This window comes from Helianthus annuus, chromosome 9 (assembly GCF_002127325.2).
Source record: "Helianthus annuus cultivar XRQ/B chromosome 9, HanXRQr2.0-SUNRISE, whole genome shotgun sequence".
Taxonomy (NCBI): Eukaryota; Viridiplantae; Streptophyta; class Magnoliopsida; order Asterales; family Asteraceae; genus Helianthus; species Helianthus annuus.
Window position 1 is genome coordinate 159,024,561 of NC_035441.2, and position 72,089 is coordinate 159,096,649.

The 72,089-nt window shown below is 37.4% G+C and overlaps 2 protein-coding genes and 1 long non-coding RNA gene across 4 annotated transcripts in view; 2 read left to right on the plus strand and 1 right to left on the minus strand.

Moving 5' to 3' along the window:
* LOC110879212 (ABC transporter B family member 19) overlaps nt 1-5,894 on the plus strand; it is a 20,382-nt gene extending 14,488 nt beyond the window's left edge. The window contains exon 8 of the mRNA XM_035977101.1: nt 5,806-5,894. Coding sequence (XP_035832994.1) covers nt 5,806-5,894 — 89 coding nt within the window. The remainder of the gene's footprint in view (nt 1-5,805) is intronic.
* A 20,438-nt stretch (nt 5,895-26,332) lies between these two features.
* Nucleotides 26,333-27,226, minus strand: LOC110874766. The gene has a single exon (XM_035977102.1). The coding sequence runs from the start codon at nt 27,224-27,226 to the stop codon at nt 26,333-26,335; it is 894 nt and encodes a 297-aa protein (XP_035832995.1).
* A 15,746-nt stretch (nt 27,227-42,972) lies between these two features.
* On the plus strand, nt 42,973-45,068 carry LOC110874765. Of its 2 annotated transcripts, XR_004867662.1 has the most exons (3): nt 42,973-43,643; nt 44,172-44,229; nt 44,447-45,068. It is a non-coding gene; the product is annotated as an uncharacterized LOC110874765 (long non-coding RNA). The 2 variants fall into 2 exon arrangements; XR_004867661.1 differs by having other exon boundaries at nt 42,973-44,229.
* Nucleotides 45,069-72,089: the final 27,021 nt, after the last annotated feature.

Genomic DNA, 72,089 nt, shown 5'->3' on the forward strand with positions numbered 1-72,089 from the left:
CACATAGACCAAATGGCATGCGTCGATAGGCGAAAGTTCCGTAGGGGCATGTGAAAGTCGTCTTTTCTTGGTCTTCAGGTGCTATCGGAATTTGAAAATAACCTGAAAAACCATCCAAGAAACAGTAAAATTTATGACCGGATAGTCGTTCTAACATTTGATCAATGAAGGGCAAAGGAAAGTGATCTTTCCTCGTTGCTTCATTTAATCGTCTATAGTCTATACAAACTCTCCATCCTGTGACGGTTCTTGTTGGTATTAGTTCATTTTTTTCATTAGTTATTACCGTCATACCTCCTTTCTTCGGGACTACTTGGACGGGACTTACCCATGGACTATCGGAGATAGGATAGATTAGTCCGGCGTCAAGTAGTTTGATGACCTCATTTTTAACCACTTCTTGCACATTGGGATTTACTCTACGTTGTGGTTGTATTATTGTTTTGTAGTCATCATTCATTAAAATTTTGTGCGTACACATGGAAGGATTTATTCCTTTAATATCTACAAGCTTCCAAGCAATCGCATTTTTGTGTTTTTAGAAGATTAACTAATTTTTCTTTTTCTACGCTACTTAATTTAGACGAAATAATTACAGGTAAATTACCATCTTTGTCTAGAAAAGCATATTCCAAACCTTTCGGAAGTTCTTTGAGCTCAAGGGGTGGGTCTTTAGGAGACACCTTATTTTGTGGCTCATCAAAATCAAGAACTTTAAAAGTTTGTTCTATGGCGACCTCTTCTTCAACAAAGTGGTCAACTTCTTCAGTTGTATCGGGTGGCTCATCTTCATCTTCAATTAGGGGGTCATTATTTCCAAAAGGATATTTCATTGAACGCTCAAGATCTATGCTCCTTTTGAGTGCCCCTAACTGAAGAGGTAGATTGTTAAATTTCCGGTTTTTCAAAGCTTCATGCGTTTTTACAAAAGGTTTTCCCAAGACTAGAGGAGCGTCATCGAGGATGACAAAGTCGGTTGGAATAACCATTTGATTTGTTTGAACCAAGACATCCTCAACTACACCGATTGATTTTATTACTTTCCGATTGGATAGAAAAATGGGTATTTGAAGTGGAGCAAAATCACTAATACTTAATTTTTCAAAAATGTAATTAGGCATTATGTTAACACAAAGATCTTTATCAATGGTGACATTACTAATAAATGAACTTTGAAAAAAACATGGAACCGGTGTAATGTTAATTTCAAAAGGATCTTCTTTTATTAGTGAAGTTTGATCATGAGTTAACTTAACACTTACCATTTCCTCGATTTTAGTATTAGTGTTTAACTCTTTTAAAAACTTAGCATGAGTGGTTACTAAACAATGATTTTCAAAAGAAGGTGACAAGAGATTAATTTCTTCAAAATTAGACTCTTCTTGAATTTTAACGTTATCGGTCTCACCTCTTTCATTGTTTATCTCATGAGTTGGTTTTTCACTTATTTTTTTTTCCATTTTTATCTCCTCAATTATCGTTTCTTCCTTTTTTAATTCTTCTCTTGCGCGGGACTCCTCTTCCTTTGCGCGAGATTCTTTTATGCATCTTTCGATAAATTTGAGTTTTTCTATTATCCTATCGGCTATGTCGGTGATAGAGTAAGGATCGGGATCCTCATGGCTTGAATCCGGTTGTTCGATCCTTGGTTCCTCATAGTACCCATATGAAGTAGATGGTTCACACCATTGTTCTTCATGATAAGCATATGACGGATAAGGGTCGAAATTTTGTTCTTCATAGTACTCATATGAGGTGGGTTGTTCACGCCATGGTTCCTCATAATAAGCGTATGAAGGTGGAGGCTCATATCTTGAATCCTCAAAGTATGAGCATGAAGGTCCATACCTTGGTTCATCAAAATATGAGTATGAGGGAGGAGGTTCATACCTTTGGTCTTCATAGGATGTGTATGAAGTCGATGGCTCGTACCTTGGTTCCTCATAATGGTTGTATGAAGTGGATGGTTGAAATAAGTTACAATATTGTACCGAGTGCGGGTTACCACAATTAGTGCAATAGTCTCTCCTATAATCATCCTCCTCATAGGTGTAGTTATAGCCTCCTGAGTATTGATCCATAAGAATCACTCAACAGACCACAACTGAGTATCGGGACCAGAAAACAAAAATAAAGATGGAAACAGAAGCTGGACACGGCCCCGTGTTCAGCGGACACGGCCCCGTGTACAGGGTCTGTATCTGGGCGTTTTAATTAAAGTTATTGGTCTCGTTGAGCACGGGGGCGTGTTCAGTGGACACGGCCCCGTGTTCAGACTCTGTATCTAGGTATCTAACTAAAAATATGCAGCACGGGGGCGTGTTCAGTGGACACGGCCCCGTGTTCAGGCTACTGTAAATGTAAACTAAACTAAAATGCAGAAAAATGTGCGCGTTTTTAAAAAGGTTTTGAAAAACTGATTAGGATGTCGATTTTAAGCTTTCTTAAAATCCTTGTGTCCCCGGCAACGGCGCCAAAAACTTGATGTGCGTGAAGTGTGTTATAATTTGGATGTATATTTTAAGCACTTTTTACACTTTTTAGCCAAGTTTTAAATTTATAAAACACGATATTTACTAACACTAAACACACATATGGGCAAGTGCACCCATCGTGGACGTAGTATAGTGTTGGTAAGATACCGAGGTCGTCCAAGGACACAAGAGCTTTTAGTACCGGTTTATCCTCAACGTCTAATCAAATCAAGATGTTAGAAAAAGATTTTTAAACTAAGAAAAATAAAACTAACTAAATGCTGAAAAATAAATTAAAAATAAAAAAACAGATAGACAAGATGAATCACTTGGATCCGACTCGTGTATTAGTATAACCTTTGATTATTTTCGCACTTTTGCACTTGTTTAAGAGATTATCTTAGTTATTGTAGTAGGCCCCTCTTTTGAAGGCGACGTTACCCTCAACCCAGTAGTTTGAGTCAGCAAAGATACGATCCTAAAGGGTCGGATTATTGAAAGATAATGAATTAAGTTATTAATGCAAATTATGGTAGGCCCCTCTTTTGGAGGTGACGTTACCCTCGACTAAGTAGTCTGAGTCAGCAGGGATACAGTCCTAAATAGCCGGGTTATAGTATTAATAGTAGTTTACTTATGAGGGGGTCAAAGAGTTTGGATCCCCGCCATCCAATACCTTTGGGTATTGAAGGAGATCCTACTAAATTTGACCCAGGTCCCTTGCAGGACCTCTAAACGCTGAACAAGGGCAAGACCCTTATCAAACCGTTCCCTTAACCCCCGACCAGGTAGCCAACATACCTCCATATAGACCGTGGAGATATGAATGGTGAAAATCTTTTATTTTATATAGACAGTAAAATAATGCCAAGACACCACGGACAAACGATAAGGAAAAGTCACCTTCAACATAAGAAACTAGTTATTAAAGTCATTAATACAAAACCAAATAAAAAGTGGAAAAGATTAAAAATAAAAAGTATTATACTAAACACTTGTCTTCACCAAGTGATGTAAGAGACTTAGGCAAACATGGCCTTGATTGTCAAGAACTCTTACGATCAATCTTGGATCCCGAGACGACTCACACACTCTATGATGGACAATGGATGATGGTGGTGGATGATGGTGTTGTGATGGTGGTGGGTGGTGGATAAAGTGTGAGAGAGGTGGTGTGCCAAGGGATGAGTTGCAATGAAGCCAAGCACTCCTATTTATAGGCTGAACAGAGGCCTTGGCACGGCCCCGTGCCTGTCTGACACTATCTCTCCTCATTAATTGTAATTCTCAATTACAATTAATGCGTCTGCAGTACTTTGGGCACGCCCCCGTGTTCACTGGGCACGGCCCCGCGGTGAGCAATAGAAGCTTCTACAGGTTTGTCTTTTCTGCTGCTTCTTGGGCACGGCCCCGTGCTCGCTGAGCACGGGGCGTGTTCAGTCTTCTGTTTTCTCTGTTTTGCTTGGGAGGATGCTGTTGAGGGGTCGGGCAATCCACTTTTGTTCATTTTCTTGTATTTATGCTAGATTTAACTGTCTTTTTGCTTCTTTTGTTAATTTGAGCTCATTTAATCCTGAAAATACAAAAGGAAGACAAAAACACACTTTTCCAACATTAGTACTTAAAAAGGGTTAGTTTTATGACTCATTTGATGTAATTTATATGTTGCATTTTACACACATCAATCTTAACTAGCAACATTAGCATATCCATCCTTTTCTACTACACAAATTATATAAGCGTTCAAAAATTTATAATCATGTGTGTGAGAACGTTCTTTTAACTAATATTTTCTTCTTGTATTGTTTGTATGGTCGAGGAATGCTATTAGATGGATTGTTAACTCAAGAGGTGTGCAAAGTTTGTTGGGTTTGGTTATGGAGGCTTAACCTTAACCATAACCATAATTGAGCTTCGGTTATGAAACACTGCTTTACCATAACCACAACCGATGGTCTATTAATCGGCAGTTGTGGGTCGGTTTTGATTAAGTACAGTTAATTGTTCAGTGTATTTTTTTATGTGTTCCATCTGAAAATGATTCGATTATAGTGTTCCAAGATCAGTTATGGGCAAAATCAACATAAATTCAAATATTTGAAGCTATAAAGTCACAAACATACAAGATTTGGTTCGGTAATTTGATTTTGGTTAAAGTCGGTTCACGAAGGCACATTGACTGTAACCATAACCGAATGGTTGGTTAATCAGATTCGCTTAACCATAAAAGATCAATTTTGTCGGTTATTGTTAATTTCGATTATTTTTTTCGGGTAACAATTTGGTTTTCGATGATGGTTGGGTTTTTACTCTAGTTTGAGTAATTTTAACGAATGCCTTTCTGAAACAGTCAAACTAATGGTACATGTTCAAAAGGTGGCAAGTGGGTTATAGACAGCTAAAAGGATATGTTCATCATTTTCACAATCCCATGCCCCATGTGGGTTGCTTTAGAGTGTGTCTTTTGATCTTCTAAATTTCAGCGCACTGAGTTTGCCTTTTAGAGGCTTAAGGCCCACATAAGCAATGATTAAGACAAATGAGTTTTAAGAACTTCTTTTCAATAATTTGGAGACATCTCATGTTATTCATGTTTTTAACCATTAGGGATGGATATATTTAATAAAGTTAAGCTCATTTTTATATTTAACTTGGAACACAACAATGTTGGACTCCATCAAACTTCAGTGAAGTTCAAACTTTACATCGTTGCTTTTGGGTTGAAATCAAGCTTGATTCTCTACTTCAACATGAACTTGATTCACTTACCCATTAAGTCATTCAAATCTATTCTCAAGCCCATGCTTCAAGTGATATTATATACCCGTAGGAGCTTTGTTTGATAAAGACAAGTTTATTACAAGAGTTCGACATATAAATGGAAAAAATATGTTTGATAAACTAGGATCACATTCACAAGGCTTGAGACTCTGTGGGATTGGGTTTTTACCCATCCTCTCCTCAAACCCAAATCTACATTGGCTTCCTCTTTCAAAGATAGTTCACATGACCTAAACTGTCGATTCTATTACGAGTACACATCGTATAACCCAAGGCACATGGGGAAGACTTTCGTCTTTCGATACAAGGCATTAAGATGATTCACTATAAGGTCAGGGGGGTGTGGTATACCGCCCCTAACCAAATCATCAAAATTAGTGCCTTCCCTAAGCCACCCCTGGGTGCCAGGGGGGGGGGGGTGCCATTGAGTCTCCGCCAACACATTAACGCGCGCTGTTAAGTATGCCTGTGGGACCCATTCCTTTTCCACCAATCAGATCTCCTTCTTTTTTGATTTACTTTTCTTTTTTTTTTTTATATTGTTTAAAAGAGGTTTTAAATCATTGCAAGGATGTTAAAGCTAGAGGCTTTAAATCTCTCCATATGAGGTGGCGTCTACGTGGTGCTGATGTGGCGTGATAAAGCACTTAAGGGCTTTATACCACACCCTACAGCCTAAACGTTAAACTAGGGGTCACATATCTAGAACAAAGCCCTATTATATCTGCTCACTAGTCACTAGTAAGGTAATCCAATGCTTACGCATAAGCCCTAGGTCCAAACTATTAATCCGTCATGAGAATAATATATGATGGGAGTAGAACGGCTGAATACTTCACCTATATTATATTAGGGTAGGGTTCATGCGAGAACCACCTTTATTGCGAGAACCAATGTAAACACAATAAAATAAACCCAATACACCACCTAAAACCTAAAAATACCTAACCCCCCCCCCCCCCCCCACTCAAACTAAATGTTAAAAACTAATCCATAAAGCTAAACCCCAAAAAAATCTAAAAACACACAATTTTTTTTTATTTTTTATAAAAAAAATTGCTACTTTTTGTCATCAATTTTTTATGACGAAAAATAGCGATTTTTTTATAAAAAATATTAAAAAAAATTGTGTGTTTTTTTAGATTTTTAGGTATTTTTGGTTGTGTTCACATTGGTTCTCGCGGTTCTCGCAATAAAGGGTGGTTTCTAACGGATCCTTCTTCTATTATATTATAAAGCATTTCAGAATGAAATTTTAAAATACCCAAAAGTTAATAACTTTTTTAGTTTAATGCATAAGTTACAACTTAAAATGAGCGTAAATTAGTCTTTCAAACATTAATTATACTTTAATCCCGATATCTTAGTCACACTTCAATTCCATCGTCTTTAACCAAATTATGGATATTTAGTTTTTTTTTTGAACGACAACAATGATATAATATCAAAGGGCTAGCCGGGAACTAGCAAAAAACCCCATACAGACCCCAAAAAAAAACAACAATCCAAACAGAAAAAATACACCCAAAACAACTCACCGTAAACATAGCCTTATAACCTGTTGGCTCATGTAATCCTTTCTTGAAGAACAAATGATACAAAGCCAAAACTGGTTCTCAACAGATGATCACCAATAACAGTGTTTGAACATTAATTCCCTCCAATTGCAGTGGTACTCAACAACTGATGATCTCTAAAAGACTGTTGATTATAAAGACTATTAAAGCAAAGCTCCGTTGGTTGCAAACACTGTTGAAGACCAATCAACTACTGGTGTCAAAGTACTGCTGAAGTCAAGCACTAATCAACCTTAATGGAAAGCACTGCTCAGCCTCATCAGTGTTTAAGTTTCATCAGCGGATAGCTTCATCAGAGTTTAGTTAATCAGTTTCTTAATGTAACAGTGTTTGTAATCCATCAGTGTTTAGAGTTTGTTAAGATTGTTAGATGTCACTGTCTAGGTGACGTCAGCAAAGATGCCATAGTGTTTAGGATTGTACTATAAATAGGCAGTGCATGTACTGTTCTATTAGCTCTTTTCACACACTTGCATCTTGTACGAACTAGCATTGTGAGCTCAGGCTGAGGGGGAGTTAGTGTTCATGCATGCATATAGTCGAAACATTGTGTATTCAATCTTTTGATTAATGAAAGCTTGTATGATGAAAACAGTTCTCTCCTTGATTGTGTTATAAAGTTTTATTTCATTCCGCTGCAAACTAATTCTCTGTTTTATCTCCTTCCATTTCCATCTTATTAAAACAACACAATCAAGCAAACTCAGATCCTAACAATTGGTATCAGAGCATAGGTCAGTCAAATTTGATCTAACAATCAATTTGACATAAAAGATCAGCTCAATTTCATTGATACTGTGTTGTTCGTATTTGTTGAAAAACAATGTACAAGTGTAATCACGTGTAACGCCCTAACACGTTTTAACCAAAAGTCGCAGCGGAATTACGAACTTAAAAAAATTTTCCTTCATCATATTCATTCTAACATACTTAGAAATACATTAATTCACTCTTTTACCTTAAATACATTAATGCTTTCTATAAATTTATAAAAATCAGACATACTACTATTAAATTACGTGACCATGCACCCACATGTACAATCCATCTCTTGACTCGATCTTCAACCTTTTACACTCCATGATGAGAATCCACAGTTCTGTACAACCTGCAGACACCACGTACAATCACATCATTAGCAACCGGTGTCATCATATATAAAATTTAAACATGTATAATTAGGCGTTAACATATCATGCTTTCGCTTATGTTAGTCCATTCATCCATCCATTCAAACCACCCGCATTGGATTTTGGCGCCTACCTTCAACTTCCATCACTAGTATACCTGCATTCCCTATTTCATTCTAAATAGGAAAACGGTTAGCATCTTTAGATTTCATTCATACGAACATATCAATGTATACGCATAACAAGTCTCATTCATTTATACATATAACTATATTCCAATACATGCATACATACCCTTTTCTATTTGTACATGTGCTTGCAACTTACATTCTACACAATATTACTTTTAATCCTAAACGCACCCGTCAATACATGTAATTTGCATACACTTAATTCTCCATACTTACGAGTTATAGTCATACTCTCCTATGATTCCCAATTACTTACTTACAAACTAACCCATACCTACGCGTATAACTTCTTATTTCATCTTTATGCATAATACCATCATGTAAGCTTCTTTCTTACCTATACTTAATAGAAACTATTTCTTAACCATTTTCAACACCTTTACCGTAAACTTACCTTATTACTTCCATTGTATCATACTTTCTCACATGATTCACAATAATCATTATACTACAATACATTTTACATCTAAAGTGTAGGTTCGGGATTCACTTACCTTTGCGCGTCCGTATTCTCGTTCGCTTACTTGATTGAGTCTTCTTAGCCCGTTAGCCCTCAATGCTCCCATCCATCTTGACATGATTCCTATACACTCATGTCATTACATTCACATTCTTATTAACATATATGGTTATACTTATGAACAACCATACCGAATTCACATCTAACATATGACCTAGATAAAGCATACTCAACATCATTAATCCATTTAAACAAGCATAAAGCATACTCGACATCATCCCTACATAATCTTCACATGAACTATATATGTGTACCCATTACTTGCATACAATTTTCACTTATTATTGTCTTTTAGACATTTTATCAAACACTTGGCGTGCGTACTACTTCCTAAGCATAATGTACAAGTTCTTTAAGCATGGTCTTCCTTATTTCATCTTATGAACTATCACATTCAAACAAAATCTCATAATCATAAATTTCACTCCAGGTTTAACTATCTTAGTCTATCATGCAACACCTTATACAACACAAGATTACACTATAGCATCTTCAAGTTCATCATGATCATCATCTTCACACTCATGCAATGGGTTTCATTCTAAATCACCCAATTACTTGAAATTATTCATAACACAAGTTCTATTTGGTGTTTCTAACACCTCTACATGCTTAATTTCATACAATTTCATGGATTGATTATAACCCACTTCAAACAAGATCACTAAATCTAAGTTTTAAGACATACCTTATGATCCGCTTGTGAAGGTGATCGTTAATTCATGTTCGGTTGTGAATTTGGGCTTCGTTTAGCCTTTCAATTTGGAGATTTTATGAAGTTTAGGGTTTTTGGCTCCATGGGAGCCTTCCTGCTCGTTCACGAACACACACACACACACGATGTGTGTGTCTGTGTGTGTTGTTTTCTTTTAATAGAACAACTTTCAAGTTGTTCACTTTGGTCCCTCATGTTTCGTTCTAATAAAATAAGGCTACAATCCTTCGTTTAATACCAACGATACTAATATTCAACTAGGTTAATTATCCCTAGTAAATATTCATTTACGGGTTCCCTTTTACTCCTAACAGTATTTTTACCCGTTCCTTTATATTACCCGAGTTTAAATTACCAAACTCATTTTTGGGGTGTTACATCACGTTCAAAGTTGATTATTCAAAAACTTCTGTAAAACAAACAAGATGTCTTCACAATCACAGGACCCTCACAACACCGGTACACTCTACAAGCCACCTATGCTTGTCAGATCTGAATACAATATCTGGCAATGTAGGATGGGCCATGTGTTAGCACAACAAAACACCGGTTGCTGGAAGTCTGTCATCTTTGGATCTCATGTTCCAATGGTGCCAAGTGCAGAAGATCCCAAGGTCCAAGTACCTAAAAGTCTTGAAAATTACATTGAGCAGGATTTTCAAAAGATTGAGCTAGATGCTAAGGCATTCAGTATAGTGGCCACAGCACTACCCAATGACATATATGCTGGCCTGTTACACTGTAACAGTGCTAAAGAGCTATGGGGTGCACTGAAAGATCAATTTGGTGGGACAGAAGAGGTTAGTGAAAACAACAAAGAGGTCTTAAACCAACAATATGAAACATTCTGTCATGTTAAGGGAGAGTCATTGACGCAACAATTTGAATGGTTTAGCTGTTTCATTAGTGAACTAAAACTGGTTAATGTTGAATATGCTAAATCCACTTTAAATAGTAGGTTTCTTGGATCATTACCAGAAAAGTGGGAAATTATAGCTTTTGTGACCAGAAATTCTTTGGGGTTCAAAGAGTTAAGTCTAACCTAACTTCATGGTAGGCTTCTCACATATGAAAGAGAGCTGAACCAGAAAAAGAAGTTGCAGGAATCTGGAAAAGGGGCTGATGATTACTCTTTTGGTAACACATCACTTTTGGGTCAAGAAGAGTCATCTGGTGGTAGTAGGGACCAGAGTTATGATCACTATATTGATATAACTACAGGTGGATCCTTCAACTCTGAGCCTTACTCACCCAATTATGCTTTCACAGCTAATGGGGAAAACCAGATCTCTGATAACTTATCCTTTGAACTCTATGACCTCCAACACTTTGAGACCACTGATTTGGAAGAAATGGACATTTTGCATCAATTGGCCTTGTTGAGTGTAAGTACCAGCAAGTTTTATAAAAGAACAGGTAGAAAGTTTACAGGATTGCGTAGGAATTTGAAGAAGGGATTGGATAAGTCAAAAATCAAGTGCTATAAGTGTAATAGGCTTGGTCGTTTTGCTAGGGAATGTAGGAGTCAAAACAGTGGTCCAATCATCACTCACCCTAGTCCAAGACCTCAAAACACTCAAAGCACTGTGCACTATTCCCAATATACCCCTACTCCTCATATGCAAAACACTGCCTATTTTGCACATCCTGTAAACATTGTTCCAGTGCAGTATGTCGAAACCATTGTTCCACAGATTCAATATGTTCAAGCCCTTGTATCTCAGGTTCAAGTGCAACCTGCACCACCACAAGCTGCACAAACATCTGCTCTAGTAGAGGCCAGTCAACAGAGTTTCTTTACACAGGGCTTTGTTGATTGGAGTAGCTTGCCTAAGGATTTGAATGATGAAAATTTTGCTCTAATTTCTAATCCTGATGTTTCTCCTGAAGAATTTTGTTTCATGGCATTAGAGTCAATACTAGAAGGGCAAGAATCTGAGGAAGTGGAGTTCAGATCTGAAGAAGTGGATGAAATTGCTGAAGTAGTGGTTACTGTTGTTGTTGGTGAACAGATGTTAGAGAAGAAGGAAACTGAACCTCTGTTGGAACCTCTTGCTGATCCATGGGATGCTAGAGTGTGTGAGGATGAATGTGACTGTGCCATGATGGTTGCTTCTAAGGTATCACCTCAGATCTTGAAAAATTTATGTTCAGATAAATGCATTATTGCTTTTGCAAACATAAAAGATGTGAATGAAAACCTTAGAAACAAGATTTTAAAAGATGAAGTCCAATTTGAAAAAACTTTTAAAGAGTTGAAAAACAAATTATTTGACAAAGAAAATTAAATCAACACTCTAAAACATGAACACAGGATAACCAAAGACCAACTCCAAACTATGGTAGAAAAATACCAAGTTTGCAAAAAGGAGCTTGAATCCACCCAAATCACTTGTGCAAAATGGGTGGATTCTTGTAAAGGTTATGAGCTGACGTTAGAAAAGCAGATCAAGAGCAATGTAAAGTTTAGCATTGGCTTTAGAAAACATGACCAAACTGAAAACACTGCTGAAATTGATTCTGGCTTAGTTGAAATAATTCCAACAAACATGGCAGTCAAGAGATAAAAGTCACTGATAAAAATGGAAACAAAATCATTTTAGAAAAACCAGAGGGGTTATCAACCTTTGAAGAGATAGAAAAATATCAATTCAAACCCACCTGGTCTGATGAATGTGACATCCTTGAAAAATTTAAGCCAATGGATTTTTCCACAATTGAGGGTGTAAAAGCACCCAAGGCCAAAGTTATTCCTCTGAAAGACATCCCAACAGAGGCTAAAAACTCTATTGAAAAGGAAGTTGAAAAGAGGAAGAGAAGAGAAAAGATTAAAACCTGTTTTGTGATTTTTGTGAGAAAAGAAACCATGCTACAAAAGACTGTTTTTTAAAGCATATGATATCAACAAAACAAGTGTCATTGAGCCTGCACCTAAGTGCACAATTTGTGGAAAAACCAACCATGTTACTCAAGAGTGTGTGTACCTCAAAACTTTTGAGGTTAAAAGAAAAGAGTACACTTCAAAAACACTGGAGAGTCCACAAAAACATTCCAGCAAGAACAAACAGACCTTTGTGCCTGTCCAAACAGCTATTACAAAACAGCTGAAAAAAACCTCTGCTCCTAGAGAGGTACAAGTGACAGATGTACCACCATCAAACCAGTTCCCAAGAGGACATGGTTAACCATCATACCAAAAGGTCCCACATGCTTATGAAGCCTACAAAAGGCCCTATAGGCCCAAAGTGAATTGGCATCATTTTGGTTTTCAACATCTGACAAGAGATGGTCCACAACAGTGGTTACATAAAAATGTTCAAAAATCTGTTCAAAGCCCTGACCTAACCACTGTTCATGCTCATAGACTTGCGGCTGACCTATCTGTGACCCCATCTAAAGCCTTATTGGCTTTGGAGACCCACCTGAACTAATTGTTTACTTGATATGCAGGGAGCTTCTGCATGCTTAGATAGTTTATGGTATGTAGATAGTGGAGGCTCCAGCACATGACAGGATGTAGAGCCCTACTCAAAGATTTCAAAAAAACATAGAGGGGGTGATATCCCCCTTGGTAACAATTCAAAAGGAAAGGTGTTGGGGTCAGGGACTGCTCAGGCTGGGAAGCTCAAGTTTGAGAATGTCAATCTTATTGACAATCTGAAGTTTAACCTCCTTAGTGTTTCACAAATGAGTGACAAAGGCTATGGGTCATTCTTCACTAAGGATAACTGTAAGATTGTTGGGCCAGAAATGGTGAAAAAGATTGAAGAAATCATAGCCGGGGGTAAAACACAACTTGTTGCTCAAAGGAGTGGCAATGTGTATGTAGTTGATATGTCAAAAGATAACCCAATGGCTGATGCTTGTCTGTTCTCAACTGCCTCTAACAAAGAGATAGAATTATGGCACAGAAGACTTGGGCACACAAATCTTAAGACTATCACTACACTCTTAACAAGGCCTTGTAAGAGGTCTTCCACAAAAACTTTTTACTTGTTCTGAGCATTATGTTTCCTATCTAAAAGGTAAACAACATAAAAGCTCATACAAATCCATTGAAGAGTCCAAAACAACCAAGTGTTTGCAAATTATGCACATGGATTTGTTTGACCCAGTAAAAATCATGAGTTTGAAAAAGAAAAGATATTGTTTGGTCATTGTAGATGATTTTTCTAGGTTTACATGGACTTACTTTTTACACTCTAAGGATGAGACTGCAGGTATCTTGCAAGACTTTGTTAAACAGGTTGAAAAGCAATTTGACTTGCCAGTAAAAATCTTTAGAAGTGACAATGGAATAGAGTTTAGAAACAAGGAGTTGGATGAGTTCTGTGTGGCAAAAGGGATTGTAAGGCAGTACAGCATCCTAAGAACACCAGAACAAAATGGGGTGGTTGAAAGGAAAAACAGAACTTTGATTGAAGCTGCCAGAACAATGCTTGTAGACTCAGGTTTACCCTTAACTTTTTGGGCAGAGGCTGTAAACACTGCTTGTTATGTGCAGAACAGAGTTTTGATCAACCCCGGACATCAAAAGACTGCCTATGAAACTCTGTTCAAATTCAAACCACTGATCTCATATTTTAAAATCTTTGGTTGCCCATGTTTTATCTCAAACCTAAAAGATTCAATTTCAAAATTTGCAGCCAAAGTAGATTGTGGTTACCATTTGGGATACTCAACCACTGCTAATGCCTACAAAGTGTTTAACACAAGGACTAGGTGTGTGGAAGAGAGTTTGAATGTGAAGTTCAATGAACTTTCATCACTGAAAATCCCAGCAAACCCTGCTGAACTGTTTGACCTTGATAAATTTACATTTGAAGATGTGTCTGTCAAGACTAACCCTGCAGGTACCCCACAATCTTTCTCACAAGACTATGGATGTGACATTGTGATCCCACAATACAAAGTCACTACCACCACAAGAGCAGTAGATGTTCAAAACAGTCGTCAAAGCTCATCCACTGCTGCATCAACAGTTGTTGACCAAAGTAGCACTCAAACCTCTGCCACCACATCATCTCCAACCTCGGTTGATAAAAATCCATCAACAGTGGATAAAAATCAACATTGTGCCACACCCATTCCTCCCATTCCTCTACCTCCATTTCAAACAGATGTTGGTTCTTCAAAATCACCAATAGATGTTAGCTCAAATGATTCACATCTGCAGCCCTCACTTCTCAATGCCATTGTTCCATACAAGGGGGATCTAATCTTCCTTAAATCTCATCCATCTAATCAAGGATTGGCAACATCAATGAAGGGGTTCTCACAAGAAGTCAATCCCAAAACATTTGTCTTTTTTGCAGGTTTTCTATCACTCCATCAACCAGTCAAGTACTAAGAGGCACTGAAAAACAATAGTTGGGTAGAAGCCATGCAAGAAGAGCTCAAATAGTTCAAAAGACAACAAGTATGGGAACTTGTACCACTGCCACAAGATGTAAGTCCAATTGGCACAAAGTGGGTCTTCAAGAACAAAACAGATGAAACGGGCATTGTTTTCAAGAACAAAGCCAGGCTTGTGGTTCAAGGTTATGGACAAGAAGAAGGCATAAATTATGATGAAACATTTGCTCCTATAGCAAGACTTGAAGCCATCAGATTTTTCTTAGCCTTTGCTGTCAACCACAACATCAAGGTATATGTTTGCCAACCTCCTGGTTTTGAAGATCCTTTTTATCCAGATCATGTCTACAAGCTTAATAAAGCTTTGTATGGCTTGAAACAAGCACCTAGGGCATGGTATGAAACTCTTTCCACTTTTCTCATCTCTATAGGCTTTACAAGAGGTAAAATTGATAAAAGATTGTTTTTAAAATGGAGAGGAAAAGATTTGATGATTGTCCAAATCTATGTTGATGACATCATCTTTAGAAGCACATGTAATGCCATGTGTGAGGAATTTAGACAACTTATGACATCAGAGTTTGAAATGAGTGCAATGGGTGAACTCCAATGTTTTCTTGGTCTCCAAGTTAAGCAATTGGAAAATGGTACTTTCGTTCATCAAAGCAAATATGTAAAAGATCTTTTAAACAAATTTGAGATGAATGATTGCAAACCATGTAGTACACCCATGGCAACCACAAAGCTTGTCACGTCTGATGAAAAAGATGACTTGGTTAAATAAGACCTTATATAGAAGCATGATTGGGTCTTTATTGTACCTAACTGTATCAAGGCCAGATATCATGTTTGCAACATGTGTCTGTGCCAGATCCCAGTCAGCACCTAGGAAGTCTAATCTCATTGATGTGAAAAGAATATTCAGATACATAAAAGGTGCTCGCACACTTGGTATCTGGTATCCTGCTAATGGGAATGTCAAGCTTTCAGGTTTCTCAGATAGTGATTTTGCTAGATGCAACTCCACTAGGAAGTCTACATCAGGAGGGTGTCAATTCTTAGGCAATTGCTTAGTGTCTTGGCAAAGCAAAAAGCAAGCAGCTGTTTCTACATCCACTGCTGAGGCAGAATACATTGATGCTGCAAGCTGCACAGCCCAACTGTTGTGGCTTCAAAACCAGTTACTGTATTTTGGTATAACTGCTCTCAAGGACTCATCTTATGTTGGACAGTCAAGCAGCTGAAAATATCATCAAAATCCAGTATCCCATTCAACCATCAAACACATTGACATAAGACATCACTTTATGAGGGATTGCTATGAAAAAAGGTTTGATTTCTCTGCATCATGTTCCAACAAAAGATCAATTGGCAGATGTGCTAACAAAAGCATTAGATACATCTACCTTTGAGAGCTTGATCTCCAAAATTGTCATGCTTAACTTGGACTAGAAGGCAAAACCTTCTTTTCCTTGAATAAAGAGCGTTAAAATGTTTTCAGAAAATCAAAAATTCATCCTTAAAAATAGCTAAAATGAAAATTTTTCATGAATCCTTAAAAGTCTGTCCATATCCACTGCTTGTTTTCAACCTCTGATGGTTGAAAATTCACCCACTGCTGAAAGACGACCTCTGTTTCTTCCTTCCTTGTTGGCCACTATTGACTAAACATCAGTTGTTTCAACCTCTAATGTCTATCCACTGATAAACAAAAATCAGCCACTAATATTTCATACACTGTTCCCAACCACTGTTGTTGCCCAACAGTGGTTTCCAAACAACTGACATCCACCTTTTCATCAGAGGTTGCCACGTGGGCAGATGTTAACCGTCCGATCTTTGAAACCGTTGTCACATCAGCATTCACTTTTTAAAACCCAGATTAATACCTAAACAGAGCTTTTATCACCGTATTGAATTCAAAATTCTCCAAAGCGGTTACCATCTTCTTCTTCTTCATTCTTCTTCAACCTCTAGTAATTTCTACTTCCGATCATGGCTCTAATCATCAAACACCCCCACAACTACCTTTGTACGTTTGAGAAAACAGATAAAAATATAGAGTTCCACTCAATAATTGACACTTTATCATCTTCAAAATACAAAACTTTACTCACATGTGATGCACCCATATATCAAGACACCCTACGTGATTTATGGGCAAATGCCAAAGTACAAGAACAAGACAAAAAGCCATGGGGAATCACCTCAAAAGTAGGAGGTGTCTTGGTAGTAATAACCCCTAAAACCATTTCAGAAGAATTTCAGATGAATGATCTCGCATGTAAAACTTCTTTTCCAAAAAGTGAGTATTAATTGGTCTTGATTGAAAGGGGTTATGATGGACAATTAACTAAAGCAACAATGTTCAAACCAAATTTTCCACCACCCATGAAATTTTTGTTCCATACCCTGCTCACTTGTTTGTCAAACAAAACAACTGCTTTCAATGAAATTCCTTTAAAAATCCAGTACTTGAGATATGCAATTATGTCAAAAACGGATTTTAACTACTCCCAAGCACTGTTTACTGATTTGGTCAATAATGTGAAAAATATTAAAGATGGGAAGAATCTGCTTTTCTTTTGTTCCCAAGGTTTTTGAGCTATTATTTACAAAAGAAAATTCCACAAAACGCTTTTGAACAAAGAACACCTTTTAGAATAAACAGTCTTTCTTCTGAAACCTTTACTCGCCTAATGGAAAAAGAGTCAAAAGTTTCCAAAACAAAAGCAAAGGGGTCCGAGAAAAATTTGGATGAGTCCACATCTGCTCCTCAAACCTCCGTTGCTGAGCCCACTGCTCATGGGGATCACAGCACCACAACCACTGCTGTGAACCCCCCCCCCCATCCAAATGCAAAAAGACCAAGACAAAAACCAAAAAGCCCACTAAACCCACAAATAAGGGTCCTCTGGAAGATGAGATCCCAGAGGTTAACCCTGTGACCACACAAATGTCACTAGAAACCACTGTTGCTCCTCCCTCACAACAGATGGAAAGATCTCAACCTGAAACCTTAACTCCTCATGATTCCTCACAAAAGGAACATGTTGTAAGCACATGGACACCACAATATGAAACATAACCCTCGCTTGAGAATATGTTTAAAAGCCCTTCTCCCGGGGCAATGTCTTTTTCAACACCACTCCCTTCATCTCCTATTCCACCTACCATTATACAACTGTTTGAGGCCATTGAAATTCAGACTCAAAACAGCCCCTTTCACCAACACATTCCTGAGAGTACAACTTCAACATTGGCTGTGTCTGAACCTATTCAATTGGCTAACCCAAAAACAGATGAGGAGGTTACACCACCTAAATTTCCTGAAATTCTTGTTGGTAGTTCAAGTGGAGCAACTACTACAAATGTTGGATCCACTGATCTACATTTGGACAATAGTTTCATCAGTCAGACTCCCTTGAAGGCAACCACTGCTGTGTCTACCAAGGTAACCACTGGTGTGTTCAAGTTAACCACTGGTGTGTTTAATAAGGTAACCGCTGATGCAGAGGGAAGTCCCCAGAACCAAGAACAAGGGCCATCTGCTAATGAGAATTTGGAGACTCCTAATATCTCAAAAGCAGATACAACCACCTCTGGTGGGAATTCAGATGATCCTATTAAGTTAGGTGATGAATTAAAATACAAGGATTTGACGGAGAGGATGTCAAACATTGAAACAACTATTGGTGAAATGAAAGATCTGATGAAGCAGTTGGTGGATGCTTCCAAAAGTCAACCTACTCCTCAGCAATTATCCCATGAGCTTTGGAATTCTGTGCAACCTATTCTAGCAGCTCAAAGGGATTTGGTTGAAATCAACCACAACTCATACATGGAGTTGATCAGAGTTATGATTGATGCAAGATACAAAGACACACAGGCTGATATCAACGGCATTTAAGAATCCCTTGCAAAGTTAACTGGCACTATCCCTGTATCAATCTTTGAAAAAAGATGATAAAGATGATGCCAAAAAGGGGGAGAAAGATTCTATGAAAAACTTTGGAAAACCTATACTAAGGAATCAGCCAAAACAAATGCCAGAGCCTGCCAAAAAGACTTCTGCAAAATCTTTTGAAAAATCTGACACTAGTAAGAAAAAGGGAGTTGATTAAACCCTTAACAAGCAGACAGATAAGGAGATTGAAGCAATGCAGAAGAGAAAGGATACAAAAGAAAGTAAAGAAGATCTTTTGAGGCAGGAATTGGAGAAAAAGAGGAAAAGAGAAAACAAAGTGCAAAACATTGGAACTTCAAACAGAAGAAAATCATTCAAACACAAGAAACCTCCAATTTCCACATTTCCTAAACCTAAACCATCACCACAAAAGCCAACCACTGCTGGTTCTAAAAAGCCAAGCACTGATACATCCAAACCTAAACCTTTACCATAAAAAGCACCTCATAGAAAGCAGAAAGCAAATTCCTCATCAGCACCACCATCATCCATAGCAACAAATGTTGATGCACCAAAAGCATCATCAGATGTTAAGACAACAACTGTTGAGACACCATTGGTTTCAACAGTTGTTAGTCAAACCACTGATTCCACCCATTTTGTCTCTCCACCATCAACAAAACCACCAACACCACAAAGATTCCTCTCACAATCAACATTTACACCCATAGCACATTCTCCCTCAAAAACTCCTCCTCCTCTAAAATCTTTCTATACAAGAAAAAGAAAGTTCATGGTGCATGAAGAAGAAAAAGAAATACCAGCACCAATTCCTTTATCATCTATTCCAGCCTCATCATTCATTCCACCTTCATCACCAAAAACCAACCCTATCAAACAACCATCCACCGGCTACATCCCACGAAACATCCCTATGGAAACTCAATTTCCTCTTGAACTGATTGCAGTCCAAACGGAAATGGAACAGTTCTACAAAATAGAGGATCCATCCCAAAGAACCTTCCCATATCTGTATGGCTTTAGAACTCCTAAAAACATGGATGAATACCTAAAGTTGATAGCAACCAAGCTCATAGCATTGCAAAAGCAGAACGTAAAGGGCAAGGTGACAGGAGATACCAAAGGCTCTATCAACATGGGCTAAGTAAAGTCAGGAAACTGGAAGACTATGCTAGAGACTTAAGTAAATCCATGTCTGAGTTACCACCAAATGATGAACTTCAAAAGGCATTAAGGGTTGATTTCTTAAACATCATCATGGATACTAAGCCCTACAAAGCCAACAGGTCTCAGTTCAATGGCTGGTCTCTAGAAGCTCTCAAAGAAGAAGTAAACAGAATAGAAATAATGAATAAAGATCCTCAAAAGAAGAAATCTGCACCCAACTGGAACAAATACACGAAAGTTGATGTGCATGAAGCTTTGAGGTACAAGAGAAAGGGAGCAGAGCTTGTTGCAGCTAACTATGTGTCACACCCTGATATTTCCACGTATTACCGGTGGGCCCGGTGGGGAGTATCGTGACGTAGTTGATATTATCATAGTCAAACAACACAAATTTAAATGCACAGCGGAAGCAAAAAGATAGATTTATTTCAACCGAATAAAATTGTAATATTAAGTATCACAAACAGTTGAAACAGATCCACATGCGGATCGAAGAAAAGAAAACATGGTTCAGCAGACTTAATGCATCCAAGCTTGCAAGACTCTTATTGATGCTAAGGAGAGGCCAACCTATTACGAGTAGTACCTGCACTTAGCCTTTTTGGAAAAATACGTCAGTTTACACTGGTAAATACAATTTAACTGACTCATTTTGAAAATGTTTAAAATTTGATTTGAATGCACGTGGCACAAAAGATTTTTATAACTTGGGATAATTACTTGTATATAATCTTGTAAAAGAATTACATGTTTGTTATGCGTTCAGTTGCCCGGTTCATGCCGGGTTAAAGATTAATAGACACACCACATGGTATAGTCCCGTGGCGAGTTATTCTCGTAACCGGCGGTTATACCTTATTAATTATAAATGCACTGATGGGTGTACGCCTACATCCGTGTGCTAAGATCGTGGCCATTCTATGAATGATGCCAAGGATATCCGGGACATGGTCATTAAACCCCCAAAGGCGTTAAGCAAACAAAACCAATTTTTCAAACGGGTCATCTCGATAATATTTAACCACCAAACGATTAAAGTCGAATGCCCGACCAAGCGGTATTTTATATACCGTACCCCAAGCCCGTATAAGGGAAAACAAGTTAAAAGTATTTACCTTTGCAAGTAATAATCACAATAAGCAAGTGCACGTAGCTTTTACCGGGTCTCCTATTCTAGAACGAAGGTTTATAATAACCTATTAGATTCCTAGCGGGTCTTTAATTTAGCCTAAGCTTAGACCGGTTAGTTTTAATGAAAAACACGGTTCAAACGCATGATTAAGCGAAGACCAAAATAGAATGTGATTTAGACCCGACAAGTTTGGATACTTGTATAATATGGGTAAACTAAACACATTCTGGATTTTGAGACAAGAATGATAAGGTTTGACCCGTTTTGGTCAATTTATGCAAACTAGTTACATAAACCGAACCGAACACAAATAATGCGTAACGGGTAAACATATGAGTCATATACAGGTTTCCTAAGTTAATATAACTTAAATATGTTGTGACATCAGTAAGATATCTTCTATTATGCCCAAAATGATTTTAAACTCAAACTATGCCCCGTAAGGGCATTTTGGTCATTTAAAAGGTTATAAAAGAGTTTAAATAGTAATCTGAGTTACAGGTCTGATTTAATCAGTAAATATACTTAATTTAATAAATTATATCAGTAGGGTCTCATATATATGCAGTGTTGTAAAAGTCGGATTACTCGGTCTAGTACTCGGCGAGTACTCGGTCCTCGGACCCCTTCCGAGGCGACTTCCTCCTAGGCGGTCTCATTTAGTCGGCCTCGGGATTACTCGGGAGTACTCGGTGCCTAGTCGGCCTAGTCGGCGCCTAGTTGGACGTAGTCGGCCTAGTCGGTCTAAGCGGTCAACGTGGTTTGTTGACTTTTAATCGGTCAAACTCGGTCAAAATCGGCCTACTCAGCCTTGTACTCGGACTACTCGGCCTTGTACTCAGACTAGTCGGACTTGTATTCAGAATATTTGAGCTTTAAACATGTTTCATTTTAAATTATACTCAGTTGACATGAATTATGCTTATTTTAACACATAAATAATATATAACAATTAATTTTCTTTATATTTACCATGTCCGCGTACTCCCCGAGTACTCTCCGAGTACTCCGATTACTCCCAACTCCCCAGTCGGCCGACTAGGGACCGCCTAGCGACTTTTACAACACTGTATATATGTGAAATTTATTAATTATAACCATATTATGCACTGTAGGGGCATTTTGGTAATTTCACATAAGCCTAAAAGGTCAAAACTGGAAATATGAGTTTAGAACTTTTGCTTACTATTAAGATATAAAAATTTACTGAAAATATCAGTAGGCATCAAACCTTATATGTTTAAAATAGTTTTAATACATACTATGCTTAAAAAGGCGATTTGGAGCCATTTCCGGGTTTTTAAAGGAAAGCTGATATTTTTATTACTCCAGAAGGCTCAAAACATTTTATTTATCATATTAGATCAGTAGAAAAAGGTTTGGTATCAAAAGGATTTGAAAAACTCATTTTATAGTCCAAAAGGGCAAATCGACAATAACCGAATTAAGCTTAGAACCCTATGTTATGCTCAACCTAAAAATAAATAAAAATCTTCAAAATCCCAAAATATTATTTTATATCAGTAGGTAAAAAGTTTGATATCAAAAATTGGGTTTAGATATGCTACATGCTAATTATGCCATTTAATTACTAAAAAGCTTCTTATTTACGCTAATGAGCATAACTCCTAATCTAGACCTCAAACTGATGTCAAATTTTAGGGACAAGTTTATAAATCAGTAATGAAGGTTTCTATTCTTTTACTTTTCCAAAAATCAAGATTTAAGGTGAAAAGGGCATAATAGTCAACATTTAAGCATTTAACGGAAACATGTAAATGATCTAGATAGCTAATGAACCAAGTTGTATAATCACAGATGGTTATACTAACATGAAACCTAGTCCTAAATAAGTTCTAAGGCATTTCTAACTATGCTCAAATGGGCCAGAACTGAAAGTCAAAGCAAAAGTCTACTTTTGCGATTTTCGGTTCCGAACCGAGCTTAAACTGAAAATTGTCGGGGTGAACATGTTTAGACATGTTCTTACATTAATTACCAAGTTATATTAATGATAAAATAGGTTGCATGGATTCTAAATTGTTAATTATGTGTTAATTTGAAAATAAGCTTTTTGTTGACTTTTTAGGATTAACTTTGACCCGACAATTGACCTAGTTAGAGTGGGAATCAGAGGGTGCCCTTTTGAGGGTTTATTGCCCACATAATTACCAACTCATAGGTACTTTCAATTTGAAATTTGACTGGACAAATTAAGATTAATGACGAAGTCAAACCTTAATTACGACGGTTTGACTTTAAGCTAATTAACTAAGCTAAGCTGAATTAAGGAAGGTTAAGGACACTTACAAGAGTCCTAAGCATGATTAGACAACTTAATAGAAGTATCTTGAGCTCCAGGAACTTCAGAGAAAACCTTGAGGTGAGTTTGGAATGAGCAAACAAAATGGTTGCAACTCATCCTCCTTATATATTGGTCTTAAGAGCTCAAGATCATGCCAACATAGTCTACAAGTGAACCCTGATCATCCCCATGTGTCCCTATGCATGCATAACTGTTGGCCACACTCCTGTATTCCAATACCATGCAAATGAGGCGGTGTAACAGGCTGAACAGGCAGCTGTCCATTTTCTGTTGCCAGCGACAGTCTTATGGACCGTACGCAAGAAGCCTTGCGGTCCGTAAGCACCTCTTGCGGACCGTAAGCTCTTGGTCTTGCGGTCCGTACCCGGCCTTGGTCTTAGATGCCCAGTTACAACCTTGCGGACCGTAAGCCCTTGGCTTTGCGGTCCGTATCCGCTTTTTAATTACTATCGCCCAGCTCCGCCATCTTACGGACCGTAAGGTAACCCCTTTGCGGTCCGTAAGCCTTCATCAGCAGACAAAAACTTTGCAAACTTTTAGACTTGACCATGCATTCCCTTAAACCTCGAATCTTCAGTTATTGCTAACAGGAGGGGACCGTAGAGACAGACTTTACATGTCCTTGCATGTGTTGCTAAGCACATGAATTCTTTTGGACATATGCACAAGACTTAATATTTGAGATTTTGTCATGAACCTTCATAGAATCACTATCATATGGATTTTAATTAATTATTATCAAGGGTAACCGGATTTGAAATTTATTTAATTCAGATGTTTATTATATTAAGGTTTGGGATTTATAATTTAGGTCGCTCAGAGGTATATCTTAACATGTCGACTCTTTTAAATCCGATCGTACATCCTTTAACTTAAATCCGGGTTCCTGACACGTTTACCTTACATGACACATGTCTTTATTTTATTGGGTATGATTTTACGAGGTGTTACACTATGGGACTGCGAGATCCATTGCAAGATGGTCTAAGCAAAATGTTGATCTGACTTACAAAAAGTTGGAAGAACTTAGAAAGATAGTCCCAACAATTCCTCAGAAGCCAACATATGATGATGAAACCACTGACAGACCTCAGCAGACCCTTCCCTTGCAAAATTTGTTTTCATCATCTGCTTCATCCATCATTGCCTTGAGTCAAAGAAAAATGCAGAAGCAGATTGATGAGGAAGATAAAAAGAGGGATGTTGAATTCAGAAAAGAGGCTATCAGAAATCAACTACAGTTTGGATTGGATGAAACTTCTTTACAACTTCAAGCTCATGTAATCCTTTCTTGAAGAACAAATGATACAAAGCCAAAACTGGTTCTCAACAGATGATCACCAATAACAGTGTTTGAACATTAATTCCCTCCAATGGCAGTGGTACTCAACAACTGATGATCTCTAAAAGACTGTTGATTATAAAGACTATTAAAGCAAAGCTCTGTTGGTTGCAAACACTGTTGAAGACCAATCAACTATTGGTGTCAAAGTACTGCTGAAGTCAAGCACTAATCAACCTTAATGGAAAGCACTGCTCAGCCTCATCAGTGTTTAAGTTTCATCAGCGGATAGCTTCATCAGAGTTTAGTTAATCAGTGTCTTAATGTAACAGTGTTTGTAATCCATCAGTGTTTAGAGTTTGTTAAGATTGTTAGATGTCACTGTCTAGGTGACGTCAGCAAAGATGCCATAGTGTTTAGGATTGTACTATAAATAGACAATGCTTGTACTGTTCTATTAGCTCTTTTCACACACTTGCATCTTGTACGAACTAGCATTGTGAGCTCAGGCTGAGGGGGAGTTAGTGTTCATGCATGCATAGTCGAAACATTGTGTATTCAATCTTTTGATTAATGAAAGCTTGTATGATGAAAATTGTTCTCTCCTTGATTGTGTTATATAGTTTTATTTCATTCTGCTGCAAACTAATTCTCTGTTTTATCTTCTTCCATTTCCATCTTATTAAAACAACACAATCAAGCAAAGTCAGATCCTAACATAACCCCAAAAGCGGATTAGTGTTCCATATGTTCCAATCTACAGTTAAACCCTTAGCCCTTTGACTTAGCCATTTAAAACATACTAGTTTGATATCTTCCACTAGTCTTTCCGGCCTCCACATCTTTGATTTGAAAATCTGTTCATTTCTATTCCTCCAAATACCCCACAAAACCCCGTATATTACCACCTCAAGCACCCTTTTTTCCTTCCTTGGCAGGCCCAAATTTTCTCCACTTTTGAGCAGACCAATAACCGATGTATGAGATGCTAAATTAAAGCCAGACCAATTACTTGCTAGACTCCAAACTCGTTTCGAAAATTGACATTCAATGAATAGATGATCTATATTTTCCGAGTGAAGGTTGCAAAAGGGACACAACAAGGAGCTAATGTTGATGCCCCTGGAAGCCTGCTTCTCTCTGACCGGTAGACGATGTCAAGCAAGTTTCCATATGAAACATTTGATTTTAAGAGGAGACCAAGGAGACCAGCTGACCTTAACCTCATGTTCCATAGGAATACTCCTCGAGACCCATTTTCTGCATGATGAAGTAGTGAAAACTCCATTTGATTCTCTATGTCAAACCCATTTATCCGCTCCTGAGCCAAACTGATATGATTGAATGAGGGACTGCAATTCAGCGATTTTGTGAGAGTAACGCCTAGCCGCTTTAGCCGATTTCCAGACCAAGTTGAAAGTTGATAAAATACCATTACTGATTGCCAATCGTTGTGAGATTGTACATCTCTTCACCTTCTCATTGTTATAGAGATTTGGGAAAAGATGTTGAAGTGGAGTGAGCCCGAACCAAGGATGTGACCTGAACCTTATATCTGATATTTCTCCAAATGAAACCCTCATGACAGTGCCTAACTTAGAACCCATATTACTAAGGTTGGAGGCTAAAGAGTTAATATGACGCCATACATCAGACCGAGAGATCCTGAAAAGATCGTCCAAAGAATTGAACGAGACATTGTGCACATATTTGACGGCCTCACACCATTGATTTTCTGATTCTGTTAAGGCCCTCTATTTCCATTTTGCAAGTAAGGACATGTTTAATGTTTTCAGACAGTTCACACCTAACCCACCTTTATTTTTTGGCTTAAGAATTTTCTCCCAACGAACCCAGCTGTTTTTGTTGTTGGATAACCCGTCACCCCATAAAAATTTCCTTCTAATACCGTCCAAAGACTTGATAACTTTGGTTGGAGCCTCGAACATAGCGAGGAAGTACAACGGAAGGCTAGTTAGCACAGATTTGACGAGTGTCAGGCGGCCACCAAAAGACAGGGTTTTAGCTTTCCAATTATTAGGCTTGTTTTTGAACTTTTGTATTACAAGTTCCCAATTTTTTTTTGCCTCCAAGTGGTAAAAACCAAGGTGTTTGATGGGAAAAAACTCTCTTTTGCAGCCTATAATGTTGGCAAAATGAAGACTTTCATCACTTGGAACCCCCACGCCAGCTAGGCTGCTTTTGTGAAGATTAATCTTCAGACCCGGCATGAGATAAAAGATTCTAAGCAGCCGTTTTAGGTTCAGAAGATTCTCCAAGTTCCACTCTCCCATAAACATAACATCATCGGTATACATCATGTGAGAGATCGATGGACCACTATTGGGTATGACGATGCCTTTGAAAATACCATTTTCCACCGCCAAGTTGATGAGCGTGGATATGCCCTCCATGGAAATGATGAAGAGGAATGGGGAGAGAGGATCGCTTTGTTTAACATCTCTCTCCATTGCAAATTCTTCAGTGGGGGACCCATTGACAAGGACCGAAGTTCTAGCTAAACGAAAATAACCTTTGACCCAATCCCTCCATGTGATAGAAAAACCCATCTTCATGATAACCGAGTCGAGGTAACGCCAATTAACAGAATCAAAGGCGTTAGCAAAATCGACTTTAAAAATCATCATGCTCTTTTTTTCTTTTGCCGCCCAAGAGTGTATGACATTAAGTAGAATATGACCGTTGAGAATATTTCTCCCCGAGACATAAGCAGTTTGTTCAAGACCAATCTGTTTAGGAACCACCTTCTGAATTCTAACAGCCAATAATTTTCGGCATGCAACCAATCAGACTGATTAGTCGATAGTCATCAAGAGAGACGAGGCTTGAAGATTTTGGGATAAGAATAATAAAAGCAGGGTTGCAACCTTTAGTAAAATTCTTTCTTCTTTCAATTTTTTTTTGCGAATGCAGTAAAATCACGCCCAATAATATTCCATAATTTTCTAAAGAAATTAAACGAAAGACCGTCGGGGCCCGGGGCTTTATCACCAGCGCAACTCCACACCGTGGACTTGATTTCCTCAATTGAAAATGGGGAATCTAGCAACTCAGCTTCAGTGTTAGAAATAATGTACCTCGTATTCATAGAGAATTCAGGCCGAACGGGCACAGGGTCGCTGAATTTATTAGAGAAGAAATAAAAAAAAAACAGCTTTGACGGTACACGAATCCCTGCGCATTGTCGTACGCCATTTAAAAAATCGCCACCGTCCACTCTGCACAAGACAAAAACCTAGTTTTACGTCGTGCATCTTCCTTTTGTTGGGAAAATTATGCATTCAAAATCACCAACAATTCGTAAGAATAGTCAGCGACTCATACGAAAACGACGCTAAAAGTTTTGCCATTATGTAGCGGACTCTTAGAAAATAATCGTTTACCAGTTGGTTGTAAGCGGCCTCACAATCTCTTTGTAACGGAGCACGTCTGGTTAATGGTTTAGACGTCTGGTTAATGGTTTAGACGTTTCAGACATTTCGCATGATCGATTAAAAGATGCATTTCCGCTAGAGCCGCTTCAATAGTGAAATCTTCTTTAGCATTTCGATTAGGTGAAGAAAGTTAGGTGGGACATCCATGATAAAAGAACATGGATGAGGATGAAATTTGGATGAGATATAAAAATGGTTTGATATGGTCGGAATTATTGTGTGAAATATGGTTGTATGGAATTTATATTGTTTTATATTATAAAAAGTTAAGTTATTTTATTCAACCCCCCCCCCCCTCAAGATACCAACGTGGACCCCGACACCATTTCACAACCGATGACCTTAGTAGTTACACTCTTCCCTCTTAAAAAACTAATTACCTTCACGATTTTTAAATTACCATAACTTTTTCATACTTTAATATATTTTTTTTTAAAACATTGAATGATAAAAATGAGCATTTTATTTTTTTTTAATTTGAATATATGTTATTGTTATAGTTTTTATAATTAAAAATTGATGTGTTGTGTAATTAACAATGTCTAAGGGTGAACAATATAACTGAATAGTTAATCGAAACCAAATAGAAAATAGACGAAATCGAACCGAAATCAACCGAAAACTGAATTAACTGAAAACCAATTAACCGAAAACCGAATTAACCAAGAACCAGTTATCGATTTTTTGTACCCGCGTTTAACAAAAATTAACTCAACCAAATCATTCATATTTTCATATATTTCTAACTTTTATACATCCAGCTCATGTATTTCATATTTTATAATTTAATTTCATGTGTTTCTAAGCAAAAGTTTTAGCCTAAGTTTGGTTTTAGCTATTAACCAAACTAAAAGCTGTCATTCTAACCAAATAAACGAACTGATTAATCGAAACTGGTTGGTTATTAAAATAGACTAACCGTTGACTTCCGTTTCAACTTTAGTTGAGAATAATAACCGAACCAACCAAACCATAAATACCCTGATAATGTCTGTGTTTATCGCCACATTAAACGGAGACCCTTCTAGTTTTGTAGAACAAACAACGTTTTCAGGGTTTGTAATTCTTATGCATAATTTTATTTTTTAAGATTTACAAGTCTTGTTTTTCCAATATACAAAGAACTGAAATAGCAAGTGTAAATAGAGAAAAGCATTATATCTTATCCATCAATCTAAAACACATTGATTACACGTATTGAAATTTGTATAATAAGACAGGGTCGAAAATTCATTTTGTGAATAATAATGAAAAGTTTGCATATTGTGTTAGGTGATCAATGGGCTGGGCTAGAAATTCATATCATCTCGTCTTTGTTTCAGGGCATCCCTAGCTTCTTTGCTCTTCCGAATTTCGGCCCTTTATTGTTGGAATACGTTGAATGTATCTAACTTGGATGCAATGTTATCCAACTGATCGCTGTATACTCCCCTACGTGAGCCCGAACTCCCAACTGAAGGCGATGCCGTACCGTACCCGATCTTGATTTTTGAGCGCGCCTTTTTGCGGCATCTCTTCCGTATTCAGGCCGGTTTGGCGAATCATCCAAAAAGTCCTCCAACTCTTTTTGATGGGTTTGGATGCGGAAGGACCATCGTTGGGTGGTTGAGTTTCGGAGACGGTTTCGGTTTGGGAAAGGTTGATGGAGGTTGGTGAAAGGTTGATGGGCGTTTGTGGAATCGGGCTAGGTATAGAATCGTCGGTGTGTGGGAAGTTAGTATACAAATGATTCGAGAGATACGATGCATAACCCACCACATCGGGCATAGAGGAGTGTATTAAAAATGGACGAGGCATTGGACGATTGGGTGGTGGGCTAGGATTTTCTTGGAATACCCACGGGTTGTTCGGGTCATAACCACGATTATGAGGATGCATTTTTCGTTTTGTAGAATGAGAATAGAGATGATTATAGAAGATGTGGAGTGTATTGTGGTTGAATGTGGTAAAAAAAGGAATAGAAGTGTGAGTTTTATAGTGAAAAAATAATTTTTTTTAACATAGCCGTTGGCCAACGGTTAGCCCAACAGCTAGCCCAACGGCTAGTTTGGTTTGACCATTGAGAGCCCGCCATATCATATTGATAGACCCGCCCCACGCCCGGCTTTAAACTCCAGCCCCTTGGGCCAAACCCAAACCCAAGCCCACCCGGGGTGGTGGCTTGGGCGTTTTCAGCCAACCCACGCCCCAACTCCCGCCCATAACCCACAGTCGAAGTGGCAGAATTATCCTATATATTAATAATACAACCTTATGAATAGTACTTTTTTTATTAAGTTGGATAATTCTTGTGTCAACCGGCACCGGTATCGAAGATACTGTACGCCCCGGTTCGGTATCATTAGTGCATTTTATATTATAATAATTTTTAAATTTGTACCACGGGTCGGGATAAACTTTGTGTCTACTGGTATCGAAAATACCGGTACGCTCTGGTTTGGTATCTGTACATGAAGGTAAAAACCGTCACCAGCCTGGTATAGAAAACGTCGAAAGTAGGTACCGAATTGATATTGAAAATCTTTTAGTTTGAAAAATTCGGTACTGCTACCCGGTAACATTTGCTCATCCCTGATCACGGGCACCGTACGAACAACAACGGTATCGTACAACTTTTTTGTTGATTTTCTTCAACTTTTAATGATTTTTTTTAATTTATAGTACATAGCAATTTTGTTTTCCGTTCCTAGACATAAAAGTTTGGGCTGTCAAATCGTGTCTTATCGAGTTTAACAGGTCTCTAACGATGCGTGTAACACAAGTATTAAACACGAATACAACTCGTTTAACTATTTTATATCTCATATTTATAACACAGTTTTACGTTTAATGTACCAAGAAGAAGAAATGATAGATCCTAACCTCATAGTTATATTTATTTTTAAAAAGTAAAAAAATCACGATGTGTACTTTTTTAGTAAATAAGTCTAATCGTGTCTTATACAGATATCTATTAAGTTTATTTTTTTTCAATAAAAGTAGCTTAGTTGTCACAATTGAATATTTTAGATTCACATAAGTTCAGAGGCGTACCCACCCTAAATCAAGGGTGGGCGGGCGCACCCCATAAAAAAAATATTTTTTAGTGTTATTTCTAGCTGGAAATTCCGACCGCACCCCTTGAAATTTTTCACCCGCACCCCTTGAAAATCTTTCAACCGCCCCACTTAGAAAAAAAATAATTATTAACCACTTATTCACTTAATTATTTAATCCAATCAAAGCCAATCTGCAATCAATTTTTATTAACACAAGCTCAAATCCAACCTAAAGAAATTTGAACTAAATAAAATAACCAAAACCCATCCACCTATTCCATTTCCAAATCCCGCCCCTAAAAAAACTCCCAGCGACTTGACGCCACTGCTGACGACCTGGTGGCTTTTTTTACCGGAAAAACCAAAATTCTGGTTGGACCGACCCATATTACGTCAGAATTCCAATATAGAACTAGTATGGTTTATTTATTTATTTATTTTGTTTTATGTGATGATTAGGAGAAAATATAGATGTGTAAGGGTTTAATCTTTTTATATTTTTTTGATTTTTTTGTTGTTCTAGACTTGTAGTTAAATGATTTTGTTGTTTTATTTATAGCTTTGTTTGTTTAAATGATTAGTTACAAGTAATCAACCTTTAATATTAGGGCTTGAATGTTTAAAAATATAATTGAAAGTTACGGGCTATGGTTGAACATGATTGTTTATTTTGTTTAACTGTTTAGTGTTGTTTTATGAATTTATGGAGCAAATTATATGTGTTAGGAACAATGAGTAATAATGTAATGAACTTATGGCGTGTTTCGTATCTTTAGATGATATTTTGGATATATTTCAAAAAAAAAAAAAAAAACCTGTAGGGCACAATTTTAATTACGTTTGTAATTTGTAATAACGTTTGATGTGTTTTTGATGATTTCTAAATTTTAGTTTGATGTTCGTTTGTCTTACATGATCCGACCCGACCCGCTATAAACCGATATTTTTATACAGTTAGGGGCCTAAAATCTTTGAAAATATTCCGCACCCCAAGAAAAAATTCATGGATCCGCCACTGCATAACTTATAAATATTTTCTATTAGATTTTCACTAACAATATATTAGGATACCCTTTTCTAGACTAATTTTAGAGTAATGATACATCTTTTTATACTTTAACCTTAAACACATCAAAAATTCATGACAGAAATGTGTCTCGCAACTTAAAACATGTGTCTATCTCATCTTTTAAGCTAGTTATAATTTAATTGATTATGGGTTTATTGGTCGGCTCGGTTTAAGAAAACGACATAAAATTAATTTGTAAAAAGATATTAAAACAAAAAACAATCTAAAAAACTAGAGAACATTACAACAAGGGTTGTTTGGTTAGCTTAAATTTAATTGAATTAGAATGTGAATTACATTCCTAATTTGTTTATTTCGTATAATTTGTTAGATATAGAATACAAGTTCAATTGATAACAAGTTTGGTAGTATGTTTAATGAATTCTTTTAGATTTTTTTAAGTAATATAGAATACAAGTTCAATTGATAACAAGTTTGGTCGTATGTTTAATGAATTCTTTTAGATTTTTTTAAGTAAATATCTTCAACATTCCTTGATGATAAGATTAACCAAAGGATTAGAAACCTCCACTCCTGGTCATTAGTACCATAATGTACTTATTGATGTCGCAACCACCGTCACTACAACTACTGATGTTGCTGCGACCAAAACACCACAACCTCCATCAATGTAAACAGGGTCCGTTCTGAGAATTCAGGTGCCCTGTCCGAGCCCAGAAAAACGTGCCCCTAGGCCTTAACAAAGACTAACAATCTGTCAATTAACAAAGTCTTAAGAAGTCTAATTCAATCAACAAAACCCCCAATTTCTAACAAAGTTTATAAGTTCTAACAATTAACATTTACCTAATTCTAACAAATAATATCCAAACAATGATTAGTGATCTCTTCATAGCCGTAGAGCCTTGCAAGTCACCGAGTCGAAGTTGCATGAAAGAAAATAAGAAATAAGAGTAATACACCGTTAAGTTTGTGTAATTGTGATCTGTGATGACGGTGGCATGATTGTGTTGAGACGATGGCTTGGCTTTGGTACCAAGTAAAACACCGTTAACTTTGTGTAATTGTGATATGTGATTTGTATTGAAATGTTGTGTGAAATGAGGTTACAAGGGATGTGTATTTGTAGAACCCATATTTACATAATATTAACTCTGTAATTTACTTAATGAAACTCTAATAATCCATAGTTACTTTCTTGTCTAATAATTATAGTCTTTATTTTTTTCTTAAGAATTGGAATCTAATAAAGAAAATGAAATTTGAAGAAGGTAGATTTGGATTTAGTATTTGTTTAAGGAGTTAGAAATTTATGGGTTTAGTCTTAGTCGACGAAACAACAATATTTGGTTTGTAGTTAATAAAAACTTAGAATGAAGTGGCGGTAGTGGTGATGGCCCGGTGGGAGTAGGGGTAGTGATGGCAGCAACGACAATAAAAACGACAACGGAGGTAGTTACGATAACAATGGTGGCTTTAGTGGTGTTGGTGAGAAAGAGGACAATTCCAATTCTTTTAGCTAAATATCTTTCATGTTTGGAAATTTCTTTACTATTTCAATTCCCATTTTATTTAATTGTTGAACCTAACACGTTAACCCCTTTAAATTAAAATTCCATTCCAATACAAGAACAAATTGTAAGCCAAAAGGGTATGAAATACACTTCAAATTTCAATTTCATTGAATTCCAAAAAAAAAAAAAAAAAAACAAAAAAAAACAAATATGTTTCTACAAGATAAAAAGGTCACCGTTTTGGGTTACACAAATCTTTGACTGAGAACAGTAGGACTACATATTTCATGTTTTTATGTTGTTTAATCTCACTTTAATTAATTATTTAAACGTGCTAAATTGAGTTGAAAACATATAAATTTTATTTTGAAAGATTCATAATTATCATTTTATTACAACACAACTATGTAGAGAAATATAACTCTATTAAATTTTAAAAAAAAGTATATATAAAGGTAACAAAATATAGAAAAAATAAAATTAAATTCTAAAGGCATTGTCCAAGTATCCCGACTACAACTTGGGCCTTAAAGGGCCGGGTCTCATGCAAGCTTATTAGTTATTATTGGTTCTTCATGCCAATTGAAACGGGTTTGGTTGGGACTAGACTAGACTAAGTTGGGCCTTGGCCCTTTGGATAAAACATGTCTTTCTGTATGCTAAAAACCCTTATGTCTCTTGACATATTTATTTTTAGTAGATCCAAAGTGATATTTAATTTCACAAATTGAGTGTGGCATATATATAAAAGCTCGTATAAAAATCCAAAGTTACCAAGCTCAACTACTGAGTACATTGTTCTTATTTAACACGTGTGAACGTTAAGGATTGCTAACATCTAATATGCTTCAACTTTGGTGCACACATCGTCTTTTATCGCCCTAGCCTGATTGTTCCTTTATTTATGTTCATTGTGATAGGCACATTGAATTCAAATTTCCATGTTGCGAGTTGAGATCTTGGTTACTTGGGCTGTTTTGATCGTCGTGTGCTAACATCGACATCGAAATATGTTCATTTGCATCAAAGAGGCTAGCACCACACAAGTTCTTGTTTTTCCACGACCACACATCAGTCATATAAGTTTTATTGATATAAAAAGTTGGAATGATATATATAAGGTCAAGCCCATGGAGTTACAAATCTGGGTTACAGTATGCTAAATTCCTACACATTCAAATTTCAACACCATATGTATACCCATAATAGATATTAAAACTAATAAAAGTGGGTTTACCTTTACGGAAGGAACAACCTTTGGTAAAAGCATTGAACTTTAATGTAGTAACTAGATGATAATCTTGTATGTAAAATAAACTATAACGTGCATTTCTCAAGTATGTAAATGAGTCTTGTGACCTATTTTCCACTAGAATGTTTTAAATTACTGGTCCATTTTCAAAGTATGGTGTTACATAACTCGAGTCAATTTTATTTCATTTTCTCATTTGGTCGTATGTTAATTTAATTATACTAAAATGATTCATCCAATATTTGTACACAACTTTACATTTAAAAAGTTATAAAAAATGAAAGTGGGTGTAAACCCACGTTGTTACCAAAACAAGTTTATAAAGAAAATAATAAAAATGTAGCTGATAATAAACAAGATTCAACGGTGCATTTAAATTCTACACAAAACTTTATCTATCTTCCCATATATATATATATATATATATATATATATATATATATATATATATATAGTGGAGAGTTCAAATGAGAAGAAATTTTTTGTAAGAAGAAAAAAGAACAAATTTCAACCAATAAGAATGCTTTATTTTACTTCATTTAATATAAGTATTTAATGTTACTATAAGGGTACATTGGTAAATCTACATAGGTCATTAATTTGTAGTCTTCCTCTTTAATAGCTAATACATTAAATTTTTTGTAACTTATCTTTTTTTGGGTAAAGGGTTACCCCGGTTAATTTTATTACCACCAAACCAAATAAAACCAAGTGAAGGCAAGAAATCACCTCCAGTTCTTAAGTATGACATGCCATACAAGAGTTACACAAGTGACACACACTATAAACACACTATCAGTACAAACTCGAGTTTTTCAACTCTAAACCACTAACACAAACAACTAATCAGCCGCAATCATCATCCGCAACAAGCAACCCTCGCGGTAAGCTCCACTCCTGCAAGACATGCTCCGTGTGGATAGAATACCGAAACCTCATAGTGTGTAGCTTCATTCGGACCGTAAACAAAACGACCTCAATAAGCTGTTCTTTCGTTCTCCTTTTCGGAGTGAATAATCTTCTATTCCGTTCTTCCCAAACAAAGTAGACTGTTGCACCGACAACCAGCTTCGCAATGACATTTGCCGCCTTTTTTGAGTTAGCTATACTCAATAGATATTCAAAGATATCATTCCAAGAATTCTGAATAGTGCCCATGCCAGCTTTTTCCCGAACCCCATACCAAATCTTCTTGGCTTCATCACATTCAAAAAACAAGTGCTCATGCGAGTCAGGCCCTCTTGAACACAACGAGCAACATAATAGGTTAAGATTCATATTGCCCGAGTTCCATCGACTCATGACATCATGGGTTTTCAACTTTCGAAGAACAAGCAACCATAAGAGAAAAGAGTGGCGAGGTATAGCTTGCGGAAACCATACTATACTTGCCCATTGAACCTCATTATGCGAGTGCCTCACATCATTCCACGCTGTTGACGTACTAAAATCAGTTTTTTGTCCGCCATTTGTACACCAAACCAACCTGTCATGATCGTTTGCATTTAATTCCGGAACCTGCATATCACGTAAACCCGGAAAACGATTAACCCAAGCTTCCGGCCACACCCATTCGCCGTTAACACAAACATCAGCTACATAAGAGCTCATACGAAAACCCGCATTAGCAATGGTTCTAGGAGAAATAAAACTACCAAGCGGACACATTGCATCCCATTTATCAAACCAAGCACATGTGTTCGCCCCATCCCCAAGTTTCACCCATATATTATTTCGTATACTTTGTCTTAGCCCTAGCATCTTTCGCCAACTCCAGGTTATGTTATTTTTTGCTGGAACCTCCCAAAAATTTCTCTCTCGAATACGGTATGCATGAATCCACTTGACCCATAGCGATTCCCGGTTCGTAAGCAGACTCCAAATATGCGCGACCATTAGAGCTTTATTCATGTCCCCAATCCTACGGATGCCCAACCCCCCTTTTGTTCTTGGCAAACAAACTATTTTCCAATTAACCTTCGCTTTACCTTTAATGCCATTTCCTTGAGCCCAAAGGAACCTCCGCATACGATCCTCCAAATCATTGATGATACGTTTAGGGAGAATGAAAACCGAAGCCCAGTACACATGCAACGAAGATAGAACCGATCGAATAAGCTGTAATCTGCCCGCAAAAGATAAACTCTTATTTTTCCAATCGGTAATTCTAGCTTCCATTCGATCCACCAAAACTTTACAATCTTTGTAATAGAGGCGAGATGAGATCAGCGGAACACCAAGATACTTCACTGGAAGAACCCCTTCCTCAAAAGGCATAATAGCTAGAATTCTAGCTTTCACCGAGCTAGGCACGTTACCGAAAAAAACTGTACTCTTTAGCAAACTAGGGACAAGACCAGACATATTCTTGAATTTATCCAGCGAGTCCATAATCACCCTAGCCGATTTCGGGTCCCCACGAGCAAACAAAAATAGATCATCCGCAAAACAGAGATTAATAATTCTTTGCTTTTCACATTTAGCATGAAACCTAAAATCCAATGATTCCATAACCTGCTTTTGAAGAACCAATGTTAGAACCTCCATTACCAACGTAAAAAGATAAGGCGACATAGGGTCACCTTGACGCAGACCGCGTTTTCCTTTAAAATACCCGTGCATATTTCCATTAATCGCTATAGAAAACGATGTGGAAGAGACACACGCCATAACCCATGTCACCATTTTCGGATGAAACCCAAACCCCACTAACGCTTCTTCTAAGAATTTCCATTCAACTGTATCATAAGCCTTTTGGATATCCACCTTAAACGCACATCTAGGAGGACCTATGTTGCGATGATAATTATGCATAAGCTCCTGAGTCAACAGGATATTATCAGAAATTCTTCTACTCGGAACGAAAGCCGATTGGTTTATGCTCACAATATCCCCCAATCCTTCCTTAATTCGGTTAGAGATGATCTTACTGATGCACTTATAAAGAGTATTGCAGCACGAAATAGGTCTAAAATCAGTTACTAGAGCTGGAGTTGGTACCTTCGGAATTAATGATAGCACAGTATGGTTTAGCTGCTGAAGAAGCCTACCATTATTAAAAAACTCCCTAACCGCTTTGCACACCTCCTCACCAAGAATATGCCAAGACTTTTTGAAAAAGACAGACGTATAACCATCCGGGCCTGGCGCTTTGTTTCCCGCAATAGAGAACATCACATTCTTAATTTCCTCATCAGTCACATTACGAACCATAGAGTCAGCAGTTTCCACCGAAAGCTTTTGATGAAATAAATCTGGAGACGGCTGAACCGTTGTATCAGCTGTAGTACCGAAGAACTCCATATAATGATCTACAAAAACTTGTGGCACTTCACTACCTTCAAAAAATTGCCCCGCAGCGTTGCGAATTGTTGAAATCCGACTTCTATGATTCTTAGCTTTGACAACATTATGAAAGTACCTTGTGTTAGAGTCTCCCAAAGATAGCCAGTCAACCTTCGATTTCTGTTGCAAAAAGGATGCTTCATCCCGAACAGCTTCCTTATACATCTGTAGAACCTTTTCATGATTCAACAACAGCTCATCATTACCCGGGTTTGTTACCAACTCCATCTGGCACTCCTCCAGCCGCTTTCTTAGCTTTACCACATTCTCGTGTAGATTGCCTTGGCTATAAAGAACTTTCCTTAACGGACTCTTTAAAAGCTTAAGCTTCGACACCACTCTAAACATGGTATGCCCCTCACATTCCGTATCCCAAGCTCGTTTAACATCTTCAAGAAAGCCCTTTTTATCAGCAATTAAATTAACAAATTTAAAAGGTTTCGCTTTGTCTCGTTGCACATTAGGGAGAGTAAGAACACATGGAGTATGATCCGAGATTCTAAAAGGCAAGAATCTGGCCCCCGAATTCGGAAAAACATCCGTAAAATGCACATTCACTAACACACGATCAAGTTTCCGAAAGATTGTATTACCATTCCTCTGTTTGTTCGTCCACGTATAGTAAAAACCAGAGCTATTAATGTCGAACACATCAATTTCGTTTACACAGTCTTTGAATTCCCTTGTCCCAATATTTGTCATAGAAGAGCCCGTATAAGTATCATCAAAGGCTAGAGTGGCGTTAAAATCACCCATTAACACCCAAGGCTTACTTCGCATAAAAGCATGATGGCCACATAAATCATACCATAACTTACGCCTCTCTTTGTAGTGATTTTCCGCATACACAAACGAGCAAAAAACGATTTCTTATCTAGCTTAAAAATAATCTGCGTGTGAATCACCTGATTTGTTTGAGCAAGAATCATAACATCCACTTTGTGATCATCCCACCCAACCATAATTCGGGTACCACCCAAGCAACTACCAGCATTAGAAAACCATTGCCAATTATTACATACCTTCCTACAAACATCTGAAACGTTTGAAATATCCACATGAGTCTCCATAATCGCACAAACTTGAAGATGATTATCATTGATAATCTGCCGAACCTCCTTTTGTTTAAGGGAGTGGTTCAGACCCCTTATATTCCAAGCACCGATGCTAACCATTGGAAACCTCTAGACCGGGTGTGCTTGCACCCTCAGATTTTTTGCCATCCTTTCTTCCATCCATGTACTTAGGAATATCCGAAAGAAGATCATCTATCGAAACCTCATCCGATAGGATGTCATGTTCTTGCCCTTTCTTGCTTTGTTTACTCGGGTCCCCATACTTGGGAGGATTATCTTTAGGAACATCGCCGATATTACTCTCCTCCTCATCCCGCAGCGCATCAAAGGAGTTTGAAACCTGAACCCTGGCCGTAGACGAGGAAGCTCTATCCGCTTGGGGTTTAGCTTGATTTTTAATAACCGGACGGTAAACCATCTTCGGCTTCCTATTATTAATCTGGATACCATTCTGGCCGCCTTTCTTGTTCTTACCTTTAAAATCCCGAAAGCCATCTGCATCCTGCTTAATACCCTCATCAGCCACCTTAATCGGGTTCTTTGGGCAGGTTTTGTCATCATGCCCAAAAACACAACACCCCGCACACCTAATTGGTTCCCAGTCATACTCTATTTTAACTTCAGTCGTCATGAAACCATTACCTTCCAACCCCGGGATCGCAACCTTGACACTCTTTTTAAGATCACAATCAGCGTGAACTTCAATAAGGGCTCTAGCAAAACTGCTCCTACCCCATGATTCAGCACACATAGAAGCCGTATATGAGTCTAACATCTTCGGGTCACCCACTTTCGAAGCTAGCAAACTCAGGCCATCTTCAGTAAAGGCCGGTAAAGGTACATCATGCATCTTCACCCACACTGGAATAGTTTTAATATCTTCTTTAACTAAACTCACCGATGGCGACCATTCATTCAAGATAATAGGGACGTTCCGAATCATCCATGGGCCATCTTCCAATAGTTTTTCCAATCCCTTCTTCGAGTTGAACTTAAAAAAGAAAAATCCCTTCGCATTCATCATTAATCGGTTTAGACCATATTTCGCCCAACTGTTTTTAGCAAAATATTCCACAACAGGAAACGCCAAACGTTTACCCAAGAAGTACCCATATAAAGTGTTAGCGAATCTGTCGTTTACTTGTTTAACCGACTCAACCGGAATAACAACATCCACTCCTTCCATGTTAACATCCATATTCATCTTTCTGAAATTTACTTTCACAGGTTCCTTTTGATTCTGCACAATCTTCGCAAACGAAACAGGTTGCGAGCCATCCACTCCTTCCATGTTAACACCCTTACTAGCCATCGATGAAGATGCTCCAGCAGCAAACACGTTTTCCACAGGTTTAGAAATACTCATCAACCCATCCAAAATCGATGCATTCGATGTAGAATACATACCTCTTCTAGGAAGCAAAGGGTTACCTTCAATATTTCTTACACGTAATCCGATTCCACGAACTGGAGCTGTCCCAGGTGTAGACAATTCCTCGGCCACAGGTTTATTCATGTACTCAGCACCATCTAGGTTTATCGGTTCATTAGTAAAATCCTTAAACGAGTCAGGCGGTTTACCGCGATCATGCAGGACACCATCAGCAGTATCACAAGGCTTGGAACGATCATCCATAACTAATCACGCAACTCTCACTTGAATCCAGAAAAACAGCAAGCATGCACACGTAAAACCAAACCCTAATGCCGCCACCAACAAAAACGAAAACAAAACCCTAAATCCTATAAACCCTAGAATGAAACTTGATCCCTTAATCGATTAAACCTGAGCACCAATCTAGCTAAATTAATCTCAGTTAACCGCAATCAGTGACTACCAGTTTAATAAATCAGGGTTCTTGAATCAAAACTAGAGCGGCGATTACAAGAAAACGAAAATAAACCCTAGTTCTGGATCGATCCCTAGTGCTAACGAGTTCGTTATAGAGTATTGTAAGATCAATCCTCTAATCACAGACTGTTATACACATGATCACGAAGAAAAACTATGGATTCATGAGGAACGAAAATCGCCTATAGGAGAGAGAGAATTAGGGATTTTTCTTTTTTAAGTTCCGTCGTTTGAGTTTTTTGTTGTAACTTATCTTCAAAATATATATTTTTTAAAAAAATAAAATAAAATAATTTAAAGTGTAGGATAAATTAGAAGTTGTGTAGGATAAATTACGAGTTGTGTAAGATAAATTTCAACGTGTAGGATGAATTTCGAAATATGTAGGACAACTTTTTGATGTGTGTAGGCAAAAAAAGTTAGTGTGTGGGATAATAATCTTTATGACTAATTCATTAGTCAAAAATGATAATAAATGAGATAAGTGAAAAACTATTTAATGTTTTACAAAATTACCCTTTGTTCTTTTTCTTCTCAATTGATTTTTCTTCTCAAATGAACCTTCCCCTATATATATATATATATATATATATATATATATATATATATATATATATATATATATATATATATATATATATATATATATATATATATATATATATAACTACTAGGTTAGAACCCCGTGTAGTACACGGGTTAAATAAATATAATTTTATATATTAAATAATAAAAAGTTACATCTTTATGAACCCTGTATATTGTACGGGTTAAATAAATGTAATTTTATATATCAGATAATAAAAAATAGTTATATCTTTAAAAACCATGTGTATTACAAAGATTAAATAAATGTAATTTTGTATACTAAATACTAAAAACGTCGTATCTTTAAAAAACCCGTGTATAATCGGGTTGTATAAATCTACCAAATAATAAAAATATTACATTCTTAAAAACCCCGTATGTTACACGTGTTGAATATATCTAAAAAAAGTTATATCTTTAAAAACCATGTGTATTACACATATTAAATAAATGTAATTTTGTATATTAAATACAAAAAAAAATGTCGTATCTTTAAAAACCCAGTGTATAGTCGGGTTGAAAATCTACCAAATAATAAAAAAATTGTATCATTGAAAACCTCGTGTATTACACGTGTTGAATAAATCTAATTTTACATAGCAAATGATAAAAAGTTATATCTTTAAAAACTTCGTGTATTACACGTGTTATATAAATGTAACTTTGTATAGTAAATAATAATAAAAAGTTATATTTTTAAAAACCCCGCGTTTTACACGAGTTGAATAAATATAATTTTGTATACCAATTAATAAAAAAGTTATTTTTTTAATAAATTAGAATAACATTTAATATTATTTTATTATTTATATATTTGATATAAGATAAGTAGGAAAGAGAGATATTTGTTTTAAAAATTTATTAAATTAACAATTTAGATTTGAGGATAATATTTTATTAAAACATGATAAGATTAATAGATTAGGATAACATTTAATATTATTTTATTATTTATATATTTGATATAAGATAAGTAGGGAAGAGAGATATTTGTTTTAAAAATATATTAAATTAAGAATTTAGATTTGAGGATAATATTTTATTAAAACATGATAAGATTTAATATTAATTTATTATTTATTTATTTAGTTAATATAAGATAAATATAGATTTAAGGATACCCTATGAATGATACGTGTCCAAAATTTGGTTTCTTTTATTATAGTAGATAGATATAAAGCATTTCCCATGTCCATAAATGTAATTTCCCAGCCAATTTTTAAGACGTGATCCCAACAGTCATGCCTTGTTACCCTAATTTTTCATCCCTGCTCCCAAATTTGCCCTCATTCAATGAGGTTTCACTCAATTTTTACGTATCTTGGAGTTAAATATTCAATGATGAAATCAATTCTTTGGTTGGTTATGGCAATTAAATCGTTGATGATTGATGATCATTGAAACTGGGTGGGAGCGATTAAAGGAAACCGATGAATCCCACCGCCACCTTCTTAAACATCATTCGACTTTTCCCTTCCCTCTTCCGGTACAGAAATCCTCCAGGTTAGGGTTTTCTTTATATACCAATTACATCAGTTGATTGATGATTATCTATATAATAACAATCGCCGTGCCCTATCAATCAATCAGCTGCTCATTCACACACATCATCAGTCGCTTTGCAGGGGTGTTCTGAGGTCAATTCGAATCATCTTTTCTTGTATATATTTCTATGTCTATGTATCATCTTCTAATCTCGTTTTGTGTATCGATCGAAAACGAATTTGTTGATTTAGTATGTTATGCTTGATTTTATTTTCATCGTTCCAGTTTGATCTTCGTAATCTCCGTTTTATACACAACTGATTTTGTCGAGATCAGGTGACTTTGATGTGCTGTATCTAGAAATTCATCTCTCTGATGGTAAGAATCGTCTACGCCGTGCACACACTAGACACGACTCGAAGAGTGGAAGGTAATTTTGCTTTTTCTTTACTTCACAATTCATAACTTGCTGATCTGGAAACTGTTTTGCGCTGAATTCTAAATTCGAATGTGAGTTATGTATAGTCATTTTTGTTAATTTGTTATCAGCTTTCATATACTTTACATCTTGTTTATTATTATTATTATTATTTTTTGTGATTTTGGATATGAACAACAATGGATCAGTGATCTAAGTTTTTTTTTCTTTTTTTCCATTTGATTATGCTTGATCTAAAGATGTTTAGACACTATTGTGATCTACCGAGGACAAGTTTTTGGGTTCATGTTATGGTTATAATGTTGTATAATAAGGTTTATAGTTATATACTTTATAGTTTTAATTTTACTATCAATGTTATTTGGGTTTTTAATTTAGGTTAAGGCTATTCAATTTACGAACTCTTATGTTACTGTTTGACTTTTGTTAGGGTTTTGTTGATATTTTTTTACCTACATTGCATCCTTATTTATATATCTTTTTATACTGACATGTACTTAAATTTTATTATCATTGAAGCTGGTTTCTTAGCGTTTCTTGCTCTTCGTTGTTGCTTTGTTGTATCTTCGCTCGCCAGGTTTGTACATATGCTTCATATATGTTCTTCCTGTTCGTAACAGAATCGGAGTCTGAGTTAGTATCAGAATCACACAACCACCTAACTAAAAACATCACCCCACATTAACAGAATCCTATATCTAGTGCTTTGATACCGAATTTTGGTATTAGAAGGACTTTTGAGTTTTTAGTTTCCTATCAAGTTTATTAAAAATAATATATATGCTAAATTTCAGCTTACGACTTCGTTGGTGATTATTGGGAAACCGTTTGAAGCCTAAATATTTACCTTTACCCGTACTTAAGGCTAGTCTTCAAATACAGAAATCATGATTCAATAGTGGTATTTCACGGGTTACGCGGAATTTGAATATCGAGTACTAATTAATTAACGTTATGTTCAAGGGCGTAGCTTTGTGGGGGCGGGAGGGGGCGGCCGACCCCCCGAACTTTTCGCTCAGTAGTGGAGGGTACGTAGTTTTCGTTTAGAAATTTTTGGGTATATACGTTTTTGACCCCCAGTTTTATAGAAATTTTTGGTATATACGTTTTCGACCCCCCGGTCGAAAATCTCAAGCTTCGCCACTGATTATGTTTATGTTGAAGGAGTTGAAATGGCAGATGATCATTGAGAAACGCCTAGATTTGGTACAGTTTAGTCCAACTAGGAATCTTTACACAACACCACATGTGGCAGCAATAGTAAAAGAGACCAGGGAGACCATACATTTTGTATATTTGTGTTTTGTATGTATATGAGAGTAAATTGAAGGCTCAGGGAGCAAACGGAAACTTAGATGAGGTTTGTTTTGGATGTTGATAGTTTTGTTGAATATGAAAATATGTATCCTGGGCAAATGTGGTTCGAGTACTTTGCAATGCTTTTATTACCAAGTTAAACAGCAAGGCATTACTACTTTCGCTTTTAAAGGATGAATTGTTTAGTGTATTTGTTGTAACTTATTTTTCAGTTCAACCGTAAGAAAAGAATATTAAAATCGCCGAATGCAAGATTTCCTAAACTTGTGTATATATATTTGGCTAAAAGGAATGAGCATTCGCGTTACAAATTGTCGCCCCGTAGCAACACACGGGTAAACCCACTATCTTGTATGGCGAAAAAGATAAAAACATATTGACACATATAAAGGCAGAATTATTAAGAATTCTCCATGGATATATTTTTAAAATGGTCGAATCCGTTAAGCTAAAATGGCTGGTTTGACCACGTTAAAAGAAATATATGGTTCTGTTAACGGTTTTGAAAACCGGGTTCTACGGTTCGGTCTACGCTTTGAAACTAAATGTGTAAACCGAACCAACCGAAAAATTAATAAAAAACAGCTTTTTTGTTCTATATAGTTTTAGTAAAAGAAAATAAGTTTTGTAGGTTAGGAATCTAACAATTATATAACGTATAAGCATTATTAAACTCAATGCGTATATGTTATCCATTTAACTTATTTAACTTATTACGACATAGTGTCGAATGTTTTCACCATCTTTTACAACGTTATAATACATAACTATATACAAAGATAAAAATGTAATTTTACAAATTTTAAAACTTTATAAGTGGTAACATATGATACAATATCTTTAAAACATAATGTTGACTTTTAATTCAACTTCCCTCGTGATATTTAAACGACTATAACTTTTTATATGTTCATATTTTTTACATCTATGTGATTAACAGTGTATGTCTTCCCCGCCACATCGCACGGGCACCATACTAGTATTTTTAAAAGTAAGAAAATAAAAACAAAGTTACATTTTAAATAAAGGGTGGAGATACAATAGGAAGTTTATTTGGCTAGGAAGTGATCTTGACCATCCATTAAGTTAATCAAGGTCTAAGATTAAATCAGGGAAATTGAAAGGAAGAAAAGAGGCGCGTGAGTTTGTCCAAGGGCATTCTAGTCAATCCAAACCAATAGTTTCTCTCTCCTCCAATTCCCCCCCCCCCCACATTTTTTAAACGTTAATAACTCTTTCATACGACATTATTTTTTTATAAAAATTGCACCAAAAAAACGAGCGTTTTTTATCTTTAAAACAAGTATACTATTGCTATATTTAAAAAAAAAATTAAACCCAGTTGTGTAAAACGCAATAGAAAAACCACCAGTTACATAAAACGCAATGAAAAAAAAAACCTAAAAAATGACATTTTTCTAAAACGCAATGCACCAAAAACACAAAGAAATGACTTATTTGTAAAACGCAATGGCCAGAAAACACAAAGAAATGTCTTATTTCTAAAACACAATGGACTGAAAACACATAAAAAAATATTTTACCTAAAACGCAATGCACAAAAAACACAAAGAAATGTCTTATTTGTAAAACGCAATGGCCAGAAAACACAAAGAAATGTTTTATTTGTAAAACGCAATGGCCAGAAAACACTTAAAAATGTCTCATTTCTAAAACGCAATGACCTAAAAAAATAAAAGAAAGTGTTCTCTGTAAAACGCAATGGACTGAAAACACCTAAAAATGTGTTTTTACCTAAAACGCAATGACTAAAAACACTTCAAAAATGTGTTTTTACCTAAAACGCAATGACTAAAGATGCTTAAAAATGTGTTTTTTTCTAAAACGCAATAGCCAGAAAACACATAAAACTCTCTTATTTCTAAAACGCAATGGACACATAAAACTGTTTGTGAACTAGTTGTGAATTGTCTGTCAACCCCAGCCAGGGGTTGCCGCCCCTGGGACCCCGCTACCAGGGGCTGCCGCCCCCGGACCCCTGCCAAGATCGTAAAACGCAATGACTAAATAAAAACCCAGATCGTGAAAATGAAATTAAAGAATTTCTTACATGGATCGAAGCCGGTTTCTTCATCAATTGACGAAATTTGAATGATAGAAACACTTATCAGCGATTGAATCGAACAAATCGAGTGATTATCTTCAAAATCACCAGAAAAAACGAGATTTTAATTGAAATTAAACTGGGTTTTATTCGAAAAAAGCTGAAGAACACGTTGATCGGGTGGTAGAATCATTGATTGATGATGAAAATCACACTATAATGTAGTGATTATTGAGATAGTAAGTGAAGAAAAGGTTGGAGATGGTGGGTTTTGAAAATGGTGGGTTTTGAAGTAACTGGGGAGAAGAAGGAAGAAGAAATGATAAGATTGACTAAAATACCATTTCTCTTTATTTTAAAATTTGCCACATGTCATAATCCTATGGCTTCCTATCCTTCCTAGCCAAAATTAACTTCCTATTTGATCTTTTCCCTCTAAATAAAAACATAAAAAGAAAATTTAAAAAAGAAAAGTGGCAAATAGAAAAATGACAATCCTTCGCATAGAGTAGGGTTGCATAATATATAACTGCAATAGATCTTTTTTGGAACGATATATAGGGTGGAGATACAATAGGAAGTTTATTTGGCTAGAAAGGCAAGGAAGTGATCTTGACCATCCATTAAGTCAATCAAGGCCTAAGATTAAATCAGGGAAATTGAAAGCAAAAAAAGAGGCGCGTGAGTTTGTTCAAGGGCATTCTAGTCAATCCAAGCCAATAGTTTCTCTCTCCTCCAATTCCCCCCCCCCCATTTTTAAACGTTAATAACTCTTTCATACGACATTATTTTTTTTATAAAAATTGCACCAAAAAAACGAGCGTTTTTTATCTTTAAAACGAGTATACTATTGCTATATTTAAAAAAAATTAAAACCCAGTTGCGTAAAACGCAATAGAAAAACCACCAGTTACGTAAAACGCAATGAAAAAAAACCTAAAAAAGGACATTTTTCTAAAACGCAATGCACCAAAAACACAAAGAAATGACTTATTTGTAAAACGCAATGGCCAGAAAACACATAAAAATGTGTTTTACCTAAAACGCAATGCACCAAAAACACATAAAAAGGTGTTTTACCTAAAACGCAATGCACCAAAAACACAAAGAAATGCCTTATTTGTAAAACGCAATGGCCAGAAAACACTTAAAATGTCTGTTTTCTAAAACGTAATGGACTGAAAACACATAAAAAAGTGTTTTACCTAAAACGCAATGCACCAAAACACAAAGAAATGTCTTATTTGTAAAACGCAATGGCCAGAAAACACTTAAAATGACTCATTCTAAAACGCAATGGACTGAAAACACCTAAAAAATGTGTTTTACCTAAAACGCAATGACTAAAAACACTTAAAAATGTGTTTTTTCTAAAACGCAATAGCCAGAAACCACATAAAACTCTCTTATTTTCTAAAACGCAATGGCTAAAAACACTTAAAAACGCAATAGTCACTGTGAACTGTCTGAATTGTCTACGAATTACTGTCTTCGAAATGAGCCAATTTCTGGAAAATTAATTTTTCTGATGCATTTTTAGTACAGCTCAACCCCAGCCAGGGGCTCTGCCCCTTGGACCCCGCTACCAGGGGTTGCCGCCCCCGGACCCCCGCCAAGATCGTAAAACGCAATGACTAAATAAAAAACCCAGATCGTGAAAATGAAATTATAGAATTTCTTACATGGATCGAAGCCGATTTCTTCATCAGTTGACGAAATTTGAATGATAGAAACACTTATCAACGCTCGAATCGAACGAATCGAGTGATTATCTCCAAAATCACCGAAAAAAACGAGATTTTTTTATGAAATTAAACTGGGTTTTCTTCAAAAAAAAAAAAGCTGAAGAACACGTTGATCGGGTTTTGAATCATTGATTGGTGATGAAAATCGCACTATAATGTAGTGATTATTGAGATAGAAAGTGAAGAAATGGTTGAAGATGGTGGGTTTTGAAAATGGTGGGTTTTGAAGTTACTGGGTTTTGAAAAAGGAAGAAGAAGGAGTTGGATTGACTAAAATACCCTTTTTCTTTATTTTAAATGTTGCCACATGTCATAATTCTATGGCTTCCTATCCTTCCTAGCAAAAATTAACTTCCTATTTGATCTTTTCCCACGATATATAACCAAAATAGATCAAAAGACGATCATCTGAATTGACAACAACATTTGCGACTGCATGGTGATTTCTTGCAACGGTCACAAGATTTAGTGACTACGTATCATCACCGTCTTCTATTTCTTGATGATTTCTTTCTGATAGTTTCCATCGATTTTTGTGAATGTCTGTTGGGAAATTCAAACCTTCAATATATACCAAAAATGGGAATGAGAGAGCAAGAGTGGAAAGACGTGATTTACCGGAAGGGATATGGGAGATCAGTAACCACTTTCTACGTCACTAATTTACCGGAAGGGACGACGAAGGATCTCCTGTGGAAGGCGTTTCTCCCATATGGGAGGGTTAAGGATGCATATGTGGCTAGGAAGAGGGATGTGTGAGGCAACTTCTTTGGATTCGTGCGCTATGAAGGGGTACAGAATGTGGAGGAGGTGCTAAAAGGGATGAATAGCGTGAAGATTTTTGAGGCTAAGTTAACAGTTTCTGTTGCTAGGTTTGACAAGGATAACCGGAGGTTCCCGCAACATCAGAATCAGGCCAATGGAATGACACATATGCCTAAGGTGCAGGAAAGGCAGAACGTTCGGAACACAACACCGAGCGGGCACCAGAAACAATGGCGACCTGTAAATCCGGGGATGGTCGGACGTATACGGAGGCGCTAATGGGGAAGGATGGACCCAAAGTGAAACAGAGGATATCGGTGAATGCAAATGAAAAAATAGCTTTATATCCAGATCATTGCATGATGAGATCCGTGGTTATAGAACTATTCGACATAAACGGGTTCCCAAAGATTGGGATGCTGATAGAAGGGGGTTATCTGGAGAACCCGATATCTTATTTGGGCGGACTCAAGTGCCTTGTTGTGTTTAAAGAGAAAAGGATAGCGACGAGGTTTATCGAAAGGAAGGCGGAGCTTTGGGGAAGTATTTGTTCATCAGCGGTTTTGTGGGTTGGGCAGGACATGGAGTTTAGTCGATTAGCATGGTTAAAGATAACAGGAGTTCCCATGCAACTGAAGGACAACAATCTCTTTGATCGTATCGGGGGAAGTTTCGGTGCGGTGGTAGAGAGGTCAGTTTTTACGTGGGAATCAATTATTAACTCCGATGGGTTCTGTGGTGTCCTGACCTCGTGTGGTTCAACGATTGAGGAGGAAGTCGAGGTGTGTTGGAAGGAGAAACGATACACAGTTTGGGTTTCGGAGGTTCATAATAAGTCATTTATGGACTTTTTGGGTTGTCTGACAACCACTAAGGGGGGCGCTTCGGATCAGTCTTCAGCATCGGCGATTAATCAGGAAGACGAAATTGAAGATAGGGAGTATAGGCCGGAGTACGACGACGGGCAAGTAGGGGATGGCCGGAAAGAAACCGAACGGTCGCCTACGACTGTGGATACTGAACAGTCGGCAGGTGCGTTTCGTGTGCATGGGGAAAGTCAAAAGTTGCATAGGGAAAAGGTGTCTGGTGAAAAGGTGGCACAAAACCATAGGGGGGTAGATCATGCGCTGGTAGATAATAATAATTGGGTGGGTCCAGGACATGTGAGGCAGGGTTTTAATATTGGAATGTCTTGCGGATCAGGCTCAGGCCCAATTCTCAGATCTAGAAAACGACCCAGATGTGTAAGCCCTGATCAGGTTAATAGTGGGCCTCCTGCTGTGGACTTGACTAGTTCAGATCCAGTGGTGTTTGGGAATGGAGTTAGATGCGCTGGGTTTTTTGACCTGAATACTCCTGCAACTGAGAAAAGCAAATCGATATCAGGGGAAGAGACAAATAGGTCTCTTGAAGAACCCAGACGCCGATGGATGCCACTCCGATGGACGCCCAAACGGAGGCGGAGCAAGGTCCTGAGAAAGCTGTTCAACATGAATCAGAGGCCACTATCGAGGTCGGCTCCAGCGTTGGTTTCCAACTACAAGGTTGTCAAGCACAGGTCAGTGTTTTAATTTCGGGTGATGGTGAAGTTGAAGTGCCTCAATGAATTTTTTAACAATTAATCTTCGGGGGGAGTCGGGGACTCGAGAAAAGTGGAATGGGTGAGGGGACTGAAAACGACACATGGGGTCCATTTTCTAGCGGTTCAGGAAACTAAATTGGGGGGAAAACAACAGATTCATGGTAAGTGGGTTTTGGGGTCGTACCAGATTTGAGTATGATTCGGTTAGTGTTGTGGGGAGGTCCGGGGGTTTGATGTCTATATGGAATCCAGCAGTGTTCTGTAGAACAGGGGTGTTAAAACAGAGGAATTTTTTGGTTATTTCTGGGTACATGTTGGCCACCGGGGTTGTGATGAACATTGTTAACGTGTATGCCCAGAATGACCCTATCGAAAGAAGGGGGCTTTGGACCCAGCTGGTAGAGGTCTGGAATTCGTTTCCAGGTCTTTGGGTTCTGTTGGGATATTTTAATGATGTGAGAGGCCCCGATGAAAGGGTCAATTCGGAGTTTGTTGGGCTTAACGCATTTTTCTTTAATAACTTCATTGAAGTTGCAGGGCTTTTGGAATACCAGATGGGTGGACGGAAGTTCACCTATCACTCTGAACATGGGATGAAAAAGAGCAAGTTGGATAGATTTCTCGTATGCCGGGACTTCATGAACAGGTGGCCGACTGCTTCGCTACTCGCCTTGTCAAACATTGTTTCGGACCATTGTCCGGTGCTTCTGTCTACAGTTCCTGTAGATTTCGGTCCGTCTCCTTCTAGGATGTTCAATTCCTGGATGGAGATTCCGGGGAATATGGATCAGGTGGAGGCATTATGCTACTCGTTTAGGTTCGATGGGGCGGCTGATTTGAGGCTTGCTAGTAAGCTTAGATGGTTGAGGAAGAAGCTGAAAGCTTGGGTGATGGAGGTCAAAGCATCTAGCGATAGGGTTTATAAGGAAAAAGTTAAAGCGGCTGGAGGAATTAGAAGTCACTACCGAATCCAGAAACTTGAATCCTGATGAAATACATGAAAGATCTTTGTGCAAGGAAAGGATTTTGGAGGCGGATAGATTGAAAACCATGGACTTGAAACAGAAGTCTAGGGTTCGATGGGCAGTGGAAGGGGATGAAAATACGACATATTTTCATGGGGTGATAAATGCAAACTTGACGAATAACCGTATAAACGGCCTATGGATTGGCGGTACATGGGAAACCTCCCCCCACCTTAATTAAGGATGAAATTTATGCCTTTTTTGCAGGAAAGTTTCAGGAACCCACGAGTACTAGACCGACTTTAATTTGTCCTAATATTAATACTATAACCGGGGAGGAGGTGGGCACACTAGTTATTCCTTTTTCCTTATCCGAGATAAAGAAAGCGGTTTGGGAGTGTGAAGGTGATAAAGCACCCGGGCCAGATGGCATTAATTTCCATTTCATAAAAAGGTGTTGGGGGTTGCTAGAGTCAGACTTCCAGGACCTTTTCGAAGAATTTTTCCAAAATGGTACTATTAGCACGGGGTGTACTTCTTCCTTCATCTCGTTGATTCCCAAGTGCGGGGACCCGGGTGGGTTGTCGGATTATCGTCCCATAAGCTTGATTGGATGTGTTAATAAGGTCATATCCAAAGTTTTGGTGAATTGGTTAAAGGCGGTTATACAAAAGCTCATTTCTGAGGAACAAACGGCCTTCCTTGCCAATAGGAGTATATTGGATGGGCCGTTAATCTTTAATGAGATTATACCATGGTTGAAATAGAGAAAAAAGACGGGTATGATTTATAAAGTGGATATAGAGAAAGCATACGATACCTTGAATTGGGAGTTTCTGGATTCAATCATGTTGCAGATGAATTTCCCTAGTCTTTGGAGGAAATGGGTAATGGCGACGGTAACCACCGCAAGAGCTTCGGTTTTGGTGAATGGATCTCCGAACCAAGAGTTCTCGTGTTATAGGGGCTTAAGGCAAGGAGATCCATTGTCACCATTCTTGTTTATCATGGCAATGGAGGCCCTTTCCGGAGTGATTAAGCGGGCTTGTTCTATGGGGATCATTGAGGGGATTCCATACACATCTCAAGGGTCAGTGTTATATCATTTTTTATATGTCGATGACGCAATTTTTATTGGCAAGTGGTCTAGACGTAACGCCCAAAACCTTAATAGATTGCTTCGTTGTTTCTACTTGGTGTCGGGCCTTCGAGTGAATGCATCAAAGAGTTGGCTTTTCGGGGTTGGGGTCTCTGTTGGAGAGGTTCAAGAGATGGCGGGGACTCTTAGGTGTAGGGTCGGGGAGCTCCCTTTTAAGCATTTAGGTTTGTTAGTTGGGGCAAACATGAATCTTATCAAGAATTGGAAACCGGTGGTGGATACTTTCAAGAGACGCTTGTCGATTTGGAAGGCCAACACCATATCCTTTGGAGGTCGTATTACCCTTATAAAATCGGTTTTGAGTTTGTTTCCTAGGTATTTCTTCTCTTTGTTTAAGGCTCCGGCTCAAGTCCTTAAACAATTAGAGAAGATCAGAAGAGACTTTTTGTGGGGTGGTGGTTCGAATGTTCAAAAGATGAAGTGGGTCGCATGGGAGGACGTTTTAGCACCAAAGGAGGTGGGAGGGTTGGGTATAATTTCTCTTAAAGATGCTAATTTGGCACTTTTGGCGAAGTGGTGGTGGAGGTTTAAGGTGGATGTTAACAGTTTGTGGAGAAAGGTGGTTTGGGGGGTTCATGGTGGGTCAAGAAATTGGAACTACATCCCTACAATGTTGTCTTTGCCTAGTCCATGGAAGCAAATTGGGGTGATTTCAAAAGAGTTCGAAGGGCGGGTATATGTCTTGAGTCCTTGATTCGGGGGGTATATGGGAATGGGAAATTAATCCGCTTCTGGATGGATAGCTGGTTGGGTGACATTCCACTTAGATTTCAGTTTCCAAGTTTATTCGCGATTGAAAGTGCAAAACATGTGTTGGTCAAGGAAAGAATTGGGTGGAATGGGGGTGATTATGTGGCTCGGTTCCATTGGAGAAGAAGGCCACAAACGCCTGCTGAGTTGCTGGAAATATCTGGCCTGATGGGGCTGCTGAGGAATGCTAAAATAGAAGCTCCGGAAGATACCTGGAGGTGGCAGCTGAATACGGAAGGCGTTTTCACGGTTAAAAGTATTCGGACTAGGCTGCGGAGTTTAAACGTGGTGGACACTGGGTTCAGGTTTGAATGGAACAGGTTTGAATGGAACAGCTGGGTACCTTTAAAAGTAAACTTTTTAGCATGGAGGGTGGCTAGGTATCGTGTTCCAACAAAAGTCGAACTGTTTAAACGCAATGTGCATCTAACTTCGACCCGTTGCAGTTTCTGTGGAATAGAGGATGAAACTGTAGATCATAATAGATGTAAAATTTATTCAAAATTATGGGCAAGTTGTTTTCAGTTGATTCATAATAGATGTAAAATTTGTTCAAAATTATGATTCAGTCCTTATCTTGTTTAGTGTTTCTTTTGTTACATGACTAAACAAGTTGGTTTTGAGGCTGCAATTTATTTAATATTACGTTTTTCAATCTTTGATTAGTATTACTAATGAATCTTTTATATGTATTATGTTATGTTATTTATGCTTTAACAGTTGGTAGCACCGTCATAATTCATTTTTTTATTTAACATTTTGTTTTAATCTGAAACTTATAATAATATTAATAGGATGCATGTATATAAAAATGGAATTTCTTAAGATCAGCTAATCTCAAAGCTTAGAGGTAAGCAACTCTTGTGTCCATTAATACAAGGTTTTTAGTTGTACTTCATATCTACTAAGACCATGTGGCATTTGACTTGTATAAGTAATATACTTTTGTTCTAACTTGATTTCCATCATTTTTCTTTGCAATCCCTTCCATGATTATTTTCATATCAGCTCCTTTTTAAACTTTATAAAATAGTTTGTTGCTTTTAATTACTCAAGCATCCTATTACAAATTGCATTATACCACATTGATTTGACCAACTAATTCATTGGATTTTATAGGTTGCCTATATATTCTTCTATAACTCTATGGGTTTTAACTTGATTTGCATTATTTTACTTTAACATTCTTATTGCTACAAAGCTCATTTTACACTCTTTACTTTGGTCAAAACCATTATATTCCCTTTGTACCATGCACATATCCCTTCCCGACCTGTTCAATTACGTTTCAAACTTCATCAAATAATCTTTTTGGCTTTTCACATCACTCAAACATCCTATCACATTTAACTGCACCATAGGACAATGTATCAAGTTCAACCATCAAAACACGAGAAAAGCAATGGTAATATATATGCGGATTAGACACCAAAAAATAAACACTTAAAAAATGGCTACAATTTAAGGATTGTGTTTAGTGACGGCATTAGATTCCTAATTGATGGAGAAAGTTCTGGTGGCAAGAAAAGCTGCTTCCAGGAGGTTGCCAATTGTTTTCGCTCGACGATTCCATTCTTGAGTGGTTAGTTTGACCTTTGTTCCTGTAACTCGAATCCTAGCCTGGTATATCCCATTTTAGTTTACACCATTGTGAACCTTAAGCCATTTTTACTCTCTGATCGAGGTTCTCGGCATTGAAATATCCTCGTAAACTAAATCACACGTGTATATGTTGACATTTAAGAGATATACAGTCAAGAAAAATCAAGAGCAATGGTGATATATATGTGGATTAGACACCAAAAAATAAACACTCAAAAAATAGCTACAATTTAAGGAATGTGTTTAGTGACGACATCAGATTCCGAATTGATGGAGAAAGATCTGGTGGCAAGAAAAAAGCTGCTTCCAGGAGGTTGTCAAGTGTTTTCGCTCAATGATTCCATTCTTGGGTGGTTGGTTTGTCCCTTTTTCCTGTAACTCGAATCCTAGCCCGGTATATCCCATTTTAGTTTTACACCATTGTGAACCTTACGCCATTTTTACTCTCTGAACGAGGTTCTCGGCATTGAAAAGTCTTCGTAAACTGAATCACATGTGTATATGTTGACATGTAAGAGATATACAGTCAAGAAAATAAAGAGCAATGGAGGAGGTTGCCAATTGTTTTCGCTCGACGATTCCATTCTTGAGTGGTTGGTTTGACCCTTGTTCCTGTAACTCGAATCCTAGCCCGGTATATCCCATTTTAGTTTACACCATTATAACAGCTCGAAATTTTGCGTCCAATAAAGTATTGACACGTGTCTTAAGTTTACACGTGGTATTAAATACAGAATAAAGGACTAAAGTTGACAAACATGGAAAGTATGTAAATTCGAGGGTTAAAAATGTCAACGAGGGATAAATACACTATACAGTAACCCTAAATAATGCTCGTACCTTCAAACGGATAAATCATGGATCGTACGGAACGAAATACGGAAGGAAGTGAGAGATTACAAACTACAGGGGTTAATTGTGTCAACATGTTTAAGTGATACCTCTGAATGACCTTTTAACATACCCGAGGCTTTGTAACAGTAAATTACGCTCACTAGAATATACGATATAAATTTCGCGAAGTTCCGTTTTAAAACGAGAAAGTTATGATCAATTCCGTATGCAAGGGGTTAGAAGCGTCAACAATGAAAGATAAGGCTTTTCGGATAGTAATTAAACTAACCGGGGACTTAACGGCGCGGGTAAAAGTCACGAGGCCCTTATTCGTAAATAATCAAGGCCCAAATCGCAAAGTTACCCCTTCGAAACCAAAAGGTCAGGCTAATAATGGCAAAAGATTTGAAAATCTTGAAATTCAGGCCTCAGGCGGCCCGCATTAGAGAAACAAGGAAGTTCAGGTGGGCCGCGAGCCATATGAAGATACGGTTCCTGACATAAGGATTCAGGCAGCCCGCGTGAGCCCAGCCTGAACCTTAATGCGGGTCGCGTCAAGTCCCCAGAAGCAGAAAACTCACACAGATTCAATGTTTGATGCTTTAACCGACCTTGGGAGCAATTATGGCAGCATGGGCGCCCCCTACATGTCCCCTAACACTCAGGGACAGCTGCTGATCATCCATGAGCAATGATAGACTTAGTTGTGATGATCTTATGCTCCATTTTTCACTATAAAAGGCAATGTAATGCACACAATTGAAACACACCTCAAACCTGCTTTCTTGACCACTTCTGGAGCTCAAGAGCATTCTCCTAACATCTCTGGTCATGCACCAAGCTTCTGTAAGTATGCCTAACCCTTTGTGGCTTAGTTTTTGCTTAGTTGTAGCCTAAAAGTCAATCCGTCGTAATTAACGGTTGACTTGGCGATAAATCACAAATGGTCCAGTGGTTTGTCGAATCAAAAGTAGTTATATGTTGGTAATCATGTGGGCATTAAACCCCTAAAAGGGCACCCTCTGATTCCCACTCTAACTAGTCCGAATGTCGAGTCAAAATTGCTTAGAAAAAGTCAACAGAATGCTATTTTGCGATTTTAAGCATAATCAGTAATGTAGATGGCGTGTAATCTGTTTTAACACTCATATAACATGATAATAAGTATATTAACTAGTCTAAGCTTGTTTGATCCGACCATTTACTGTTTTGACCCGGTTCGAAGCCGAAAGTCGCAAAACTTTGACTTTTGCTTTGACTTCAGTTCTGGCCCGTTTCGGTATGATTTAGATATGCCTTAGGACTTTCTTAGGACCAGGTTACATGATGGTATAACCCTTTGTGACCGGTTCGTTGTTTGTCCGAGTCTTTAGCACATTTCCGTTAAATGCTTAAAAGTTGACCGTAACGCCCTTTTCAAATTAAAACGAGAAATTTTGACATGTGAAAGGACAATAACCTTAGTCACTGATTTCTAAGCATGTCCCTAAAATTTCACGTCAATCTGAGGTCTAGAATGGGAGTTATGCTAAATAGCGCATTCACGAAAACTTTAGTAATTAAATGGCGCAATTAGCATAACGCCTATCTAAACCCAAATTTCGACACCAAACCTTTTACCCACTGATGTAAAATAATATTTTGAGATTTTTAAAGATTTTTAATTATTTTCACCTGCTCATAACCTGCGGTTATGGCATCGGTTCGGTAAATACCGAATATACCCTTTTCGAGCATAACTTGAGTTCTATAAGGTATTTGACCCGATTCCAGTTGCTACGGAAAACTCAGATTTCCTGTAGAACTTAGAAACCTCTTTTATGATCTTTAAAATGACCAAAATACCCCTACGGGGCACACATTGAATTAAAACTCGTTACGGGCATTATGGAAGGTATCCTACTGATACCACAACCTCTTTAAAGCATATTGACTTAGGAAACTTGTGTAGGACTCTTACGGTTACCGTTACGCCCTTTGCGCGCACGGTTCGGCTTATGTAACTAGTTTACATAAACTAGCCGAAACGGGTCAAACCTTATTGTTTTGACCTCAAAATCCAGAGTGCGATTATATTACCCATATAAAACAAGTCTTCAAACTTTTTGGGTCCGAATCACATTCCATTCCCGGTTTTCGCCTTTCATGCGATTAAACCGTAAATATCCTTTGAAACCAACCGGTCTAGCTAAGGCTAAATTAAAGACGCGTTAGGATTCTAATAGGTTGATTTAAACATTCGTTCCAGAATAGGAGACCAGTAAAAGAAACTTGCATTGTTTATTAAGGATTAATACTTGCTCAGGTAAATACTTTTAACTTATTTTCCGTTATACGGGCTTGGGTTACGGTATTTAAAATACCGCTTGGTCGGGCAATTGACCTCAACTCATTAGTAGTTGGGTATTATCAATGTGACCCGTTTAAAAACTTGTTTTGTTGGCTTTACGCCTTTGAGAGCTTAATGACCATGTCCCGGATATCCTTGGCATCATTTTACGAAATGGCCACGACCCCGACACACGGGTGAAGGCGTACACCCGTAATGTGTCTATGTTATTAAAGGTATAACCGTTGGTTTTCCCGCCACGGCTTTATGCTTAGTGGCGTGTCTATTAACCTTTAACCCGGCACGACCCGGGCGACCGAACGCATAGTAACATGTAATTCTTTTACAAGATTTAATCATAAATTATCCCAAGTTATAAAGAGTTTGTGCCTTGTGCATTCAAATCAATTTTATTAAACATTTTACAAAAGTGTCGGTTGAATGTATTTACCAGTGTAAACTGACGTATTTTCCCTAAAAAGATTAAATGCAGGTTCTAAGCGTAATTGGCTGGATATTTCTCCTTAGCATCAATAAAGAGTCTCGCAAGCCTAAGATGCCTACGTCTGTTGAACAATACCTATATTTTAATTTGATCCCCTGTGGATTTTATTTCAACGATTGTGATACGTTGATATTACATTCAATGGTTGAAATATATTTATCTTATTGCTTCCGTTGTGCATTTATATATTGTGGTTTGACTATATTGTTGCCAACTACGTCACGGTTATCCCCCCCACCGGTGAAACACGTGGAAATCGGGGTGTGACAACCATTGTGAACCTTACGCCATTTTTACTCTCTGATCGAGGTTCTCGGCATTGAAAAATCCTCGTAAACTAAATCACACGTGTATATGTTGACATTTAAGAGATATACAGTCAAGAAAAATCAAGAGCAATGGTGATATATATGTGGATTAGACACCAAAAAATAAACACTCAAAAAATGGCTACAATTTAAGGAATGTGTTTAGTGACGGCATCAGATTCCGAATTGATGGAGAAAGGTCTGGTGGCAAGAAAAAAGCTGCTTCCAGGAGTTTGTCAAGTGTTTTCGCTCAATGATTCCATTCTTGGGTGGTTGGTTTGGCCCTTGTTCCTGTAACTAGAATCCTAGCCCGGTATATCCCATTTTAGTTTTACACCATTGTGAACCTTACGCCATTTTTACTCTCTGAACGAGGTTCTCGGCATTGAAAAATCTTCGTAAACTAAATCACACGTGTATATGTTGACATGTAAGAGATATACAGTCAAGAAAATAAAAAGCAATGGTGATATATATGCGGATTAGACACCAAAAAATAAACACTCAAAAAATGGCTACAATTTAAGGAATGTGTTTAGTGACGGCATCAGTTTCCTAATTGATGGAAAAAGGTCTGGTGGCAAGAGCAGCTGCTTCCAGGAGGTTGTCAAGTGTTTTCGCTCGACGATTCTATTCTTAGGTTGTTGGTTTGGCCATTGTTCCTGTAACTCGAATCCTTGCCCGGTAAATCTCCCATTTTAGTTTTACACCATTGTGAACCTTACGCCTTTTTTACTCTCTGATCGAGGTTCTTGGCATTGAAAAATCTTCGTAAACTAAATCACACGTGTATATGTTGACACTTAAGAGATATACAGTCAAGAAAATCAAGAGCAATGGTGATATATATGCGGATTAGACACCAAAAAATAAACACTCAAAAATGGCTACAATTTAAGGAATGTGTTTAGTGACGGCATCAGATTCCTAATTGATGGAGAAAGGTCAGGTGGCAAGAAAAGCTGCTTGCAGGAGGTTGTCAAGTGTTTTCGCCCGACGATTCCATTCTTGGGTGGTTGGTTTGGCCCTTGTTCCTGTAAGTCGAATCCTAGCCCTGTATATCTCATTTTAGTTTTACACCATTGTGAACCTTACGCCTTTTTTACTCCCTGATCGAGGTTCTCGGCATTGAAAAATATTCGTAAACTAAATCACACATGTATATGTTGACATTTAAGAGATATACATTCAAGAAAATCAAGAGCAAAGGTGATATATATGTGGATTAGACATCAAAAAATAAACACTCAAAAAATGATTACAATTTAAGATTGTGTTTAGTGACGAGATCAGATTCCTAATTGATAGAGAAAGGTCTGGTGGCAAAAAAAAAGCTGCTTCCAGGAGGTCTTAAAGTGTTTTCGATCGACGATTCCATTCTTGGGTTGTTGGTTTGGCCCTTGTTCCTGTAACTCGAATCCTAGCCCGGTATATCCCATTTTAGTTTTACACCATTGTGAACCTTACGCCTTTTTTACTCTCTGATCGAGGTTCTCGGTATTGAAAAATCTTCGTAAACTAAATCACATATGTATATGTTGAAATTTAAGAGATATACAGTCAAGAAAATCAAGAGCAATGGTGATATATATGCGGATTAGACACCAAAAATAAACACTCAAAAGGTGGCTACAATTTAAGATTGTGTTTATTGACGACATCAGATTCCTAATTGATGGAGAAAGTTCTGGTGGCAAGAAAAAAGCTGCTTCAAGGAGGTTGTCATGTGTTTTCGCTCGATGATTCCATTCTTGGGTGGTTGGTTTGGCCCTTGTTCCTGCAACTCGAATCCTAGCCCAATATATCTCATTTTAGTTTTACACCATTGTGAACCATACGCCTTTTTTACTCCCTGATCGAGATTCTCGGAATTGAAAAATCTTCGTAAACTAAATCACACGTGTATATGTTGACATTTAAGAGATATACAGTCAAGAAAATCAAGAGCAATGGTGATATATATGCGGATTAGACACCAGAAAATAAACACTCAAAAAATGGCTATAATTTAAGTATTGTGTTTAGTGACGGCATCAGATTCCTAATTGATGGAGAAAGGTCTGGTGGAAAGAAAAGCTGATTCCAGGAGGTTGTCAAGTGTTTTCGCTCGACGATTCTATTCTTGGGTTGTTGGTTTGGGCATTGTTCCTGTAACTCGAATCCTAGCCCGGTATATCCCATTTTAGTTTTACACCATTGTGAACCTTACGCCTTTTTTACTCTCTGATACAGGTTCTCGGCATTGAAAATCTTCGTAAACTAAATCACACGTGTATGTGTTGACATTTAAGAGATATACAGTCAAGAAAATCAAGAGCAATGGTGATATATATGCGGATTAGACACCAAAAAATAAACACTCAAAAATGGAAACAATTTAAGGAATGTGTTTAGTTACGGCATCAGATTCCTAATTGATGGAGAAAGGTCTGGTAGCAAGAAAAGCTGCTTCCAGGAGGTTATCAAGTGTGTTCGCTCGACGATTCTATTCTTGGGTTGTTGGTTTGGGCATTGTTCCTGTAACTCGAATCCTAGCCCGGTATATCCCATTTTAGTTTTACACCATTGTGAACCTTACGCCTTTTTTACTCTCTGATCCAGGTTCTCGGCATTGAAAATCTTCGTAAACTAAATCACACATGTATATGTTGACATTTAAGAGATACACAGTCAAGAAAATCAAAGAGCAATGGGGATATATATGCGGATTAGACACAAAAAAAAACACTTAAAAAATGGCTACAATTTTAGGAATGTGTTTAGTGACGGTATCAGATTCCTAATTGATGGAGAAAGGTCTGGTGGCAAGAAAAGCTGCTTCCAGGAGGTTGTCAAGTGTTTCCGCTCGATGATTCCATTCTTGGGTGGTTGATTTGGCCCTTGTTCCTATAACTCGAATCCTAGCCCGGTATATCACATTTTAGATTTACACAATAGTGAACCTTACGCCTTTTTTACTCTCTAATCGAGGTTCTCGACATTGAAAAATCTTCGTAAACTAAATCACACGTGTATATGTTGACATTTAAGAGATATACAATCAAGAAAATCAAGAGCAATGGTGATATATATGCGGATTAGACACCAAAAAATAAACACACAAAAAATGGCTACAATTTAAGGAATGTGTTTAGCGACAGCATCAGATTCCTAATTGATGGAGATAGGTCTGGTGGCAAGAAAAGCTGCTTACAGGAGGTTGTCAAGTTGTTTCGCTCGACGATTCCATTCTTGGGTGGTTGGTTTGGCCCTTGTTCCTGTAACTCGAATCCTAGCCCGGTATATCCCATTTTACTTTTACACCATTGTGAACATTACGCCTTTTTTACTCTCTGAACGAGGTTCTCGGCATTGAAAAATCTTCTTAAACTAAATCACACGTGTATATGTTGACATTTAAGAGATATATAATCATGAAAATCAAGAGCAATGGTGATATATATGCGGATTAGACACCAAAAAATAAACACTCAAAAAATAGCTACAATTTAAGGAATTTGTTTAGTGACGGCATCATATTCCAAATTGATAGAGTAAGGTCTGGTAGCGAGAAAAGCTGCTTACAGGAGGTTGTCAAATGTTTTCGCACGACGATTCCATTCTTGGGTTGTTGGTTTGGCCCCTCTTCCTGTAACTCGAAACCTAGCCCGGTATTTCCCATTTAAGTTTTACACCGTTGTGAACCTTACGCCTTTTTTACTCTTTGAACGAGGTTCTCGGCCTTGAAAAATCTTCGTAACCTAAATCATACGTGTATATGTTGACTTGTAAGTGATATACAGTCAAGAAAATCAAGAGCTATTGTGATATATAAGCGTATTAGACACCAAAAAATAAACACTCAAAAATGGCTACAAGATAAGCAATGTGTTTAGTGACGGCATCAGATTCCTAATTGATGGAGAAAGGTTAGGTGGCAAGAAAAGCTGCTTCCAGGAGGTTGTCAAGTGTTTTCGCTCGACGATTCCATTCTTGGGTGGTTGGTTTGGCCCTTGTTCCTGTAACACGAATCCTAGCCCAGTATATCCAATTATAGTTTTACACCGTTGTGAACCTTACGCCTTTTTTACTCTCTGAACGAGGTTCTTGGTATTGAAAAATCTTCGTAAACTAAATCACACGTGTATATGTTGACTTGTAACAGATATACAGTCAAGAAAATCAAGAGCAATGGTGATATATATGCAAATTAGAACCAAAAAATAAACACTCAAAAAATGGCTAAGATTTAAGGAATGTGTTTAGTGACAGCATCAGATTCCTAATTGATGGAGAAAGGTCTGGTGGCAAGAAAAGCTGCTTCCAAGAGGTTGTCAAGTGTTTTCGCTCGAGGATTCGATTATTGGGTTGTTGCTTTAGCCCTTGTTCTTGTAACTCGAATCCTAGCCCGGTATATCCCATTTTAGTTTTACACCATTGTGAACCTTACGCCCTTTTTACTCTCTGATCGAGGTTCTCGGCATTGAAAAATCTTCGTAAACTCAATCACACGTGTATATGTTGACACTTAAGAGATATACAGTCAAGAAAATCAAGAGCAATGGTGATATATATGCGGATTAGACACCAAAAAATAAACACTCAAAAATGGTTACAATTTAAGGAATGTGTTTAGTGACGGCATCAGATTCCTAATTGATGGAGAAAGGTCAGGTGGCAAGAAAAGCTGCTTCCAGGAGTTTCTCAAGTGTTTCGCTCGACTATTCCATTCTTGGGTGGTTGGTTTGGCCCTTGTTCCTGTAACTCGAATCCTAGCCCGGTATATCTCATTTTAGTTTTACACCATTGTGAACCTTACGCCATTTTTACTCGTTGATTGAGGTTCTCGGCATTGAAAAATCTTCGTAAGCTAAATCACACATGTATATGTTGACATTTAAGAGATATACAGTCAAGAAAATCAATAGCAATGGTGATATATATGCGGATTAGACACCAAAAAATAAACACTAAAAAAATGGCCACAATTTAAGAATGTGTTTAGTGACGGCATCAGATTCCTAATTGACGGAGAAAAGTCTGGTGGCAAGAAAAAAGCTGCTTCCAGGAGGTTGTTAACTGTTTTCGCTCGATGATTCCATTCTTGGGTGGTTGATTTGGCCCTTGTTCCTGTAACTCGAATCCTAGCCCGGTATATCGCATTTTAGTTTTACACCATTGTGAACCTTACGCCTTTTTTACTCTTTGATCGAGGTTCTCGGCATTGAAAAATCTTCGTAAACTAAATCACACGTGTATATGTTGACATTTAAGAGATATACATTCAAAAACATCAAGAGCAATGGTGATATATATGCGGATTAGACACCAAAAAATAAACACTCAAAAAATGGCTACAATTTAAGGAATGTGTTTAGTGACGACATCAGATTTCTAATTGATGGAGAAGGGTCTGGTGGCAAGAAAAGCTGCTTGCAGGAGGTTGTCAAGTGTTTTCGCTCGACGATTCAATCTTGGGTGGTTGGTTTGGCCCTTGTTCATGTAACTCGAATCCTAGCCCGGTATATCCCACTTTAGTTTTACACTATTGTGAACCTTACGCCTTTTGTACTCTCTGACCGAGGTTCTCAACATTGAAAAATCTTCGTAAACTAAATCACACGTGTATATGTTGACATTTAAGTGATATACAGTTAAGAAAATCAAGAGCAATGGTGATATATATGCGGATTAGTCTCCAAAAAATAAACACTCAAAAAATGGCTACAATTTAAGGAATGTGTTTAGTGGCGGCATCAGATTCCTAATCGATGGAGAAAGATCTGGTGGTAAGAAAAGCTGATTCTAGGAGGTTGTCAAGTGTTTCGCTCGACGATTCCATTCTTGGGTGGTTGGTTTGGCCCTTGTTCCTGTAACTCGAATCCTAGCCCGGTATATCCCATTTTAGTTTTACACCATTGTGAACCTTACGCCTTTTTTACTCTCTGAACGAAGTTCTCGGCATTGAAAAATCTTCGTAAACTAAATCACACGTGTATATGTTGACATTTAAGAGATATACAGTCAAAAAAATCAAGAGCAATGGTGATATATATGCGGATTAGACTACAAAAAATAAACACTCAAAAAATGGCTACAATTTAAGGAATGTGTTTAGTGGCAGCATCAGATTCCTAATCGATGGAGAAAGCCTAATCGATGGAGAAAGGTCTGGTGGTAAGAAAAGCTGCTTCCATGCGGTTGTTAAGTGTTTTCGCTCGACGATTCCATTCTTAGGTGGTTGGTTTGGCCATTGTTCATGTAACTCGAATCCTAGCCTGGTATATCCCATTTTAGTTTTACACCATTGTGAACCTTACCCCTTTTTTACTCTCTGAACGAGGTTCTCGGCATTGAAAAATCTTCGTAAACTAAATCACACGTGTATATGTTGACACTTAAGAGATATACAGCCAAGAAAATCAAGAGCAATGGTGATATATATGCGGATTAGACACTAAAAAATAAACACTCAAAACATGGCTACAGTTTAAGGAATGTGTTTAGTGGCAGCATCAAATTCTTAATTGATGGAGAAAGGTCTGGTGGTAAGAAAAGCTGCTTCTAGGAGGTTATCAAGTGTTTTCGCTCGACGATTCCAATCTTTGGTTGGTTGGTTTGGCCCTTGTTCCGGTAACTCGAATGCTAGCCTGGTATATCCCATTTTAGTTTTACACCATTGTGAACCTTACGCATTTTTCACTCTCTGAAAGAGGTTTTCGGCATTGAAAAATCTTTGTAAACTAAATCACACATGTATATGATGACATCTAAGAGATATACATTCAAGAAAATCAAGAGCAATGGTGATATATATGCGTATTAGACTCCAAAAAATAAACACTCAAAAAATGGCTACAATTTAAGGAATGTGTTTAGTGGCGGCATCAGATTCCTAATCGATGGAGAAAGGTCTGGTGGTAAGAAAAGCTGCTTCCAGGAGGTTGTCAAGTGTTTCGCTCGACGATTCCATTCTTGGATGGTTGGTTTGGCCCTTGTTCCTGTAACTCGAATCCTAGCCCGGTATATCCCATTTTAGTTTTACACCATTGTGAACCTTACGCCTTTTTTACTCTCTAAACGAGGTTCTCGGCATTGAAAAATCTTCGTAACCTAAATCACACGTGTATATGTTGATATTTAAGAGATATACAGTCAAGAAAATCAAAAGCATTGGTGATATATATGCGGATTAGACATTAAAAAATAAACACTAAAAAATGGCTACAATTTAAGAAATGTGTTTAGTGACGGCTTCAGATTTCTGATTGATGGAGAAAGGTCTGGTGTAAGAAATGCTGCTTCAAGGAGGTTGTCAAGTGTTTTCGCTCGACGATTCCATTCTTGGGTGGTTGGTTTGGCCCTTGTTCCTGTAACTGGAATACTTGCCCGGTATATCCCATTTTAGTTTTACACCATTGTGAACTTTACGCCTTTTTTACTCTCTGATCGAGGTTCTCGGCATTGAAAAATCTTCGTAAACTAAATCACACGTGTATATGTTGACATTTAAAAGATATACAGTCAAGAAAATCAAGAGCAATGGTGATATATATCCGGATTAGAAACCAAAAAAATATACACTCAAAAAATGGCTACAATTTAAGGAATGTGTTTAGTGACGGTATCAGATTCCTAATTGATGGAGAAAGTTCTGGTGGCAAGAAAAGCTGCTTCCAGGAGGTTGTCAAGTGTTTTCGCTTGACGATTCCATTCTTGGGTGGTTGGTTTGGCCCTTGTTCCTGTAACACGAATCCTAGTCCGGTATATCCCTTTATAGTTCTACACCGTTGTGAACCTTACGCCTTTTTTACTCTCTGAACGAGGTTCTCGGCAGTGTAAAATCTTCGTAAACTAAATCACACGTGTATATGTTGACTTGTAAGAGATATACAGTCAAGAAAATCAAGAGCAATGGTGATATATATGCGGATTGGAACCAAAAAATAAACACTCAAAAATGGCTAAAATTTAAGGAGTGTGTTTAGTGACGGCATCAGATTCCTAATTGATGGAGAAAGGTCTGGTGGCAAGAAAAGCTGCTTCTAGGAGGTTGTCAAGTGTTTTCGCTCGACGATTCTATTCTTGGGTTGTTGGTTTGTCCCTTGTTCCTATAATTCGAATCCTAGCCCGGTATATCCCATTTTAGTTTTACACCATTGTGAACCTTACGCCTTTTTTACTCTCTGATCGAGGTTCTCGGCATTGAAAAATCTTCGCAAACTCAATCACACGTGTATATGTTGACACTTAAGAGATATACAGTCAAGAAAATCAAGAGCAATGGTGATATATATGCGGATTAGACACAAAAAAATAAACACTCAAAAAATGGCTACAATTTAAGGAATGTGTTTAGTGACGGCATCAGATTCCTAATTGATGGAGAAAGGTCAGGTGGCAAGAAAAGCTGTTCCCGGAGGTTGTCAAGTGTTTTCGCTCGACAATTCGATTCTTGGGTGGTTGGTTTGGCCCTTGTTCCTGTAACTCGAATCCTAGCCCGGTATATCTCATTTTAGTTTTACACCATTGTGAACCTTACGCCTTTTTTGTCTCTGATCGAGGTTCTCGGCATTGAAAAATCTTCGTAAACTAAATCACACATGTATACGTTGACATTTAAGAGATATACAGTCAAGAAAATCAAGAGCAATGGTGATATATATGCGGATTAGACATCAAAAAATAAACACTCAAAAAATGGCCATAACTTAAGAATGTGTTTAGTGACGGCATCTGATTCCTAATTGATGGAAAAGGTCTAGTGGCAAGAAAAAAGCTGCTTCCAGGAGGTTGTTAAGTGTTTTCGCTCGATGATTCCATTCTTGGGTGGTTGATTTGGCCCTTGTTCCTGTAACTCGAATCCTAGCCCGGTATATCCCATTTTTGTTTAACACCATTGTGAACCTTACGCCTTTTTTACTCTCTGATCGAGGTTCTCGGTATTGAAAAATCTTCATAAACTAAATCACACGTGTTTGTGTTGACATTTAAGAGATATACAGTCAAGAAAATCAAGAGCAATTGTGATATATATGCGGATTAGACACCAAAAAATAAACACTTAAAAAATGGCTACAATTTAAGGAATGTGTTTAGTGACGGCATCAGATTCCTAATTGATGGAGAAAGGTCTGGTGGTAAGAAAAGCTGCTTCTGGGAGGTTGTTAATTGTTTTCGCTCGACGATTCCATTCTTGGGTGGTTGGTTTGGCCCTTGTTCCTGTAACTCGAATCCTAGCCCGGTATATCTCATTTTAGTTTTACACCATTGTGAACCTTACGCCTTTTTTACTCTCTGATCGAGGTTCTCGGCATTGAAAAATCTTCGTAAACTAAATCACACATGTATATGTTGACATTTAAGAGATATACAGTCAAGAAAATCAAGAGCAATGGTGATATATATGCGGATTAGACACCAAAAAATAAACACTCAAAAAATGGCCACAATTTAAGAATGTGTTTAGTGACGGCATCAGATTAATAATTGATGGAAAAAGGTCTAGTGGCAAGAAAAAAGCTGCTTCCAGGAGGTTGTTAAGTGTTTTCGCTCGATGATTCCATTCTTGGGTGGTTGATTTGGCCCTTGTTCCTGTAACTCGAATCCTAGCTCGGTATATCCCATTTTTGTTTTGCACCATTGTGAACCTTACGCCCTTTTTACTCTCTGATCGAGGTTCTCGGCATTGAAAAATCTTCATAAACTAAATCACACGTGTATGTGTTGATATTTAAGAGATATACAGTCAAGAAAATCAAGAGCAATTGTGATATATATGCGGATTAGACACCAAAAAATAAACACTCAAAAAATGGCTACAATTTAAGGAATGTGTTTAGTGACGGCATCAGATTCCTAATTGATGGAGAAAGGTCTGGTGGTTAGAAAAGCTGCTTCTGGGAGGTTGTTAAGTGTTTTCGCTCGACGATTCCATTCTTCGGTGGTTGGTTTGGCCCTTGTTCCTGTAACTCGAATCCTAGCCCAGTATATCCCATTTTAGTTTTACACTATTGTGAACCTTACGCCTTTTTTACTCTCTGATCGAGGTTCTCGACATTGAAAAATCTTCGTAAACTAAATCACACGTGTATATTTTGAGATTTAATTAATATACAGTCAAGAAAATCAAGAGCAATGTTGATATATATGCGGATTAGACTCCAAAAAATTAACACTCAAAAAATAGCTACAATTTATGGAATGTGTTTAGTGGCGGCATCAGATTCCTAATCGATGGAGAAAGGTCTGGTGGTAAAAAAAGCTGCTTCCAGGAGGTTGTCAAGTGTTTTCGCTCGACGATTCCATTCTTAGGTGGTTGGTTTGGCCCTTGTTCCTGTAACTCGAATCCTAGCCCGGTATATCCCATTTTATTTTACACCATTGTGAACCTTACGCCTTTTTTACTCTCTGAACGAGGTTCTCGGCATTGAAAAATCTTCGTAAACTAAATCACACGTGTATATGTTGACATTTAAGAGATATACAATCAAGAAAATCAAGAGCAATGGTGATTGTTAGGACCGGTTTTGACTCCGAAACGATTACGAAACGAACGTGTGACGTGCGGAATCCGTACACGAACATGACCGAACACACGAGACGTAATATAATCGTGATTCTTTGATAAATTTGAAAACGTACAAGACCTGAATCACGTGGAGAACACACTTTCTCTCTCTAGACTTTCTCTCTCTAGCTCTAGATCTCCAAATCTTCAAATGAGCAAAAGTCTTTAATATAAGCCCTAATGGTTCTATTTATAGGCCATGGAATTAATGAGACTTCTCATTAATTACCAAAATGTCACCTTGCTATTTATATCTAATTATTTCAATATAAGGCTTGTTATCTTCAGTTTCTCGCTACGGCTCGTATTGACGGAGTCGATAGACATTACTGCACCAACAGACTCCCCCTTGGATATTGCCGCAGTCAATCTCGTAGCGTCTTGTCTTTCTCTCTCTCGTTGAGTCTTCTTGAAGCTTTAACACGTTTTCATTAACGTAGACTCCCTCTTGCTTGAACATAATCCCCGTGGACCTGTCTTCAGCTTCAGCTCCCCCTTTCTGTAGACTCTTTTCTTCAGGCTCCCCCTTTTATCAAGCTTCCATGTTTTTGGAATCGACACCTTGCTTTCCGTATACAAGCTCCTTCAGGATAGTTTTCTGGCACCTTGAATGCACGCTTCCTCTTGCGTTGAGCTCGTCTTCAGACTCCCCTTTAGACTCGGCTGTCAGGATCGTAGTCTGGAATAGTATCTGTAATCCTTAAACGTTTATAAGTAAAACATTTTGATTTTTTTTTCATTCAATTATCCAGGAATCGTAATCCTGGCTCTGTTAAACTTTCTAAATCAAGATCCTGGCTTTAATATATAATAATATGAATATATCCAGGATTAACTTGATTCTCTCCCCTTATCAACAATCTTTATTGATTTGGCAATATTAAGCGAACAAGATTGGAAACTGGCTCTTTTACATTACATTTTAACAGTATGAGCATCCAAATCCCTCATAGTTAATCATCCAAGTCCAACTTAATGACCTTGGAGATATCACAAACTGTTTTTGATTTTTGATTTAAAAACTCAAGTTTCAAATTAATGAACTTGATTTATTTTCAGAAACACGATCAACATACTAGATTTTGAAACTCAGCATCCCAGACGTCGGTTGTCGAAAATAAAGAAGAATAAAAAATCTTTTTGTATTTTCTAAAACATATAGCAGTAAAGAAAATATTTACAAACATATTTACAGACAATATTTTTGATTGAGTTCGCGTCAGAGGATCATATCAGTTTATGACAAATCACTAGTACCGTTGAGCTTTAAACACTTTAAGTTCTAAATGATTCACTTAGATTGTCAGTATACTGATCCACTTAAATTTTCACACAAACTTCAATTGATTCGAGATACGAGATTAGTGTTTTAAGAACTTAAACTTATTCGTGTGTCCCACCTCAGAATATTCTCCCGTATCAAAATTCCCTAGATTCAGTCTTACAGGTGAGTATACCAATCTGATATCTGTATCCGGGTTAGTGCGAGACCTTGAGAGCTCAGGTATGAACTTCTGTCTAGTCAAAGAGATGAAGGCTCGACTTTAGGTGTGTTCCCTTTAGGGAATCTTTTCTTTAACTGCAATTGATTCATATCTTTCGATATTTTTCAATTTTTGTGCAGAGGGTAAGCTTTAAAAGCGCATAAAGTATTATACGAGGTCTAGGCCATTGCTTCCGCAAAATCAGAAGACCAGGTATAATACCCCATATATCAAATAGTATAAAGACCTAGTATCTTAGAATCAGGCAATCTCTCAAACAAGATTTCGGGGGTTACCCATATATCCGAGAGATGTTCCCCACGAGATAAGTAAAGTATTGATATTTAGGTTTATACCTCGAAAACAATCTACTAAGCGTGTAAAAACCTACTGGCATATCATCAGTAAGACCGTTTATCACAATTAACAATTCCATTTTGTAGGATCGTTTTCAGACCCGAACGAGTTGTTCAGAGGA

Bases quoted from the DNA above. Each gene is read 5' to 3' on its own strand.
- LOC110874766 (XM_035977102.1), bottom strand. From the start codon at position 27,226: ATGATGATTTTTAAAGTCGATTTTGCTAACGCCTTTGATTCTGTTAAT.